The sequence below is a fragment of the Pelobates fuscus genome, chromosome 13 (genome assembly GCF_036172605.1).
Source record: "Pelobates fuscus isolate aPelFus1 chromosome 13, aPelFus1.pri, whole genome shotgun sequence".
NCBI classification, from domain to species: Eukaryota; Metazoa; Chordata; class Amphibia; order Anura; family Pelobatidae; genus Pelobates; species Pelobates fuscus.
The window spans coordinates 110,654,434-110,726,522 of record NC_086329.1 but is presented as its reverse complement, the minus strand read 5'-3'; the positions used below and the strand labels follow the sequence as shown (position 1 = coordinate 110,726,522).

Here is a 72,089-nt window from a genome sequence, read left to right as displayed (position 1 = left end):
TTTGTGCTTTTTTTCACCCTCACAGGGTTAAACCTGATCACTTATGCTAATTCTCTTACACCACGTCATCAGGTGATGTCACACTACCTCGTTTTCATTACCACACCCTCCAATCAAACTCTTTTCTTATGTATATAACAGCCAGAAGCTCGCATTGTAAATTGGATAAAAACAGGGGGGTAGGTGCAGCACTTCAGTAATCCTTGATAACGTATATGTGAAGAGAACCAGAGAAGAAATAATAGTGTAGTATTTAAAACTGTAGTGGTGATAAATAAAATAAAAGATGTGCACTCACACTTTCCTGGAGCTTCAATACAGCTCTAGTGTATGCGCCTGGGCGGAATAATCCCCGCCTATGGATCAAGTGCAGAGGTAATTCTTCAAGTTGTAGATGTGGTAGGGGGTATCCTCATAAAAAACAAACAAATAAAAATCGTATATGGTGAAGTATGTAGAGCTATGAAGCAAGGGTAGGTAAAAACTATAAAATGTGCACTCACGTGTAATGGAGCCGTAAAACCTGGCTCCTCTGACAGCGCTTGAAGTGGTATGATCCCCACTCAAGGATACAGGTGTTAAAGCTTCCGTGTATATGTGGAGATAAACAAACAGAATCACAATAGTGTACACCGTAAAAAAGGAGTGTAAGCAGAAATAAATAATTTAAGCCTACTCACATGCTAATGAGCAAGTTCCGGTTTGCTCAATCAAAAGCGCTTAGGTGGTATGATCCCCACCAGGGATATAGCTCCAAACAATCCAACAGCAGCAAAGTATGGTCCAATTAAAAAAGTACTTTAATGTTAAAAAAATATAATAAAAGAAATATAATATATAATAAAATAGTGCTAAAAAAGTTATAAACAATACACTTAACACGTTTCTCCTTCGATAGGCTTTATCAAAAGTGTTTTATTTTTGTGTGATTGTCACATTGTAAATTGTCTTGAAAAAAGTCTGCATAGACTGAAACGTCGACTATTGTGTTTATCACTGTGTTTGCTTAATAAAGCAGCAGTTTGAATTTACTTTATCAAGACTCCAGAGTGTTCTCTATGGGGTATATATATATATATATATATATATATATATATATATATATATATATATATATATAGATATATAAAATAACATAAATAATAACATAAATATACACGTAGACTATAATTATACACATATGCATATATATTTTAATTCTATGTGTATATGTATGTAATCTATTTACATAATTATTTGATTTTACTTATTACAATTTGAGGGGCCTGCCTGACAACCCAGGCAGAAAGTCCAGAGAATTTAATTAGCAATCCCTATTTAACCCTGTAATGTTCCAAAACACCATAACCAGTGCCCCCGCCGCTCCTCACCACCGGTCACGTGGTGTGCATTGCCTCAGTTCTCGGACTGCGCGGCCCGAATGCTCCACATGGCCGTGCAGCCTGAATATAATACTTATCTTCACTCCCACGAACGGCTCCCTCTGCTTGTTTTCAGGATGAACTGCAACCCCTAAAAATGAAAGAATAAGTCATGACGTCATTACCTTAAAGAGACCACGTCATCTAGGTGACCCAATGCTGTTTGGGAACCCATTTAAACATATTTAAGGCTTGTTTTAGCCTACATTCTTTGCCCTATCGTGGTTTCTATTTGGATCCTCATATAGTGCTCCTGGTGATTCCCTTGTGATTTCCTGTGTTTGACCTCGGCTTCATAATTGACTCAGGATTTCTGGTATTCTGACCCGGCTTCGTATTGACCTTGTGATTTCTGGTATCCTGACCCCAGCTTAGTATTTGACTCGTGATTTCTGGTATTCTGACCCCAGCTTAGTTTTTGACTCATGATTTCTGGTATCCTGACCCCAGCTTTGTATTTGACTTGTGTTTTCTGGTATCCTGACCCCAGCTTAGTAATTGACTCGTGATTTTTGGTATCCTGACCCCAGCTTAGTATTTGACTCATGATTTCTGGTATCCTGACCCCGGCTTTGTATTTGACTCGTGATTTCTGGTAATCACAAAGCAAAAAATAGATGCAAAAGAAACATTAATCCATCTTTACCAAGTGATGGCTGAGCGCAGAATAAACGCTTCAAGGACGGGAACGGCTTATAAAGACTCCCCACACCATGCTATTTGACTCAGAGTGCTTTGACTGGTAAATCCGATTTTAACCTCACTTAATTACTAATACTAAGTCATTTTTACTTAGTTTTAGTAATGTTTCCTAAAAGATCAATTTTGGTCTATCAGTTTTTTAGTTAATAGCTCCCTAATCCTTGCAGGAATTGGGGGCTATCTACTAAACAGCTGCAAGATGCAGACGCGGCAAGAATCGCATCAGAACTTAATTCTCTGAATGAATTACGAACCAAACAACATTTCCGAATTTCATGCGAACACGAATGGACAAACTATAAAAGTGAAAAAATCGAAAGTATTATTAACAAACATTGGCACATTCTAATGAAAGACAATGCCTTAAAATATTTTATTCCTCATAACCCCTAAATCCTTTTTAGTGGGCGCCCAATTACCAAAGCACAATGTGAAAGATATTACTTTTAAAAAGACCCAAACTTGCAAATATATTTAATTTTAGAAGTGAGAGGTGACTCTCTGTGTCCTTGTTTCACAGCCCAGGGATTGTTAACTCCTGAATTGGTTTTATCATTACCACTTCCACTGGAAGGTGTGTCCATGTATTGACTACTATAAATGCTTTGCTTCTTTCTTCCACCGCCCCGTGTTTTAATGACGATGTTTAATCCTGAGGTGAGCTAATTTATAAAACCAACATTTGCAACAAAACAGCTAGAATGTTTTAAGTCTGTTCTACAGTTCTGAGTAACAAGATACATTGTACAATAGATTTCTTTTCCATTTATTTTGCAGAAATATAGTTAAATTATTCGATAAATAAATATTATCGAGTAAGGGACAAGCCGATCTTATTTAGTAAAATTTTAATATAATTGTGATTTAATCATATAAGAAAGTCGTACAATGAAACAGTGTGAACATGTTGGAGTGGAATTAGGAGAAAGGGCTGCACATTTGTTGTACATTGATTTTATTACGATAAATTCTACTAAATATAAATGTTAATTGTTTTGTTTATTTTAGGATGTAAAAAGATTGGGGTAAGCACCATCTCTGCCGGGACTCGAACCCGGAACCTCTGGATTAGAAGTCCAGCGCGCTCGTCCATTGCGCCACAGAGACCTCACCGCATGCTCAGCATCAGCACCAGCTCTGAAAAAGAACATACCTACTGTATCCTCAGCCTCACTCCTGCATCATCTGAGCATCATCCCCCTCTCCATCACGGGAGGCTGCAAAAGCAGGAGTCAGGAATGCACCCTCAACACTGCACTGGCTGCAGCAAATAGCTACGAGGAGAGGAAAGAGTTAACTGCACACAGAGGAGCATCCTTAGACTGAGAATTTAGAGGGCTTGGAAGGATACAAGCCCAGGAAGACATAAACGCAGGAGCAGAGTATTGGAGCTGGGAGGATGCTGAAGCTGGAGAATGTGAGGATTATATGGAGTCTGACAGCTTAAGAGAGAGAGAGATGAGTGATGCACAGGAATCTGACAGGCATTCGGAGAGATGGCATTCAGTACGGCCCCGTAATATGCATACAGGAGGGGCTGAGAGCTGGGCGAAAGGACACAACAAGGCTTGGCAGAGAGATGAAAGGGAGATCACAGAATCAATGGAACAATGAGCCTGGAACGACAAAAGGCAACATCGACAACATCAAACAACAATGAGAAATATACAGAATATCGTTCAATACTGCTAATACAGGAACAGAGAGAGACAGCAAGAGACAGAGAGACAGAGAAATATTGCCAATGCAAGAACAGAAAGACAGAGAATACTGCTAATACAGGAACAGAGAGACAGAGAAATAGAGAAATACTGTCAATGCAAGAACAGAAAGTGCGACATAGAGACAGAGAAATACTGCTAATGCAGAAACAGAGAGCACGACAGAGAGACAGAGAGAGAAATTCAGCACTTTACACGACATGACACAAGGCAACAGAACAACAAACAACACAGAGAAAACAGAAGAACATCAGAGTTCAATACTGTTTATACAGAACAAAGAGAGGGAGACAGAGAAAGTGACAAAGAGAGAGAGACAGAGAGGAAGAGATGGATAAAGTCAGAGAAAAATGGAGCTGCACTTTAAATAGCCTGAGTCTGAGATCAACACAGAGGTAGAGACAGAGGGACAGGGAAAGACACAGAGACAATGGGCTGAACACAACATGACCCAAGGAACAGGACAACAAACACAGACAGATATAGAATAACATCACAGCTCGATACGGCTAATACAGGAACAGACACAGTGAGAGAGAGACAGTGAGAGAGAGAATGAGAGAGACATTGACAGAGACACAGAGAGATAGTGAGAGACATAGAGGCACAAAGAGACAGTGAGAGAGCGACACACACAGAGACAGTGCAAGAGAGAGAGACAGTGAGAGAGCGACACACAGAGAGACAGTGAGAGAGAGAATGAGAGAGACAGTGACAGAGACACAGAGAGATAGTGAGAGACATAGAGGCACAGAGAGACAGTGAGAGAGCGACACACACAGAGACAGTGCAAGAGAGAGACAGTGAGAGAGCGACACACAGAGACAGTGAGAGAGCGTCACACAGAGAGACAGTGAGAGACACACAGAGACAGTGAGAGAGAGAAACACAGAGAGACAGTGCAAGAGAGACAGTGAGAGAGACACACAGAGGCAGTGAGAGAGAGAAACACAGAGACAGTGAGAGAGACAGAGATACACAGAGAGACGATGAGAGAGAGACACACGCACAGAGACAGTAAGAGAGAGACAGTGATACAGTGAGAGAGATTCAGAGAGGCAGTGATTGAGAGACCCACAGAGGGACAGTGAGAGGAAATAACAGAGAGAGACAGAGAGACAGCGAGAGAGAGAAACACCGTAAGACAGGGAGAAAGAAACACAGAGAGACAAAGAGAGAGAGAGAGAGAGAGAGAGAGAGAGGGAGAGACACACATAGACAGTGAGAGAGACACACAGAGAGACAGTGAGAGAGAGAGAGGGAGAGAGAGTGAGTAGGAGAGACACATAGACAGTGAGAGAGAAACACAGAGAGACACGGAGAGACAGTGAGAGAAAGCAAGACAGTGAGACACAGACACACAGAGAGACAGTGAGAGGAACACAGAGAGACAATGAGACAGTGAGAGTGACAGAGATAGAGACAGAGAGATAATAAGTTTGTCAGACAGAGAATAACAATCACTTTATTAGTAATAAAACTTTAACCAAAATTACAAATATTTCTTGGGACAGATGAACAGATGGCATAGTGCACCAGACTCCATCATCACATGCCACAAACAGCTCTCTAACAGGACTCCTGTGACACGCCGGTAAAGGCAGCTGGGCTGGATTTAATGAGAGAGACAAAATAACTTCACAATAGAATGAGAGAGACAATGAAACCTTCTACTTGGACTCCACTTGTCTACCACCATTATGCAACCACACAATTGTAAATCTTGCTTTCACCCGTCACGACAATAAAGTTTATTCAAATACCAGAATGAACCTGTGGGTTTAGCTACATTTAATATTCTGTATATATATTGTGAGAGGAAAAGTGGCATAGTGCTTGATGGAAGATATATCAGGCCTGATTTGTTCTTTAGTTAAATGCCCCAGGGAGAGAGGTTAAAGTTTGCAATATACATTGCTGATGCTCTACAAAACCCGGTATGGGTCCCTGGGGCAGAGCATTTGGAGAGCAGGGTGGGCCAATGCTCCAACAGCACTAGTTTCTGTGTACTGACCAGAATCTTGATTTAGCTTCAGAATTAACTAATTGGCACTCACCTGTAGCTGGTCAATTAGCAGACAGGCCTTTAAAAGAAGGGATTAGCCTGCTGCAGGGTGAGGGAGAAAAAGCCAGTTGGGAGAGCTGAAGGAGAGAGGAGACACAACAATTGTGTTTATTGCAAATCCATTTTTTTATTTTTTTAAAGTTGGTAAGTGGGAAAGCCACCCAATTACAGATAGTGATTTCTGTCTAGTAAGAGCTCAATTAAGAGCAAGGGATTTTTGTTTGTTTATTATTATTTAAAGCGCCTGTTTTTCCTATAAAATAAAAAGGAAAACCGAGCTGAATGTGTCCTGGACTTTGATTACCGTAGAAGGCTGTGGTTACTGCAAGATCAGTGACAAAATCCTACCTGTAAAAGAGGTAGTTTGTTACAATATATATATATATATGTATTCCAGCAAAGCAAGAGAGGTCCAGGCACTCAGCAAAGTGAATTTAACAGGACAACGTTTCAGGTCACAAGCCACCGATAGTGACCAAAACGTTGCCCTATGTAATGCTTAATTAAAAAGTTGTTAAATTCACTTCGCTGAGTGCCTGGACCTCTCTTGTTTTTTCTGGAAACCTGTTACTAGGCCTAAAACACCACAACTGTACTTTTATTACTTGCCTTTAGGAGTTTTATCCCACTTGGAGTGCAGTCCCTTTTATTGACAATTATTGTAAACTGGATTGTAGGTTGTCATGAAAAATAAAATATCTCAAAGTGAGAAATGACATAATATCATGGATGATAGGTAGCAGCAGACTGTAGGTAGCAGTAGATTGTAGATAGCAGTAGACAGTAAGTAGTGGAAAGTACCCAAAGGACTATTGCCACGGTCACAGGAAGGGGTCGTATTGTGGTTCTTTGTGTGGGGAGGAAGTATAAGGGGGCCTGGGTGCTTATTTTAAAACCCAGTTTGAACTGGTTGTACTATGGGGATTACCAGGACCTAATCACCACACTGAGTTACTTTCCTATCTTACCTTATTAACTCTTACCAGCCCAGAAAGAGAGGTGTTCTATTATACTGCTACATTATGTCTTGGCTGATGTTTCAGGGAAAGGGAGATTTTCACTTTTTGTAAATACTGTGACTAGATTCAAAGGGTATCAAATCCATCCAACAGCAACTTGGCCCGGCAGAAATACTAATTCTGAGTACCGGAGCTCTCTTACATTGGCTACATAGTTACATAGACTAAAAACAGACATGCGTCCATCAAGTTCCGGCTCTCTCACATCTGTTTTTGCTGTTGATCCAAAAGCAGGCAAAAAAATTTTTTTAAACACTTTACAATTATGCAACAAACTAGGGAAAAAATACTCTTTGGTCAATAAGCTGTGATGGGATTCCAGCATGGTCAAAATGTAGTAGGCCGAAATCTCCATGTGGCATATACAAGTACAGGTGTTTGTTGTATCTGTTAGCTAGTTACATGTAGCTAAGATACTGTCATCAATGTACTGAGCATGTGCATCAACTGTAGTCACATTCCATTGTCCTTAAAAGGAGTCATACGGTCTGCCCATATTAGGTGATCTTGAATATCCTGTTCACTGATTGGTCTAAGGGTATGTGTGAGTGGAGCTATGAATGGGAGGAGTTATTGTTAATAAATAGCCTGTGCAAACTATGCTCAGGGCTCATACCTTTAGAACTCAAATTCAGTGTGAGACCCGATCGGTGTGTAAATAAAAGACCTGTTACTTCCTGAAGACTTGTGTCCATATCTCTATGTCTGGCTTCTGCGGTTTGTTCCTGTTATTCCTCCGGTAACAAAGCTATTACTCCACATTTTAAAATGATATCCTTCAATCTTATGTTTTCACAAGTAGGTTTACCAGTTGCTGTTTAAACATCTGCACAGACTCCAATAAAACCACCTTTACAGACAGATCTCTAATAATTAACATGTTGCCCAGATTTGCAGCTTTTCCAATTTGCTCAAACAGCTGTTGTTCCTCATCAATATGAACATTAGTTGTTTTTTAACATATCCCAACCAAATTGATTTCCCTTCTTTTGTCCCAAGCTTCCATAAAGCTTCCACATCTGTCTCGTCAAATTACTTTTGCTTAATATTCTATTTTAACTCATGGTTGACATACATGGTTGGTAATCTAATGTCTAGATAACCACTGGGACACTTCACAGAGCTACATGGCCAGAATCAAAATCGATTGGTCTGAAGTAGTGAAGCGAAGTGGGTTAGTGCATTACCTTCAAAAGCATAACCAGGACAGAGAGCTATGGAGTCCCTGCATCGTAGGACCTCATCCTGCCCAGTAAGATATTGAGTATCTGGATACCTGGATTAAGGATACATTATTCCTGGTGGAACATTATTGAGTGTTACATTCCAAAGCTTGATATGAATACTTTGACAAGACTAAGGTCTACCTCCCATTCCAGAGCTGTTTCTACTTTAGGATTCCATGCAATGCAATCAAAACTATAGTGGTCAAGAGGATGTCCGAGATAAGAAGCAGACAATCGATGGAGTAGGGGGTTGCAGATATTCTGGAGGTCTGGAGTGAACTGATGGAATTTATGAATGAGGAATGGAGTTTGGAGATGGAGAGTAAGAAGCTCAAGGGAGAGAATGTTGTTGGTATATTTACCCAGCAGCAGGAAGAGCTCCATGGAGAGAAGATTTTCTGCCTCTCCCCAGTTACAGAACAAGAGCCAGGGTGTGAAAGTTGTTAGCCTCTCTCCCAGGTAGCAGAACCAGAGCCAGGGAGAGAATGCAAGTGGCATCTCCCCCTGTGGCAGATGAAGTTCAAGGAAGAAGGGGTATCCTTTCTCTTTAGTGGCACAATCAGAGTCAAGGAGAAAATGCTGTCAGAATCTTTACACAATGGCATGGTGTGCTGAAGGGAGAGAAGCTATTCAGCCTCCCTCCCAGCAACAGAGGGGGATTCCTTGAGAGGGTGCAGGTGATCAGGGCCGGCGCTACCATAAGGCGGCACAAGCCCAGGGGGCGCAAACCTCGGGTGACCGGTAAGAGGAGAGCACCCTGCACAGTGCTCCCCTCCTGCCAGTCATTGCATGTAGAGTGGCCGAGTGGGCGTGCCGCGGTTTACCCGGTCTGATAGAAGATGAAACAAACTGCTTCCTGTCAGACCGGGACAGGAAACAGGATCCTCTACTGCATACCCCCCGCTCAACCATGCTACATTGAGAAATGAAAGGTAGGAGGGGAGTGAGGGACAATAAAAGTTACAGAGTGGGGACAAGAAGAGTTATGGAATGGGGGGAATAAGAGTTACAGGGGGGGACAAAAAGAGTTATGGGAGGGGGGAATAAGAGTTACAGGAGGGGGGACAAGAAGAGTTATGGGAGGGGGGAATAAGAGTTACAGGAGGGGGGACAAGAAGAGTTATGGGAGGGGGGAATAAGAGTTACGGGGGAACAAGAAGAGTTATGGGAGGGGGAATAAGAGTTACAGGAGGGGGGGCAAGAAGAGTTATGGTTATGAGAGGGGGGAATAAGAGTTACAAGGGGTGACAAGAAGAGTTATGGGAGGGGGAATAAGAGTTACAGGAGAGGGGGGACAAGAAGAGTTATGGGAGGGGGGAATAAGAGTTACAGGGGTGACAAGAAGAGTTATGGGAGGGCGAATACGAGTTACAGGAGGAGGGTGACAAGAAGAGTTATGGGAGGGGGAATAATAGTTACAGGAGGAGGGGGACAAGAAGAGTTATGGGAGGGGGAATAAGAGTTACAGGAGGGGGGTACAAGAAGAGTTATGGGGGGTAGGAGTTACAGGAGGGGGGCAATCAGAGTTAAAGGAGGGTAGGGGAGGGACCATAAGAGTTAAAGTAGGGGGGCAATCAGAGTTACAGGAGGGGAGGGGAAGGACAATACAAGTTACAGGAGGGGGGGACAATTAGAGTTACAGGAGAGGAGAGGAGGGGAGGGACAATAAGAGTTACAGTTGGGGGGACAATAATAGTTACAGGAGGGGACAATAGGAGTTACAGGAGAGGAGGGAGGGACAATAAGAGTTACAGGAGGGAGGGGGGACAATAAAAGGTAGAGGAGGAGAGGGGGATAATAAATGGTTCAGGGGAGGCAATAAAAGGTGGGGGACATTGAAAGGTACGGGAGGGGAGGTGGGACAATGAAAGGTATAGGGGAAGGGGGACATTGAAAGGCGTAGGAATGCTGTGGGGCCCAAAGAGAAACTCATAGAGGCTGAATGGGTATAAAGACACATGGGGAGGAGGAAAATAGACACACAGAGGGGTTGAGGGGGGGACAAATAGACAGACAGAAGGGTTGTGGGGGGGACAAATAGACAGACAGAAGGGTTGTGGGGAGAAAGAGACGTACAAAGTGTCACATCCTGTTCCTAGCTGCCGATCATTCTGCCAATGGCTTCTGGTATCCAGTACTCTTTTTACAATTCTTGTTTAGTTTTTCTTGTTTTTTCTGGTTTTATATTCTATGTCTGGTTTTCTTTATGCTGGGTTTTTCTGGGTTCATTCCTGTAATCCGTCCCTGGATTTCCCAGTCTCCTGGATTCCTTTAAATGTTTGTTTTATGTTGCCACAACCGTTCTGTTTCCATCATTCCTTTTGTTTCAGTGTTACTGCAGGCAGCTGCTCAAGGCTTCTGCCCTTTCTTGCAGGTAAGTGCTGTATATGTTTTATTATGGTTTATTTAGCAGTCATTAGACAGAGTAGGAGGAAGCAAAAAGTTAACCGTCAGTACTATAGTGCACACAGTACCCTAGGTTTATAAGTGTACCCTTATAAACACTCAAAAAAACAACAGTGACAAGAAAACGGAAAAAACCAAAGGTACAAAATAATGTGAATCACCAAAGTGATAATGTGTAAATGGATACAAACTGGGATTATGTAGAAATATTCAAAATTGTATCTGTAAAAAATACATAAACAATATATAGGGTAATATTGTTAAAGACCACTTAGAATTATGGGTGGTAGAGAACTCACAAAGGTAAGATGAAATCAGGCATATCTCCCTCTGTATTAGGGAACTGGAAAATATGAGTGACCTCCAGCGATGAATCCCAATATAAGATGGCAGCAAATCTTCTAATGCCCTCCAAATAGAAAGAGGAAAAAAGATAGTGCAGATTGCATAAAAAGTAACAATTTATTTGCATGTATTGCACTTACAGTGTGTCAAAGTAAAAACAGCTGGTCTCCACACTAGGTGGTATTCATAAGCAGCAGCTGAACCAATGAAGATACAGGATCAGGAACAGTGGTAGCAGCACCAAACAAGATAAATAAAAGTTCGGTAAAAAACACAAATAAAACAATTTTAACGCGTTTCGTCCTTCTCTGGACTTCCTCAGGGATGTGTAGCTGTGATGGGAATGGGAGTCTTCTTAAATATCCGTCTTTTAATCAATCAAATGATCGCCAGTATTGGCGTGCGTTCCACTGTGGAACGCATATTACTTCCGCATGACGTCACTTCCGGTTTCGCGAGTGAAGTAAAAGAACACAGTCTCTATTGATAGTAGCAGCTCAAATAACAATAGTAGCATAGAGACATAGACAAAAACAGTGGAATTCATATTTATCCACAAAAAACATCTCATGTGAATTTACAAATGTAAACATATAAATTACTGGACATTGGGCATATCTAAATATATATTATATATTATATATATCTATGTATTATATATAATATAATATCTGTAGATTAGTAAGAATAATTAGAAAAGCCAATTAGAATAAATCCAGTTATAATGAATATGAGAACATCCAGGGGAATTGGATGTACCTGTCCATCTAGGGACGAATGACTTGGCTTGCAATGAGGTTTCAGAGGTTATGGACGTTTTTAGTGTTTTTGCCAATGATATACGGCAGGTTGCTTCCACACTGTCATTCTCTGAAGTTCTGCCTGTGCATAACACTCAGAACGACAGGCAGATGTGTATTAGGGACTTTAACTTGTGGCTTGGTGAATGGTGTCGGGAGCAAGGATTTGGCTATATTGCTCATGGTAGCTCTGTTTGGAATGGAAATAAACTGTACAAAAAATATGGTTTGCATCTTTCTCAAAAGGGAACAAATGTTCTCAGTGAGCAGTTCAGAGGTTTTGCTAGGATGTTTTTAAACTAGGAGGGGGGCAAAAGGGTGATAAAACATCAATCCAATTGTCCCCCAAAACAAGGACAGAAGGTGCCTGTAGCAAGTGTGTTAAAAATGATAAGCTTAGAGTCATGTCTACAAATGTTCGCAGTTTAGGGAATAAGATCCATGAACTTGTGGCAATAATGGCAACTGATAGTGTAAATTTAGTCGCTGTTACTGAGACATGGTATAATGAAAAAAATGACTGGGACATAGCAGAAGACAGGGAAGGCAAGAAAGGGGGAGGGGTGGCCCTGTATGTGACGGTAGCATAAAATCTAGCCTAATAAAAGTTAGTGAGGTGAACATAGAGTCCGTTTGGGTTACGTTAGAATTTGGTAATCACACAGTAACTCGTGTAGGTGTGATTTATAGGCCCCTGGACAAAAAGAAGAGTTAGATAATCTAATAATTGAGGAAATAGCTAAAATGACAATGAAGGGGGAAGTTATCATCATGGGTGACTTTAATCATCCTGATGTGAATTGGAAAACAAAAATAGCTGCTTGTGCCAGGAGCACACATATTCTAAACTCCCTACTGGGATTGTCTTTAAAACAAGTCGTTGAGGAGCCAACTCGTAAAGAGGCCATACTAGATTTAGTGTTAACAAATGGAGATTTGGTATCCGATATTACTGTAGGTGAAAGTTTAGGATCCAGTGATCATCAATCAGTGTGGTTTAATATAAGAACAGTGACTGAGTCACACCACACAAAAACAAAAGTTTTAGACTTTAGAAAAACAGACTTTTCTAAAATTAGAATATGTGTAAAGGAGTCATTATCAGACTGGAGCAATTTATATGGCGTCCAAGAGAAATGGGATTATTTAAAAGTTGCACTACTGAAGGCAACAGAAAATTGCATTAGGCTTGTCAGTAAAAGCAAAAAATTCAAGAAACCACTGTGTTACTTTTTTGGCAGATGTGGCCAAAATAGTAAAAAACAAAAAGTTAGCATTTAGTAATTATAAAAAAAAACAAAGTGAGGAAGACAGAATGATCTATAAGATTAGGCAGAAAGAGGCTAAGCAAGTTATAAGAGCTTCCAAATCACACACAGAAGAGAAAATAGCACAGTCAGTAAAAAAGGGGGACAAAACTTTTTTTAGATACATAAATGAGAAAAGAAAAGTAAAACAAGGATTAGTTAGATTAAAAACAAAAGAAGGAAGGTATGTAGAAGAGGATAAAGGTCTAGCTGACTGCCTCAATGGATTTTTTTGTTCGGTATTTACAGATGACAATGAAGGAGAGGGACCTCAGTTAAGAAAAGGGATAAATTAGTAATTTATTACACGTGAGTTTACAGAGGAAGAGGTTCTATTTTCTATTTAGGGACGGCAGGGTATTATAGGAAGTTTGTGCCCAATTATAGCGCCCTGGCCAAACCCCTTACCGGCCTTACCCGTAAGAACCTTCTCAGTCACCTGGACCCCGGAGTGTGAGCAGGCATTTCAACAGTTGAAGAACGCACTTGTAAATGCTCCTGTCTTGGCAGCCCCTGATCCAACTAAACGCTTTCTTGTTCACACAGACGCTTCTATGTTTGATTGGGGGCAGTACTGAGCCAAGTCGGGGCCGATGGCGGAGAACATCCCGTGGCTTACATCAGTATAAAATTGTTACCGAAAGAAGTAAGCTACGCCACCATCGAAAAAGAATGCCTGGCCGTGGTGTGGGCTCTGAAAAAACTACAACCGTACTTGTATGGACAGCCATTTTTGTTGCTCACGGATCACAACCCGTTAGTATGGTTGAACCGGGTGGCGGAGGACAATGCCAGGCTGCTGCGCTGGAGTTTGGCGCTGCAGCCCTTTGACTTTAATATCCAATACCACCCGGGAAAACAGAATGGGAACGCCGACGGGTTGTCGAGACAAACTGAATTGGAAAAATGATCCGTGAGCATCCCCGGACATCCCCAAGTCGATCCGTGCTGGATCTGACCGTGTATGCCAGCTTGTAGACAAGGGGAGCAGTGTAGCAGAACCCCTTTTGGCTGTCCCATCTATTTCTTTTATTGTTGGCACTTCAGAGATTTTCCTGTGCCTGGAGTACACAGAATTACATGTAACTATATTTGTCCATACTTTGTTCGGTATAAGAATATACCAGCTTGCATGTGAACGACTAAATTCACCATACGAACAAAGTACCAAACAACTGGACCACCCTGATGTGAAGAATGGATGTAATTTACCTCCCTGATTGCTTTTAATATTCCCTTGCACATACGAACACGCTGCTATATTCCCTGGGTGGCCGCCATTTCGGCAGCCGAACACGTGGCGGCGGCCATCTTAAACCCGCGAACAGCGGTGTTTGGTTGTCGAGTGTCTGGAACTCAAAACAGACACTCAACTAGCCAAACACCGCTAAGACCTCCAGGGCTGCAGAAAACACTGATGAAAACGCACGAACGGCCCGTCGTTCGGTAGGATGAATCCCACGAACTAGGGGATTCATCCGGTTACCGACTTCACTATGGATGGTATAGCCTTTCGGGACTTTTGGGGCACGAATTGAGACCGACCGCAGGGCCAGATCTCATGGAACTATTTTCGGCTACCTTACCCATGCGGTCGGTCAAAACTTTACCTTCCCATAACTCCCGAACCCCTGGTCTGATCTGGGTGATTTTTGGATATGTTTCTCACCCAGATCAGGGCTGCCATATTTAAAGGTGTATCTCACATATTTGGGGTACATCTAAGAAGTGGGGAAAAATATGCAGTGTATAATTGTGTTAACTATTAATCTAAGGGGAGGAGATGTGTGGGAGGTAACGTCTATGGGATTGGTTACTGTACTAATTGTGGTGAATCCCTCCCTTGCATGGGAGAATCTCACAAAAGCAGGAATGTTGCCATTAAACTTCAGTTCTACTGTGTGTCGTCCAGTGATTGGGAAAGGTGATGGGATACTATTGGATTTTATTGCTGATTGCGCTGGATATTCTCTGGGATTTATTACTTGTTCCTGCATCCTCTTAATATATTGGTGGAGTGCAGCTGTGGGAAATCAGCTCTCTGCTACAGTAGGTTACAGTAGATAGTAGGCTTTAGTAGATAATAGGTAATAGCAGCTAGTCAGTTATAGTTATAGAAGATAGTAGGTAATAGTAGACAGTAGGGTATAGTAAATAGTCGGTTATAGATATAGTAGGTTATAGTAGATAGTAGGTTATTGTAGATAATATTTAATAGTAGCTGGTCGGTTATAGTTATAGTAGATAGGATATAGTAAATAATAGAGTATAGTAGATATAGGGGATAGTAGGGTATAGTAGATAATAGGGAATAATAGATAGTAGGCTAAAGTAGATAGTAGTAGGGGATAGTAGATATTAAGTTATAGTAGATAGCAGGATATAGTAGATAATAGGGAATAGTAGGTTAAAGTAGATAGTGGAGGATAGTATATATTAAGTTATAGTAGATAGTAGGGGTACAGGGTAATAGTAGATAATAGGGAATAGCGGATATTAGGTTATAGTAGATAGTAGGGTATAGTAGATAGTAGAGTATAGTAGGTTATGGTAGGTTATAGTAGATAGTAGGTTACAGTAGATAGTAGGGGAGAGTATATATTAAGTTATAGTAGATAGTAGGGTATAGTAGATAATAGGGAATAATATTAGGGTATAGTGGATAGTGGATTATAGTAGATATTATGTTATAGTAGGTTATAGTAGAGTAGTAGATAGTATGTTATGGTAGGTTATAGTAGGGTATAGTAGACAGTAGAGTATAGTAGATATTAAGTTATAGTAGATAGTAGTAGGGTATAGTAGGTTATAGTAGAGTAGTAGATAGTATGTTATGGTAGGTTATAGTAGGGTATAGTAGACAGTAGAGTATAGTAGGTATTACGTTATATTAGATAGTAGTAGAGTATAGTAGGTTATAGTAGGGTATAGTAGACAGTAGAGTATAGTAGGTATTAAGTTATATTAGATAGTAGTAGGGTATAGTAGGTTATAATAGATAGTAGTAGGGTATAGTAGGTTATAGTAGATAGTAGGGGATAGTAGAGTATAGTAGGTTATAGTAGAGTAGTAGATAGTATGTTATGGTAGGTTATAGTAGGGTATAGTAGACAGTAGAGTATAGTAGGTATTAAGTTATAGTAGATAGTAGTAGGGTATAGTAGGTTATAGTAGATAGTAGGGGGATAGAAGAGTATAGTAGGTTATAGTAGATAATAGGTTATAGTAGATATTAAGTTTAGTAGATAGTAGTAGGGTATAGTAGGTTATAGTAGATAGTAGAGTATAGTAGGTTATAGTAGAGAGCAGGATATAGTAGATAATATGTAATAGTAGACAGTAGAGTATAGTAGATAGTAGGTTATAGTAGATAGCAGGTAGATAGCAGGTAAATAGCAGGTAGCCATAAATAGTGGATAATAGACAGTGGATAACAGTAACTGGATCTATAATGTAAGCTATTGTGTCACTGCCATTGTTGTCCTTATGCAGTTAATGTGAATGATAATGCTTTGTTTTACTTTATGTATATTATATTATTATATTATATTATTATATTATATTATATTATTATATTATTATATTATATTATTATATTATATTATTATATTATTATATTATATCATTATATTATATTATTATATTATATTATTATATTATTATATTATTATATTATATCATTATATTATATTATTATATTATATTATTATATTATTATATTATTATATTATATCATTATATTATATTATTATATTATATCATTATATTATATTATTATATTATATTATTATATTATTATATTATTATATTATATCATTATATTATATTATTATATTATATTATTATATTATTATATTATATCATTATATTATATTATTATATTATATTATTATATTATTATATTATTATATTATATCATTATATTATATTATTATATTATATTATTATATTATTATATTATTATATTATATCATTATATTATATTATTATATTATATTATTATATTATTATATTATTATATTATATCATTATATTATATTATTATATTATATTATTATATTATATTATTATATTATTATATTATATTATTATATTATATTATTATATTATATTAGACAGGCTCTTCCTTTATACGTGACCGGTATATTTGTACTCACCTTTGTAAGTACATTTCCAACAGAAATCATATTTAAAAAGCTGGATAAAAATGTTTTCCAATTTATTCTAATGTAAAATTAATACAAACCCAACTCCTGTCCATTTGGTTTCTCTCAACAACCTCAATAATATTTTGCTCAAAACATCTAAGAAGAGAATGTTGTCAACTTGTAATTATAAGTAATGACTTAATTATAGAGTAAAATCAGCACCTGCGTACCTGTCTTCGGGAACGGTTATATTTACACACAGGTTAATGAGTGATTTAAGCTATGAAAATAGGTTGAAACAAAAAGTTTCCAAGTGTTTCATTAAGATTATTAAAGGAATGTTATGAGAAGATATATTTATTAAAGTCAATTCTAGTGAATCCTTTGTACAATTATTCAGGAGCCTTTTCGAACCTGGACCACACATATCTCTGTCCACACATTGTGTCCAGTTTACACTCCATCTGGTGCAGAATAACCAAGGCCGTGCTCGATAGATTAGTACAGTTCCTGATTCACTTGTTTGTGTATGGGAGTGTCTCACGGTATGACTCTGTTTTTATTGGTCTATTCACTTTGTGTCCCTGTGCCCAACAAGGTCCACCCTTGTTGGGAAACTTACATAAAAGACCAGCTGTGGCTTCCATTAAACAGAATGCTTTACCCCTTCGTGAAGTCTTGGCTCATGTTTTGGGGATTAGAGAACTACATACACTCAGGGGCTTGCTATATCACAATACTCCACTGATTATAATTACTAGCTCTTCTAAGAGCTGTTCCTGCTATGCTCTCTGGACTAGGAGAGGTCTACCCACTGGAAGATGGATCCTGGTCTTGGGTCCAGGGTGGTTGGAGGACGGCGAGACCCCAACCAAGCTGCGGTTGTTTGTGGGGTTTACGGTTGTTATGGTGTTCCAGTACAGTGCTTATGGTGCCCACCAGTACTAGGAAGCAGCGATTGATGGAGGCACCCAGTCGGGGTGCAAGGTGGTCCATCAGACACATAGATAATATAACAACCACATTATCATAACAACAAGATCAGCCAATCAGCATCGCTTCTATTGTGTAACAGGCAGAACCATGCAAACTACCTCTTTCTTTGCTGCTCCCTTACTGTTCCCAAACTAAGGGATCACTCCTATTTGTGTTGATATTGAGTAATTTTATGTCAATTATGTGGAGGATCACCTGGTACCCTAACTGGGTACCTCTGCCAATTGCTGCATCCTAGTGCTTACCGAGTACCACAAGCACCGCACCAGACACCATAACCAACGTCATTCCCACAGCCAGCATTACAGCTTGGTTCGGGTCTCACTGTCCTCCACCCACCCTGGACCCAAGACCAGAATCCAACTTCCAGTGGGTAGATCTCTCGTGCTCCAGAGAGTATAGCAGGATATCTCTTACAAGAGTTACTGATTATAATCCAAGGGAGTATAGTGGAGTTCCCTCCAAGCCTTAGACGAGGCTCTATGTTGAGGGTGAAGGAGAACTGGTTTAATAGCAGCCACAACTGGAATTATATGCAGGTCCCCATTCAAGGGGTTTATTATAACATATTCCAGGGGCATTCCCCACTGTACCCGAGAGGGGACTATGGCAAAGTACACACTTTAATTACATTGGCTCTCAGGTTCAGGACACTTGGCTGTTCGGCTTGAGTGAACACATCTTCAAACACCTCTATTGAGCTGGCGGTCATCTTTTTGGTCCCTTCGTGGCGGCTTTTATTCAGAGTTTGCATTCTTTTTATGGCCCTGCCCACAGACCTCCCTGCATCTGAATTAGTGCTAGTAGAGGTGTTCAGACAGTTCTTACTTTTACCCTTTCTTTTCTCCATCTTCCCAATTACTCCCTCATTTGGTCTGTGATGGCCTCTAAGATTTCTTCTGTTGATTGTCATTTGGAAAATATCTTGAGAGTTGACAATTGCTCTTTAGAGTCTATATTTCAAGATTTCTACTTCAGAAATTAGACCTTATCCAAGAAAACTGGGAGGGAGACGGGGTATAACAAATCTCCCTGTACACCAACTGAGTACCTCTGCCAAGGAACACTTCCTAGCTGGAACCAGGGATAACTGCTGCTCTTCTGCTCCAGTCACCGTGGCTTGACTGGGGTCCTCCTGGAGCCTCTCCGTCTTGGAACCGTGTAGGGGACTAGCTATATTTCCTACCAGGAAATGAATGACACACAGTCCTGGGAGCTAAAGTTTTTACAAGGACTTTCCCCACTCAATCCTCCTTGAGCTGGAGCAAGATGCCCTTTCCCTTCCCTGTAACTAGACGACACATAGTTCTGGGAGTACAACTGATTTTAATGAGCCAACAAAATACAAGCCCCTCCCAGAGATCTCGGGCCTGGGAGATAATTGAGTTAAAGACCAGTAAACTAATTATCACCCAGGAACCCAGGAGCCAAACACAAAAACATAAAAACATAAAACATAAATGCCTCCTTCATGGATTGCACCCTGTAAGCTTTTTCTGTTTAATTTTACATTCTACTGTCTTGCATCATTCGGTATATGAACTATCTGAACACTTAAGACCTACCCAGTTCGTATACCGAACAAACTGTCGAACCGAACGACCTCCCAGGACCGCCGTGTGCCGCTAGTTAACCCCCTTGACCTTTCTAACACCTTCTCTAACTGCAATCCCTGAACATTCTAAGTGGTCGGCTGGGTGGCTGCCATTCGTATGGACGAACACGAGGTTGCGGCCATCTTGTTTTGAGGAACGCTTCCAGTGCGGTTCCTCGAGAGCGTGGAACTATTATCAGACACTCGATGGCACGAACACCGCTGAGACTTCCATCCCCACTTATGTTCGTTCCCATTCACCAGATGAAAGCAGCATTCGGTGAAACCAAACTCCCGAACAAGGGATACACAACTAGCCTGCTCACGAACGGTTCCTTTCGGTATTTTGTTGTGTTTGAAGTTCCCAAAAGAGACCGACTGCACAGCCTGCAATCTCTGGAACTATTTTGGGCAGGAGTGTCGTGTGCGGTCGGTCAGAAACAAGACTTCCATAAAACTTTCAAACCCCTGAACCGATCTGGGTGATTTTTAAATATGTTGCTCCCCAAGATTGGCACTATCAGGGGATATAACTTGTGTGGGGGTTATGTGAGTTTTTGGGGTACTTTCGAGTTACCTGCAAATTGTGGTCTTTTTCAGCTAGAGATAATTGAGTTAGTACAGTATCTGGCTCAATTATCTCTCAGGCAGAAGGGAGGGATTGTATGATTGTATGATTGTAATGGGAGTGTCATGCATTTGAACATCATTGGTCTATGCCTTTATCTTGTAAATTGCCGAGAAGGTCCATTCCCCTTGCATGGGGAATTGCATAAAATGCCAGTGTGGCTACCAATAAATCATTCCTTGCTTACCCTCATCATAGTCTCATCTCATGATTGTAGGGAACAGCTGTAACGAACCGTTTCAGCAGACAAGGGGTTAAAATCCGTTTAGGCGATGTGCCCCTTTCTGAGAGACAGGCACAGCTACTGCAGAACACCAAACTCCAGAACTGGATACAAAATAGCCCTTCAAACTGGAACCTCACGAATAGCTGCTAGCAGACGAACAGGAAAAGCAGAAATCAGCTTACACTCCTAGCAATCGATCTCCAACAGCATACAGTGAATCCCCCCAAGAACGAGACAAGGCTCCGTGTTGAGGGTCAAGCAGTGGTCTCAGGTGCTGGCACACCCAGCCTGGTTTTTATTACAAGTGAACACATACAGGCCACACCCAGGGGGAGGCATAAAATAACCAATAGTATCACGGGTGCAACCCACACATCCCCTCCCCTTAGTGTGACACATAATCCCATTATACAAACAGTTAAAACATACTTTTTACCCAACTTTCATAACTCTAAAACCATACATCACACTCACATAAAAATCCATATCCACAATCATCCATTCAGGGGAACAACATATTAAAAATTGGCATGAATCAGACCAGGGGTTCAAAAGTTAGTAAAGTATCTTTTAAAACCCCTGGCAGCATGGCAAAAAAACATCCCCACAATGCATCCTGGTTTCATCCCTTCTGCCCTGGAGATAATTGGAGAAGTAATCCAATTATCCAGGACTAGAGGCAGACTCCATTAACCACATGGTTGCAAAACAACATAAAACACTTTAAAATACATAAAGTCACATTTTACACATAACACACAGACATTTCACATATCCCCAGATAGCTCAGGTCTGAGTGCACATTATTAGGTGAATGTCACTCAAATACAGTTTAATCGCCATAGAGCCAAAGTCTTTAATCACACGAATAGGCTCCATGGCATAGCTATCTGGGTTACCACAGCTCACACAGGGCAAGTACCAAATGACCCCACTGTATTTAAAGGGCCAGAATGAGTGACATACACTCTGGTATGGCCGAATACTGTTTTTAAAGGGCCCAATCTCCCAGGGCCATAGTCCAAAGGCAGCAGGCGGGCAGCCAGGCTTCTCCAGTGCAATGTGGTGAGATTGCTCTCGTCACAACAGCTATGCATGCAAGAATCACACAGCTCTTGTAGGAGCTATACTATCCTGGGAAATCAGAAAGCATCACTCTGGACAGGAGGAAAAGAACGGCTCAGGCGGCGAAACCCCTCATCCTCTCTGGGTAGCCACCACAATAAACAGACTTGATCTGAGCGCCCAAGTTATCCAAATAGCACTCAGATCTATGCAGTACAGGGGAATCACCACCAGGGCAAAGTTATGACCAGCCGCACACATGGTCCTATGCCCAAAATAGTTCCATGTGTGCTTTGGTGTTCATCTTTCGGAAGCTCCTGCGGCCGAAATACGGGGTGCTCCATCTTGTTCTCAGTTTGTTCCTCTTGGTTTCAGGCACCTACCCTCCAAAAAGCGCTCTCCTGGCAAGGCATCAAGTGGTTCAAAACGCCGGATAAAGTTGACTGGGAACCACAAGGTCACATAGCCGAAAACGGTTTCATAACAAACACGGCTAAGTACCGCTGAGGACCATTTGTAGGTTAGTTCACACAAGCAATCCAAGGTGACCGGGGCCACAAATTTCTTATGCCAAAAATAATTCCATAGTGGTCACGGCTAAGTACCGCTGAGGACGGTCATGGGTTTGTTCATGCAAACGACTGCCAGGGAGCTAGAGTTCGGTTCAATTTGTGGGAAGGGAGAGTCCTGAACCAGGGGCATTGAGGTAAAGCTGCTAAGGGCGGCTGGCAGGGTAACTCCCAAATGGAGTCTCAGACATGACCAATAGTTGGTGGAAAGGAGACCAGCTTCCACACTCCTCCAGGAGTTTGAGGCAAATGATCGTGGAAAGAAGCGTTAGTCACAGGGGACACTTGTAAGATCTAACATAAACCGTTCCAGGAGAACTTGCGGGCGACCAAGAAGCACCAGAAACAATGGAACTTGCAAGTGGCCCAGAAACGCCAGAAATGGTGGTACAATCAAGGTATTAGAGATAGGTCAAAAGTTTCTAGCCCTTAAACCCACTAAACAGGACAAACTACAGGTATAATGGCAGAGACTGTTCCAAGACATGCAAGACATGCCCCTACTCGCGGTATAGCGAGTAGGGGCTGAATTTACTAATCTAATACTAAGTAATCTTTACTTAGTACTAGTAAATTTGGCTAAAAGACCAATTTAGGTCTTTTAGCCTTTTGGTAGATAGCTGCCTAACACCGTGGAAATTAGGCAGTTATCTAGTAAGTGGCTGCTTATTTTATATATTTTATGTTATTTTAAGTGATTTCCCTATCCACATTTGTTTGCAGGGCACTTGTCCTACTCCTACCCCCATTTTACTTCCTTTTTGCAGCCCTGTAGCCCTTTCCAGGACTTTTTTGGAGCCATTTTTGTGCCCAAAAGTTCGGGTCCCCATTGACTTCAATGGGGCTCGGGGTCAAGTTCGATCCCGGACCCGGACTTTTTTTCGAAGTTCGGCCGAACCCGAACATCCAGGTGTCTGCTCAACTCTAATCACTAGCTCTTTTAAGAGCTGTTCCTGTTCTACTCTACAGCCTCCCTCTCACAACAGGGGAGAAAGGACATTTTTTGGTGGCGAGAACCCCTCACCCGCTACACATTATCCTATCGCTATTTTCACAGAATTTGCACTGGGATCAGTGCTTTTCATTGGATATACAATATGTTATTTCATGTGTGTTTGGGGTTATTTTGTACATTTATCATTATATAATAAACATTTAATTGAATATTTCTACATAATTCTTTCTCCACTTCTCTAGCTACTCTGGTAATTAAAGTGTTAAAGAAATATTACTTACTATGAGACGGGATTTACAGACCGACCCCAAAGGGTTGTGTCAACCCCTAGCCGATCCTATGAAATCCCACTGGTTACAATTTGAGTCACATTAAAATCGTAAACCAATTAAGTGCTATTTTAGTGTAAATATTTAGAACACATATCTCATTTAATTATAAAAAATACACATAAACACATTTCAACATATTCCTAATTAATGAGTTATTCAAGATACACAAAAGGTTTAAGTAAAAAAACAGGAAACAAAATGCATTGTACACCATTTATCCATTAGCTTCATCCAATGAGATTTAAAAAAAAAAAGTTTCAAACAGACTGTTGCTGATCACAGTGAATGAATCAATATGTTATCATCTTAACCTATTTTTCACCTGTCTCCCAGCACAACGAGGTGCACTGATATATGATGGAGTGATGACCTACCAGGAGGAGTCGAATTTTCTTCTAATTAAGGTTCCGTAACAGCATTATGTTATCACCACTTTAAGTATCTAACTCGGCCTGCAAAGGGTCAGAATATGCTGATATTTTCCTACAGTGAAGATACAAGTATAAGATCATATTTTACAGACTCTACAAACCTATTCAGTCTCATCCCCAGTGTAGTATGAACCCCAGACCATATATTAGTAAGTTTACATTGATATATCCATATATCACTATGGGAGACAGGCAGTAAAATAATTTCTGGTCAGTCACTGTGGCAGAGTACTGTCAAATTCGTATTATTTTTGTGTGTTTTATCTTAATCCGTTCCGGAGTTTTGTTATATATGAACACTCTACATTCGACTCCCGAACGAGGACCAACCCTGTATCCCATTAGGATGCTCACACCAGCAATTTAAGTGGAAACCGCAAGGGAAGTAATTAATGAATGCTACCCCTGGGTTGCCGCCATTTTGTATTACCAAATGCACTTGGTCGACAATAGTGGCGGCCATTTTGTCTCCCAAACATGGGCAGTGGCACTTGGCCATCGAATGCCTGGACCTCTTTTTCAGCTAGCTTTCGCATGAACCCCGGTAAAGGTTATACCGTTGTCTGTTACATGCATGGTGTTCGCACAGGAACCCCCGAACAGAAACCGGCTGGGGGAACCTATTCCTCTGGATCTGTTTTTGGCTATCTCCTCATGTCCGTCCAAAACTTTACCCCAGTGGCAATCCAATTCCACCGATCTGAGTGATATTTGGATGTTATACACTCAGATCAGGGCTATCCGTAGATATAACTTTTGTGTGGTTCCTAGTTATGGTGGGGGTACTTTTGGGGTACAGTATGTTAAGACCTGCAGTGGCTATGTTACTGCGGTCTTCTATTCATTTCCCAATAGCTGAGCATAAGTGATTATAGCTGCAGTAGGAAGTATAGAATAGTGTAGATGAATGCAGCTTCCAAGACGATTCTCCCCAGCAAATAGAATATCCCCCAAACATGAGCCTAGACTTCATGACTTCAAGGGTGTAACAGGAATGAAGTTTATTGAAAACACACTGGCTTTTATGAGAAATCCTCCTGCAAGAGGACCTCCCACAGCAAACAAAGACAATAACCAATCACCATACAGATTTACAGTAACCTCCGCCCTGCCTCTGCCTGGGAGATATTGAGATAAGTTAAGGAATAAATCAATTATTTCCAGGCAGAGGGTACACAATTTTCCCAAAAGTTGGAACACTCCTTTCCACACAAGGTATCCCCACAAATTACAAATCCCTGATAGCCCCGATCTGGGGGACAAACATATCTTAAAAAGTATGGAAGTCACATTTTACCGACCACACACGAGGCTCCTGCCCAAAACAATTCGACAAATTCAGCGTGTGCGGTTAGTCAATTCAGAAAAAGGTTAAAAAAAACGAATAAAGTACCGAATGGATACTCCTGGCTCATAGGAGCAATTGCTCCCCTTGTCCATACGAACAAAACTACCGAATGGCGCTCTCCTGGCTATTCGGCAACTAAAGGAAGCAGGCGTTCGGTAGTTTCAGCGGTGGTTCGTGAGGTCGAGTGTCCGATTTTAGTTCCAGACACTCGACGACCAAGTTCCACTGCCTCCCCTCGTGCGAACAAGATGGCCACCGTTTTCTGTTCCACGTGGCATTCGGCTATACGAACAGCGGCCGCCCAGAGAGCACTTAGTAGACGGTTCTTTTGAAGTTAATGAGCCAGGAGGGTGGTTGGCATTCGGTAGTTTTAAACTACCAAACCAATAGATTCAATATGCATACAATACTGTAGGAAAAAGCCAGAACATAGAAGAAAATACCGAACAAAATTCTATTTTCTTCACACAGTATATTTCTGTAAGTTTTTCTGTACCTGAGAGATAATTGGATTATCATTTTTCTCATGCAATTATCTCTCAGGCAAAGAGGACCTGGGAAGAAAAACCCTATATTATTGTATTGGAGACCCCATGTAGGGGTCTGTGCATAAAAGCCGTGTGTGGCCTGAAATAAATCAGTTGACTCCCAGAACTATGTTTTGCCTGGTTACTGGAGGAATGGATGTCTGCTTGTTTTAATGGTTCCAGTCTGGCTGAGAGAAGGAATTAGTGGAAGTAACCAGTCAGGTTACCAATGGCCAGTCACAATATCTAAAAACCCATTAAGTCCTTCTGGATTGCATTAACCTCACTCTAGAACACAACACTTTTAAATTTGAGAGCCAAGGCATCCCTTAAATGAATTTCAAATCGAAGCGTCTAATAGTGATCTTACAGCACAGTGGTAAACATTCTTACTTTCTGGGTGCTAATCTGCTAAATAGTACATTTTGTGGCCTGCACTTCATATCTGAGAGTCAAATAGAACCGTCAAATACTGTGCTTAGATAGCAGTTTTAAATATTCAAATTCTTTAGGTGCTTAAAAGTATTTTTTTTTTTTGTGCTAAATAGTGTATTTGGGGTGTTCACTTCATATCTGAGAGTCAAATCGAAGCGTAACTTTGATTCGAATTTACTACATCGGTCACTTGTAATATTGTTTCACACCTACAACACTTGTTACACAGATCTAAGTGATAGAAAACAGATTGATATTTTCTACACTAGAAACTACCAGATAACAAGCTGCTATATTTAAACCAGTTATCAATAGCTAAGATGTACAAACAATATTGTAATTCTGGGGCAATTCCCTCACAAGTCAAACTGAGAGGTCAGTTTTTAGGGAAAACTGTTGCCTGGATACAATTCTAAAACAATTTCCTTCACCTTGTCCGCCACAAACTTTGCATCTCATTTCACTGAGAAGATCTCTACAATCAGGAAAGAGATCTCTAATCTCTCTCCTTCCCCTATCATTACAACACCCAACCCCACTCCCCCTGCCATCCTATGCACATTTGCACCTGCTACAGCACAAGAGGTTTCTGCACTGCTCCTCTCCTCCCGCCCCACCACCTGCTCCCTCGATCCTATTCCCTCGCATCTCATCCACACTTTGTCTCCCTCTCTTGCTATACCTCTCGCTAACATCTTCAATCTCTTCCTTTCCTCGGGCACATTTCCCTCACCCTTCAAACATGCAACTGTAACCCCGATTCTGAAAAAGCCCAACCTTGATCTCAACTCCCCATCCAACTACCGCCCTATCTCGCTACTGCCATTTGCCTCCAAGATCCTCGAGAGAGTTGTGTACGCCAGATTGACAGACTTCCTAGATTCCAACTCTCTGCTTGACCCCTTCAGTCTGGATTCCGCGCTGGTCACTCTGTCGAAACTGCTGTGACCAAAGTATCCAACTACTTAATTGCTGCTAAATCTTGCGGCCAATACTCTATCCTAATCCTCCTTGATCTTTCTGCCGCCTTTGACACTGTTGATCAACAACAGCTTCTTCACATTCTCCGTAACTTCGGTCTACGGGATACTGCTCTCTCCTGGTGCTCCTCCTACCTCTCCCAGCGCTCTTTCAGTGTTTCTTTCTCTGGCACTGCCACTTCTCCCCAACCCCTCTCTGTCGCCATCCCCCAAGGTTCTGTCCTTGGCCCCCTACTGTTCTCTATCTATACTGCCTCCCTTGGTAAACTCATCAGCTCCTTTGGCTTCCAATATCATTTATATGCTGATGACACACAAATCTACCTGTCCTCGCCTGATCTCTCTCAACCCACTTTGACTCGTGTTTCTGAATGCCTCTCTGCTATCCAAATGGATGACTGCTCACTTCCTTAAACTCAACCTGTCCAAAACAGAACTTCTAGTTTTTCCTCCCTCAAGTGCTGCTACTCCTGTGTCTGTCTCCATCCAAGTCAACGGCACTACTATCACTTAGGAAGCTTGCTGCCTAGGGGTTCTTCTTGATTCTGACCTCTCTTTTACTCCCCATGTCCAATCGATAGCCAAATCCTGTCGCTTCCAACTCAAGAACATATCGCGCATCCGCCCATATCTAACGCCAGACGCGGCTACGGTACTGGTTCATGCTGTTGTTCTCTCTCGCCTCGACTATTGCAATCCCCTTCTCACCGGTCTTACATGTTCCCAGCTTGCACCGCTGCAATCTATAATGAATGCGGCTGCGAGGCTTATTTTCCTGTCCGGTCGCACCTCCCACGCCTCCACGCTCTGTCAGTCCCTGCATTGGCGTCCGGTTAGATACAGGGCCCAATTCAAAATTCTGGCGCTTGCTTACAAATCCCTACATAATGCTGCTCCAACATACCTATTCTCTCTCATACACAAGTATGTCCCATCGAGACCCCTGCGCTCAGCCCAAGACCTACGCCTATCCTCTGCCCGGATCCCCACCTCTGATGCTCGCCTTCAAGACTTCTCCAGTGCTGCACCTCTTCTGTGGAACTCCCTTCCCTCCTCAATCCGACTTTCACCCAGCCTCTACTCCTTCAAAAAATCTTTGAAAACTCACTTCTTCATTAAAGCATATCAATTACACAGTCAGCAGGTTTCTCATCCCCCACCCCTTGACTCCTTTCCTGCAACTGTCAAAAAGGACATACCAAGCACTTAATAAACAGGGCCAGACTGGCCCACCGGGATACCGGGAAATTTCCCGGTGGGCCGTCGGCACCTGGGGCCGGGCAGACACCTGGGTCTGCTGGCGGCCATTGGGAGAGGTCTGCTGGCGGACGTTGGGGGAGGTCTGCTGGCGGCCGTTGGGGGAGGTCTTCTGGCGGCCGCTGGGAGAGGTCTGCTGGCGGCTGTTGGGGGAGGTCTGCTGGCGGCCGTTGGGGGAGGTCTTCTGGCGGCCGCTGGGGGACTTGTACTGGCAGCCGTTGGGGGAGCTGCGCTGGCTCTGCTCCCCCAGCGTGCAGCTGAATGAGACCGGGGCCGGAATATGACGTCATATTCCGGCCCCGGTCTCATTCAGCAGCGCGCGAGGGCGGGAGTGCAGAGCCAGCGCAGCTCCCCCAGCGGCCGCCAGTACAAGTCCCCCAGCGGCCGCCAGTAGACCTCCCCGAGCAGACCTCCCCCAGCGGCCGCCAGTAGACCTCCCCCAGCGGCCGCCAGCAGACCTCTCCCAGCGGCCGCCAGCAGACCTCTCCCAGCGGCCGCCAGCACAGGTGCCCCTGCCCCAGCAGCCTCCTGCACTGCACGGCCCCCTGGCAGGTAGGAGTAATGTGTGTCAGTGTGAGTTTGTCTGTGTGTCATGGTGTATCTGTATGGTGTGTGTGTGCCTATGTCTGTGTCATGGTGTGTGTGTGTATGTCTGTGTCATGGTGTGTATCTGTATGGTGTGTGTGTGTCTGTCTGTGTCATAGTGTGTGTGTCTGTCTGTGTTATGGTGTCTGTCTGTATGGTGTGTGTGTGTGTGTCTGTCTGTCTGTGTCATGGTGTGTCTGTCTGTCATGGTGTGAGTGTCTGTGTCATGGTATATGTGTGTGTGTCTGTCTGTGTCATGGTGTCTGTCTGTATGGTGTGTGTGTGTGTGTGTGTGTCTGTCTGTCATGGTGAGTGTGTGTATGTCTGTGTCATGGTGTGTCTGTCCGTCATGGTGTGTGTGTCTGTGTCATGGGGTGTGTGTGTCATGGTATATGTGTGTCTGTCTGTGTCATGGTGTCTGTCTGTATGGTGTGTGTGTGTGTGTGTGTGTCTGTCTGTATGGTGTGTGTGTGTGTGTGTATGTCTGTGTCATGGTGTCTCTGTCATGGGGTGTGTGTCTGTCTGTGTCATGGTGTGTGTGTCATGGTATATGTGTGTGTGTCTGTTTGTGTCATGGTGTGTGTGTGTGTCATGGTCTGTCATGGTGTGTGTCTGCCATGGGGTATGTATCTGGCGTGGTATATGTGTGTTTCTGTGTCTGTCATGGTGTATATGTGTGTTTAAAAATAGTGTTTTTGCTCACCTTTTTTTTTTCCCACGCAGCGTGCTGGTCTCCCCTCGACTGGCCCTGCCTCTATGGCTGAGATCATCAAGCTTGATGATCTCAGCCAATCCAATGCTTTGCCATTGGATTGGCTGCAAAACGTTACACCAATCAGCCTCTCCTCATAGAGATGCATTGAATCAATGTATCTCTATGGGGAACGTTCAGCACCTACAGAGTGTGGAGGCCCTGAATGTACGTGCACTGACACAGGAAGCACCTCTAGTGACTGTCTGAGTGACTGTCACTAGCGGTGTCACTTTGAAGCAATGTAAACACTGCCTTTTCTCTGAAAAGTCAGTGTTTACGTTGAAAAGCCTGTAGGGACATGCATATATATATTACTCAATCATCTGTCATGGCAAGACATAGCCTTACATGTTACACGCGACAATATATGGCGCAGTGACTTATGGGGCTGGCATAAAGTTTTTATCCAGGGCTGCTTTGTATCCCCAGTCCGGCCCTGTCAATAAATCCTTCTCTAACAAACTATTTCATTCCCCTAATTTAACCCGTTTGTGTCACTATACCCCACTCCCTCTAGCATGTAAGCTCATTGAGCAGGGCCCTCAATCCCCTCGGTTCCTTTACGTCCAGTGGTCTGATCTCAATTATGTGTCTGTTAGTCCACCCATTGTACAGCGCTACGGAATTTGTTGGCGTTATATAAATAATAAAATAATAATAATAATAATAATTAGGAAAATAGCTATTATGTATAACTATACCAATAAATCAGGTAATAACGTTCTATTTTATATGTTAAGCTATAACTTTTCACATCTGTGTGTAGCCAGTTTTAGTATGGTAGATATATTTGCAGTGCATTCTCTATGAACCCATACCGATTAGAGCCAGTAATTACCATATAACATATAGGTTTAGAGTGATTGTGTTTCTGTAAAATAAGCTATCATTCTTCTTAATGAGAATTTCTACACTTTCCTAAAGAGGTTGCAATCCATTACACAATTAAGCTAAACTTTATAATAACCAATTGGGAATGTGTGGGTTTTTATTAAAATGTGTGTGGGTTTTCTGCTTATTTATTATGTAAAATGCCCTTTGCTGACATGTTGTATTTACATATTTGTATAAATATTTATTTTTTAAATCAGAGATAGTGTAAAATAATTGTACTTTCCCCATTCACTACTAAATAAATGCCAATCTATTGTAATGATAAAAACGTGTAACATTAAACTACAGACATCTGTAAGGAAAAATCATTTCTAACAGACGCAGTTATCAGAAGTACAAATATTCCCTAAAAGTTAGATTGAAGTTTAAGTCGAGAAATAATTACAGGTTGTCCAGAGAAAAAAAAAATAATTATCAGGTGACTCGTTTTAAAACAACAGCTCACCTAGGAATGAAAAGCATATCAGCAAAACAGTAACTTTATTTGTGGCCTCTCGGAATAATAGCTGGGCCGCGGTGGGGATTTGGTTGGCATGGTGGCTGTGCTCTGTGTTTGCTTTCTACTTAATTACATGTTTCAATAGAGACATCCCTCGTGTTCCCTATTCCGACTCCGGGGACACTGAGCCCAGGTGCGTGTAACGCTGCCTACTCTGGCCAATTATCACAATAATGGCTTCAGACTGAATTCTGTTTATCTGTACTCTTCAGAGAAGGCGTAAAGCAAAGCCCTCAGGGTCTCAGGCTGTCCCAAAGCTCCTAGACATTGCAACATTTGTCTTTGTGCAGTTCAGGGTCTCTAAGTTAAAAAACAAAAAAATAGATGATATTAATAAACTGAAGATTTAACTAATAAACAATAACTGTCTTCGGCTCAAACTTTATTTGTAACGTATTGTAAATTTGAATGCATGAAATACGTTAGTCATTAAAGTTAGGAATTTTCACGTGTAAAAACATTTTATATAAAAGCAATAATACATCGAAATAACAATTTTATCTAAAAAATACATTGAAAGTGTATATGTAAAAAATTCAATATGCCAACAGGAATGAAATAGATTAAAAAAAAAAGCCTTGAATTTCAGACAAAAAAATAATACAATAATAATATACAGTAATAATATACAGTAGTAGTAATAAAATACAATAATAATATACAGAAATAATATACAATAATAATGTACAGTAATATTTATTATATGCTTTATAATAATTTAATAAGATAATGGCTATGTTATAAGATGATAAATTTACATTATGCAATACAATTTATTTCTTATACAATATTGCGAGGAGGAGTGCATCTTACAGAGAGTGAGTAACAGACATGACGGGAGTTGTTTTAATAATAATAAAAATAAAGATAAATTGCATCACGGAATTCAATGTGTGTTTTTTGACCTCAGTTCATTAGCCATCACCATGTAACGTTGGAGTAATCCATGTGTTTGGTTGATTAATAATTTGAAATTGCTGCCATAGACACTTTATGGTCTCAGACCATTCCATAATCCCTGGACCTGGGTGGTTGATAGGGCCATGGATCCATCCCACAATTCCTGGACTGTGGTGGTTGATGGGGCACGGATCCATCCCAGAATCCTTGGATCGGGGTGGTTGATAGGGCCACATATCCATCTCACAAACCCTGGACTGAAGTGGTTACTAGGGCCATGGATCCATCCCGCAAATCCAGGACAGGGTGGTTGATGGGCCACATATCCATCTCATAAACCCTGAACTAGAGTGGTTAATAGGGCCATGGATCCATCCCACACATCCTGGACCGGGGTGGTTGATAGGGCCATGGATCCATCCCACAAACCTTGGGTTTATGAGAGCGTTTTCCACCCTCCTGATAACTTACTAATAAAAGATTGTTTTCTTTATTATAAACATCTGCCAGACGTTTGTGCTGCTGGCATGTAGAAGCTGGAAGCCCTTGTACTCCTTACTTGCTTCATCCTTTGAAACTCTTTAAGGTATCGTGAACTTCAGTATTTTATCATAACTCTACCTAATATATGTTAGATTCACAGTGATCAGAACTCATTTCAGTCTTCATGTGTCGTACAGCCTAACTACATACTACTAAACACAAGTCAACAAGTCACAAGTTGATTAACAAGATAATAGAATAGTAAACTTCCGGACCCTGTATTCAGGCTGTGCCGCAGTATATATTTGATATCTTACTGCCCTATTAGTTATATGATTCATGGAATGTCCTACAAATCACTGTCTGAGTATTCCATTTCTAGGCTTAGTTTTATACATGCCAGCTCAATCCATCACCCACTGCCAGTACGTTAATACTTCACCATTGGTTCAGTCCCTAATCTTCATGTCTTAATGTCTGTATACAGCGTCCAGGAATCTGGGCCATTGCTGTTAAAGTTCTAGAATTCCAGCTATCTCCCAGTGTGTGGACCTGGTTCTAGATTGGATCTCTCTCACTCTGCGCTTAGTTGTTCTACCTGGTTACAGGTCATTTGCAGCATTTTTGTTGTCTTTTTTTTTTGTCAAAGGGAGAAACATATTTTGATTGTTTCCAAATCCCCTATTTTGGCCCAAATATTGTTTACAATTTGCTGTTTTGTAAATAAACTCCGCAGGGTCAATCGGCAAAATGACAGAAATTCAAAGTCAGTTCCATGAAATTCATATTTGAGGCCAAAAAAGAGACAAATTGCAGACATTCTCCCAGCTAGCTATGCCTCAATTTTAGCCACCTTCCCTGATATTTCCAATTCATTTGAAATTACATTTAATTACCCATAATTCACTCTTTCAGAAACAATTTTCAGTGTCGCATACACACAATAGTAAAACGATATGGTTGTACTTTAAAGCGGCACTGTCATGCCGAACTTACCTTTCCCCAATCTCTTCCTCTTCTCCCCCTCTCTCAGGATCTGTTCTCAGTTTCTTCCTGTCTGCTATAGTTTTCTTTAAAATCATAAGACAAAGTAGGGACTCTTTGCCTTATGGAGGATTCCTCCGCTTGACCAGCTCTGACCAGCGGAGGAGCAAAGTGTGCTTCATTTCCGCTGGTAAGAGCAATTTTCCCACGATGCTTCCTGTCATTTTAGACGAAACTGCCGAATTGCGTTCTAACTGAATGAGAACAGTATGTTCGTTTGTTTTAGAACGCAATTCGGCACTTTGTTCGGATCGCAATTTCATTCCAATGAATGAAACTCCAATCCTATTCGTGCCGTGGCTGCATCTTGCAGCCGCTTAGTAGATAACTCCCTAACTCCCACGGTATCAGGGAGCTATCTACTAAAAGGCTGAAAGACCTAAATTGGTCTTTCAGCCACATTTACTAATACTAAGTAAAGAATACTTCGTATTAGTAAAATATGCAACATACAAAAAAGTGATGCAGCAGGTCTTCAGATGTAAAACATTCCTTAGACCGGCTGTATCGCCTGGAAGTATATAGCAATGTAGTATGGAGAGTAAACTGGCTACCACATATAAAAAAGGTAATGGAGACCAGAGAAAAATATAAAAAAGAAAAAAATAATATACAATAAATACATATACTCCTATGCCATCCGCAGGGATATATGTATTAGGGATATAGTCTGAGAAATATATTCCAATCCTATAGCTTTATGATAACTAGCTATGGTGTGGATAATTACTAGCTATGGTGTGGATGATAAATAGCTATGGTGCGATGATAACTAGCTATGCTGTGATAACTAGCTATGGTGCGATGATAACTAGCTATGGTGTGGATGATAACTAGCTATGGTGCGATGATAACTAGCTATGCTGTGATAACTAGCTATGGTGTGAATGATAACTAGCTATGGTGCGATGATAACTAGCTATGCTGTGATAACTAGCTATGGTGCGATGATAACTAGCTATGGTGTGGATGATAACTAGCTATGGTGCGATGATAACTAGCTATGCTGTGATAACTAGCTATGGTGTGAATGATAACTAGCTATGGTGCGATGATAACTAGCTATGCTGTGATAACTAGCTATGGTGCGATGATAACTAGCTATGGTGTGGATGATAACTAGCTATGGTGCGATGATAACTAGCTATGCTGTGATAACTAGCTATGGTGTGAATGATAACTAGCTATGGTGCGATGATAACTAGCTATGCTGTGATAACTAGCTATGGTGCGATGATAACTAGCTATGGTGTGGATGATAACTAGCTATGGTGCGATGATAACTAGCTATGCTGTGATAACTAGCTATGGTGTGGATGATAAATAGCTATGGTGTGAATGATAACTAGCTATGGTGTGGATAATAAATAGCTATGGTGTGAATGATAACTAGCTATGGTGCGATGGATAACTAGCTATGGTGCGATGATAACTAGCTATGCTGTGATAACTAGCTATGCTGTGGATGATAAATAGCTATGGTGTGAATGATAACTAGCTGTGGTGTGGATGATAACTAGCTATGGTGTGAATGATAACTAGCTATGGTGCGATGGATAACTAGCTATGGTGTGGATGATAACTAGCTATGGTGCGATGATAACTAGCTATGCTGTGATAACTAGCTATGGTGTGGATGATAAATAGCTATGGTGTGAATGATAACTAGCTATGGTGTGAATGATAACTAGCTATGGTGCGATGGATAACTAGCTATGGTGTGGATGATAACTAGCTATGGTGCGATGATAACTAGCTATGCTGTGATAACTAGCTATGGTGTGGATGATAAATAGCTATGGTGTGAATGATAACTAGCTATGCTGTGGATGATAACTAGCTATGGTGTGGATGATAAAGAGCTATGCTTTGATAACTAGCTTTGGTGTGAATGATAACTAGCTTTGGTGTGAATGATAACTAGCTATGGTGTGGATGATAACTAGCTATTGTGCGATGATAACTAGCTATGCTGTGATAACTAGCTTTGGTGTGAATGATAACTAGCTGTGGTGTGGATGATAACTAGCTATGGTGTGAATGATAACTAGCTATGGTGCGATGGATAACTAGCTATGGTGTGGATGATAACTAGCTATGGTGCGATGATAACTAGCTATGCTGTGATAACTAGCTATGGTGTGGATGATAAATAGCTATGGTGTGAATGATAACTAGCTATGGTGTGAATGATAACTAGCTATGGTGCGATGGATAACTAGCTATGGTGTGGATGATAACTAGCTATGGTGCGATGATAACTAGCTATGCTGTGATAACTAGCTATGGTGTGGATGATAAATAGCTATGGTGCGATGGATAACTAGCTATGGTGTGGATGATAACTAGCTATGGTGTGGATGATAAAGAGCTATGCTTTGATAACTAGCTTTGGTGTGAATGATAACTAGCTTTGGTGTGAATGATAACTAGCTATGGTGTGGATGATAACTAGCTATTGTGCGATGATAACTAGCTATGCTGTGATAACTAGCTTTGGTGTGAATGATAACTAGCTATGGTGTGAATGAGAAATGGCTACGGTGTGATGATGAATAGCTATGGTGTGGATGATAACTAGCTATGGTGTGATGATAACTAGCTATGGTGCGATGATAACTAGCTATGGTGTGGATGATAACTAGCTACGGTGTGGATAATTACTAGCTATGGTGTGGATGATAAATAGCTATGATGTGAATGATAACTAGCTATGGTGTGGATGATAACTAGCTATGGTGCGATGGATAACTAGCTATGGTGCGATGATAACTAGCTATGCTGTGATGATAACTAGCTATGGTGTGGATGATAAATAGCTATGGTGTGGATGATAAATAGCTATGGTGTGAATGATAACTAGCTATGGTGTGGATGATAACTAGCTATGGTGTGGATGATAACTAGCTATGGTGTGAATGATAACTAGCTATGGTGCGATGGATAACTAGCTATGGTGCGATGGATAACTAGCTATGGTGTGGATGATAACTAGCTATGGTGCGATGATAACTAGCTATGCTGTGATAACTAGCTATGGTGTGGATGATAAATAGCTATGGTGCGATGGATAACTAGCTATGGTGTGGATGATAACTAGCTATGGTGCGATGATAACTAGCTATGCTGTGATAACTAGCTATGGTGTGGATGATAAATAGCTATGGTGCGATGGATAACTAGCTATGGTGTGGATGATAACTAGCTATGGTGTGGATGATAAAGAGCTATGCTTTGATAACTAGCTTTGGTGTGAATGATAACTAGCTTTGGTGTAAATGATAACTAGCTATTGTGCGATGATAACTAGCTATGCTGTGATAACTAGCTTTGGTGTGAATGATAACTAGCTATGGTGTGAATGAGAAATGGCTACGGTGTGATGATGAATAGCTATGGTGTGGATGATAACTAGCTATGGTGTGATGATAACTAGCTATGGTGCGATGATAACTAGCTATGGTGTGGATGATAACTAGCTACGGTGTGGATAATTACTAGCTATGGTGTGGATGATAAATAGCTATGATGTGAATGATAACTAGCTATGGTGCGATGGATAACTAGCTATGGTGCGATGGATAACTAGCTATGGTGCGATGATAACTAGCTATGCTGTGATGATAACTAGCTATGGTGTGGATGATAAATAGCTATGGTGTGGATGATAAATAGCTATGGTGTGAATGATAACTAGCTATGGTGTGGATGATAACTAGCTATGGTGTGGATGATAACTAGCTATGGTGTGGATGATAACTAGCTATGGTGTGGATGATAACTAGCTATGGTGTGGATGATAACTAGCTTTGGTGTGAATGATAACTAGCTTTGGTGTGAATGATAACTAGCTATGGTGTGGATGATAACTAGCTATGGTGTGGATGATAACTAGCTTTGGTGTGAATGATAACTAGCTTTGGTGTGAATGATAACTAGCTATGGTGTGGATGATAACTAGCTATGGTGTGAATGATAACTAGCTATGCTGTGGATGATAACTAGCTATGGTGTGGATGAGAAATGGCTACGGTGTGATGATAACTAGCTATGGTGTGGATGATAACTAGCTATGGTGTGGATGATAACTAGCTTTGGTGTGGAGGATAACTAGCTATGGTGTGGATGATAACTAGCTTTGGTGTGAATGATAACTAGCTATGGTGTGGATGATAACTAGCTTTGGTGTGAATGATAACTAGCTATGCTGTGGATGATAACTAGCTATGGTATGGATGAGAAATGGCTACGGTGTGATGATAAATAGCTATGGTGTGGATGATAACTAGCTATGGTGTGGATGATAACTAGCTATGGTGTGGATGATAACTAGCTATGGTGTGGACGATAAATAGCTACGGTGCGATGATAAATAGCTATGGTGTGGATGATAACTAGCTATGGTGTGGATGATAACTAGCTATGGTGTGGATGATAACTAGCTATGGTGTGGACGATAAATAGCTACGGTGCGATGATAACTAGCTATGGTGTGGATGATTAATAGCTATGGTGTGGATGATAACTAGCTATGGTGTGGATGATTAATAGCTATGGTGTGGATGATAACTAGCTATGGTGTGGATGATAACTAGCTATGGTGCGAATGCATTGCTGTATGAGATATTAAGTGCACACAGTAAGTCTTGAATTTAATTGATTGTAATTTACTTCTCTACAAGAAATACCTATACATGTGCAATATCCACGCTCTCATACGCCGCCTCTACTGGTCAATCTGGTATGTGGTTTGGCAGCCATGTTGAAATGTTTACAAACGTTTAAAATGTATTATTTTAATAGCAACAAAATCAAAACTATTTGACAAAAAAAAGTGTTTAAATTGACGTCATGATAAATGTACATTTTGGATGTTGTTATCTACGGACTCCACACAACCTGAAGTATGAGCAACCATCTTCAAACAAGCATATACAATATATAGTAATTGACAAACAAGTATAATCTTTACAGACACAAGAGATGAAAAGGCCCTCTTTAACCCCTTAAGGACCAAACGTCTGGAATAAAAGGGAATCATGACATGTCACACGTCATGTGTCCTTAAGGGGTTAAACAAGTTTACAATCTAATCTATTATGCTACAGATAAAAAATCTATAATGCAGAATCTCATCATATGGAGTTATGTAAAAACTTAGTATGTTAAACGGTTTTAAATACTATTTGATATGCCTCAGTTAAGTACTAAATTAAAATACTCATTGTTTGATATAATAAACATTCTATTTAGACATAAAATGCATTTAAACACAATCATTTGTTCTTATGGATCAGATCCAAAAGTGTCAGTTCAGATTTATTACAAGAACCTTTCTAATGTGTATTAAATGCGTAATCCTGTGGAATGAATCAATATATAAGATTAAAAAAAATTTAAATTTAATGAGTGAAACAAAATAAGGCTTTGCTGCCATCATGTGGCTGTTTTTTTATTATTACAACAGTAAAATGCAATGCACAACAGCATTACCATCTCAATCGTAGATAATGTCAAAATATCAGAATTGGAGATTTTTGTAAAATTAACTATTTTTACTTAAAGTTTGCAATTCAATTTTCATTTCACCAGAATTAGCGGTTTACTGAACACGTGTGTGTTTCTTTTCATGTACCAAAATATCTGCTATTGCTTAGTCAATATTGAAAATATTCCGTGAGATTGTGTTGATGGTGGCGGGACGTTCATGCGCTCGCGTTATTTTTATCATTTACCTGTGTTCGTCTAAACCAGCAGCCAGCATGATATGAAAGGTGTGGGGCTGAGCACCGCGGTCTGTTCCTGGGAAAGCTTTGCATTAACTCTCACTGTGTTATTCAGCAAGGTGAGATTTCAAAGTGAAGATCAAAATAGACCAACTGGAGAAATCCTCTAAGGCATCTATGCTTTCAGTTTGGCTGCTCTGGCCTTAAATGTGGAATTCTCACTTTAGTTCATAACCTTGTTTGTTGTAAAGACAATATGTAAATATATCTTGTTTGCTTGCTTTGACATTGCACATTTGTGATAGATCCCCCAATCATGAAAATCTCAGCTTAGTTCAGTCTTTTATTAGTTAAAGGGACACTCCCCTGTCCAAATACAAAAATAAATACATTTTAGAAATCACTTTAATAGATATATACTCCAGTGAAAAACATACTGGCATTTATTTATAAATTTTTTCCCATTGTTGTTATAACTAAAAGCAGCTTGTCTGCAGCCTTTGCAAGCCCTCCCCTTCTAACCCCGCCCAGACTTTCTGTGGCTGTCCAATCACAGACTTCCCAATGCAGCTCAATGAGAAGTATTTGCAAGGCAAGTGCTTTATGCAAAAAAACAAAACTGTGCAATTGCTGCCTCTTGATTTTATCTTCACGGAGCTAAACAACCAAGTAACAGAAACAGACATCTGATTGCCAGCTAGAGGGTGTAACCATTTTAATTTATTAATGTAACCATTTCTATTGAAATCTGCACATTGTAAAATTAAAAAAAAGACACACCCATCACATATAAAGCATTCAGCAAGCTATAGGAATTTAGGGGTCTGGAGTGTCTCTTTAATATTGTGGACTCAGCTGCTCTATATAGGGATCTTTTATGTCTTATTAACCTCATTAGAGGGCTGGTCTTGCCTAATCCAACAAGGGTTACAGGGTGGGCAAACATTCACAGTAGGATTTCACAGGTAAACAACAACATATTTGTTAGTAGTTCAATGAATTTCTTGCAGGTACACACAATAATGGAGTCTAGGGAGATTCATCACAGGTAATATCATGAAGGAACAACAAGTAAAAAAAATATATATATATATTTTCAAACCAGCGACAACTGCTTGCAGGAAATAACAGGAAATTCCCGGATTAACCAGGACCTTTCAGCTCTCAATGACTTCCTGTGGGTAATATTGGAAGGATAGGTGTACGTGAAAGAAAAAAAAACATTCACACAGCAGCTCAAGGAAAATATCTGAGAGCTAGAGCCTCTAACATTAAAGGGAGACGATATGCACCATAACAACTTTAGGTAAATGAAACAGTTTGGATGTACTCACTGCTCAACTCAATGCCATTTAGGAATTAAAGCACTATTGTGTCTGTTCATGCCGCCCTAGCCACACCTGACTGGCACTGGCTGCATGAAAATAAAACGGTTTCCCTTTCAATCAGATAGTAATTGACTTAAAAAAAAAAAAAAAACAAACAAACAATTGTATCGCCTGCTCTGTAAATCGAACTAGAATTGCATACAGGAAGCTCCTACAGAGTCTAGCAAGCTATTAACAGGCAGGGCCAGATTAAGAGCCCAGTGGGCCTGGTGCTAACCATTATTATGGGCCTATTTACAGAATCTTATCGACCAAAAACACAAATAATCATACCTCCCAAGCATCATGTATCTTATGGAGATGGTGTTGGAGGGAAAATCAAAGGATGCAGCTATACGAAAACACATACTCTATGCTAATCTCTCTCTAATTTATGTTTTCATCTTTCAAGTAAATCCATATCCCCTAACAGCAGTGTCCAGTGAAGCAGGAAGTCAATGTGCAGGTTAAAAGAGTTTGCCAATGGCGCGAATTACGCGACCAGACCTGCCAAAAGGGGTGAACATGCCCAAAAAGGGGGCATGTTTGTCCAAAGAATTGGAAGGCCAGCCTGGCATGAATGCATGTCAGGCTGCCTGCCAATCATGCAGGCTGTCCATCTAAGGGCATACTATGCAGGCAGCATTCTGAGCTTGACATAAATGCATCAAATGATGTGCCTATGCCATGCTTTCTAAGGTCTGTCCCCTAGCACTCACATGTCCACTTGTCTCCTTACCTTCTTACTAGCAGGCAGAAGTTCCTGGTATATAATCTGGGACAGAGAAAATGTGTATGTAGTGAGTGTAGAAGAAAGGGGACATGCCACAGTGTTAGAGAGACCAAAGTCTGCATTATCTAAACTAATTTTATTGTCAGTCAGTCCACACAGGTTTTATTCCCATGCATCCCTCTTAAGCTTCCAAATTTAAAGGGACACTATAGTCATCAGAACAACTACAGCTTATTGTATTTGTTCTGGTAAGTAGAGCCATTCCCTCCAGGTTTTTTGCAGTAAACACTGTCTTTTCATAGAAAATAACTCTGATATCCACTCCTTAGATGGCTGCTAGAGGTGCCTCCTGGGGCAGTACTGCCTAGTGTGCAGCACTGCCATTCAGTGTCTCCACCCTCTGCATGCAGAACTTTCCTCATAGAGATGCATTGAATCAATTTATCTTCATGATGAGATGCTGATTGGCCAGGGCTATGTTTGACTTGTGCTTGCTCTGCCCCTGATCTCCCTAGTTAACAGTCTCAGCCAATCCTATGGGGAAGCATTGTAATTTGCTCAGACAACCACTTCTGATGATGTCAGCAGACAGAGTCAGTTCAGAAGCAGATAGGGACAGAGCCAGCAGCTGCAGACTTGAATACAAGTAAGAGTTTACTATATTTAGGGAGGCAAGAGAGGGCCAGGGGGACTAAATAGGGGTTTTAACATAATAAGGTTAGAAATACATGATTGTGTTCCTGACCCTATAGTGTTCCTTTAAGCAAGAGTATGTGAAGAGTAGTTAGGGTTGCCACCTTTCTTGGAAAAAAAAAAAGCCTTATACATTTGCATAAATTATTAGTTATGCGTGACATCACATGATGTAAATCACAAGGAGTGACATAAGAGAAAATTCTGTAAAATCACCAACAAACTACTCACAGTTTCATTCTGCTGTATAGATGGACTGCTCCCAGTGGGGTCTCCCTGTCTACCAGTGTCTCAGTCTCACAAGTCTCTCAGTGTCCCTATGTATCACAGTGTCAGTGTCCCCATGTCGCCCGGTTTTCTAGTCTCCCAGTGTCTCAGTGTTCCCATTTCTCCCAGTGTCCCCATGTCTCACTGTGTCCCCATGTCACTGAGACACTTGGAGACATGGAGACACTGGGAGACATGGGGCACTGAGACACTTGGGGACACAGGGAGACATGGAGACACTGTCACTAGGGACACTCGGAGACATGGGGAAACTGGGAGCCATGGGGGCACTGATACACTAGGGACACTGAGACATGGGGACACAGACAAAGTGGGGACACTGAGAGACTAGAGGGACACTGTGTCCCTAGTGTCTCCATGTCCCAATGTCTTAGTGTCTCCCAATGTCCCTATGTCTCAGTGTCCCCATTTCTCCCAGTGTCCCCTAGTGACTCAGTGTCCCCCGTGTTTTCCAGTGTCCCCAAGTCTCCCAGTATCCCCTAGTGTCTGTGTCCCCATGTGTCCCCTAGTTTCTCAGTGTCCCTTAGTGTCTCAGTGTCCTCATGTCTCCATGCTGCCTTTCCCCCATCCCTCACTTACTTGAGCTGTAGAGCTGCTGTGTGGACTCTCTGTGCTGTATAGCTGCTCCCCCATGGATCAGTGAGTAGTAGAGAAAGGCAGGGAGGGATATGCTGTTACTTCCTAACCCTGCCTCTCTCCGCACACAGTGACCCCTACTGGCCGGAGTTGGTATTGCAGAGTAATTTCCTCTTCTGCTGAGAAAAATACCTGCATTTGTATTGCCGGTATTACTGCAATACTGGTACTGGACAGGCAGCCTCAAATACCAGCTGTGCCAGTAAAATACTAGTCAGGTGGAAAACTTAAGAGTAGTGTGTGAAAAAAATGTAAAAAAAAAAATTTTTTTTTTTTTTTTTTTCAAATGGGCCTATTCCATGGGCCTGGGCCTGGAGCTTCAGCTCCATCAGCCCCTATGTTAATCCGGCCCTGTTAACAGGAGATAAGAAATTCTAAATTAAAAATAATTTGCAATAAAAGAAGTTTAAACATTAGATGACTCTTTACAGGAAGTGTTTAGGAAGGCTGTGCAAGTCACATGCAGGAAGGTGTGACTAGGGCTGCTTAATAAACAAAGTGATTTAACTCCTAAATGGCAGAGAGTTGAGCAGTGAGACTGCAGGTGCATAATCTATACACCAAAACTGCTTCATTAAGCTAAAGTTGTTTTAGTGACTATAGTCATAACTAATGTTAGGAACAATGCAATCAAAAGTGCCCAACTTTGCAAGGCAGGAAATGGAGTTCATTCAAAACATCTTCCGTACCTAGTGAAACAAATGTCCATACGTTACGCATTCGTTGTATGAAATCTCATTGAAACTGGTTCATTAAATAAAACGTTAGACTCCTCAAACCCTACTCTGCATATGTCCCACCCTGTAATTGGTTTTCATTTTCCCAAACATTACCCCAATATTTATTAACTAAGAAGAAAACTTCATGAGAGTAAGCAGCTGATTTGAAGATATTCTCCAGCCTTGCTATGTTCATGCTTTGGCTATTTCAGCTTCAATTCTGACTTTTCATATTTAATTTGCTAAAATGTGAAGTTACATAAATAATCCGATCAAGTTACCCCTAAACAGCTTCAAATTAAAGTTCTTTTAATTAAATTTACAATGTCGACCAGTTTGATCAATTGTTTTTACAAATTAAATGGAAACCATTTACTTTGTATCAGGGTTATTCACTCAAATCGTCAGGAAATCCAAGCAGACGAGACAGAGGTGGTAATATAAGCTTACCCAGAGACAGACAATCTATACAGGATGTTGTTAAACCAAAGCTTTATTTTATTTCAGATTCACAATGTCTGGTTATTTTGCACTATTTTGCCCTCTTTCTTTGACAGAACGTCCAGTGACCTTTCCTTCATTTTGAATCTGTACCAGTTTTGGGTTAGAGATATTTACAATTAGCTTTATCTACTACACAGAGAATTGCACATTTTACACAACATTAGGAAAGCTGGAAAATAGCAGAGTTACAAATATACATTTAAGATATTTCAACCTAAAATTTCCAACTGCTTTGTCACAATCCCACATTTCTAACCCGTAGGCTTATTAACAACTGATTTGTCAGGAACTTAATACGGATTCAAAGTGAGATTCACGTTTCAGTGTAAAACGCTAAACAGAAAATACAGAGTCTGAGTCCGCTATTGTGATCGAAAAAGTGAAATGCACTATCAATGCCCAACGATTCCCACTGAATGACTAACCCTGTGAAGTACCTGCCTTAGCTTCCCCTGGTAAGTATGGCTCCAAGTGTGGCAGCAAGAGCAAGATTAACAACAAACGTATGGGGTGTATGTCTGTGGTGCAGTTTACAGATACTGGGCATGTCGGGCTTCCGTTAACCTCATGTTTATCCGACTTGCTGTCATTTCTTTGTGTGCAGCGGGAACATAGTGCTCATAGAAAATCTCAAAGTGTAGGTGAAATGAAAGAAATATTTACACATTCAATGAAAATGGCCTTTGGAGACAAATAACTAAAAGACCTCATTTGACCCTAAACAATTCACATATTTCCAAAACGTAACAAATACAAGGAAATGGTTGGTTAACAGTTTGATATAAACGTTTACATTTTATGTCGATAAATTTCTCAAAAGACGTGTTAAAATAGGAAAGCTATTTACATCGTAACGGTGAAAGCTCATTAACCCCTTAAGGACCAAGCTTCTGGAATAAAAGGGAATCATGACATGTCACACACGTCATGTGTCCTTAAGGGGTTAAAGAAAAGACAAACATGAATCCTTCATTCTGGTGCAATTTGAAACATTCTTTAAAACAAACATTCACCTATCGGAGTTGAAGGCAGTAGTGGCTGACACAGGTAAACGGCACTCTAAGCAATACAACCTATTCCCTGGCAGATAATGACAACTGCGGGACAGGTTGAAGAAGACTTCAGGTCGGCACTGATACCTTGAGACGTAGAGGGAAGGTGGTTTCTGCTCTACGATGTCAGGGAATCCATAACTGAAGAACTGTATAATTTCAGCAGTTGTAAGAAAACATCTGAACTTCTCCTGCCTTTGTTCATTATGTTCAGCAGCGTTGCCCTCACTAGGTTTTGACTAGTTCCACTGGCTTCGATCGTGCTCAACTCCTCCTGGCTTATGATCTTCTGAGAGAATAAGTCATCGAGTATAGAGGTGATATCAGGGTTGGCATTGACAATTGTAGCAAAGTGTTTTCTGAGAAATTCTGCAAAGATACCATATAAAGGGTGAGGTTAGACCGCATCTCACGAAAAATAAAATAAATGTAATTCCAGGAATATGTTTAAATCAAATCAGGTGAAATTAAAATAAATGAAAATAAAGTATGTTGCTTTTATCACTGTTATTCACGAAAACATGAACTGTTAAAGGGACACTATAGTCACCTGAACAACTTTATCTTAATGAAGCAGTTTTGGTGTATAGAACATGCCCCTGCAGCCTCACTGCTCAATCCTCTGCCATTTAGGAGTTAAATCCCTTTGTTTATGAACCCTAGTCACACCTCCCTGCATGTGACTTGCACAGCCTTCCTAAACACTTCCTGTAAAGAGAGCCCTATATAGGCTTTCTTTATTGCAAGTTCTGTTTAATTAAGATTTTCTTATCCCCTGCTATGTTAATAGCTTGCTAGACCCTGCAAGAGCCTCCTGTATGTGATTAAAGTTCAATTTAGAGATTGAGATACAATTATTTAAGGTGAATTACATCTGTTTCAAAGTGAAACCAGTTTTTTTTTCATGCAGACTCTGTCAATCATAGCCAGGGGAGGTGTGGCTAGGGCTGCATAAACAGAAACAAAGTGATTTAACTCCTAAATGACAGAGAATTGAGCAGTGAAATTGCAGGGGAATGATATATATACTAAAACTGCTTTATTTAGCTAAAGTAATTCCTTTAATAATTCCAGCAGTCAAACTAATAATTCAGTGATAATCTGTCTTCATTTCCACATAAAGCCAGATCGTGAATCTTAAACCAATGAGTAGTTCTGACCACTGTGGTTAAATAATAGTAAACCGAGGGGCGTGGCTCGACCACAGATGGAGTAAGTCGCACGCTGCACTCGCTCCTAGGCCCCGACCCGTTCAAGCCCAGACCCTAAGCTCCTTTCTCGGTCCACATGGGGAAACCCAAACGGGTGGCGACCCCGAGACACCCACCTACACCCCACACGAGCCAACAACCCGGTCCCATGGACAAATTCCTGTCCACCCCGCAGCACCTCAGAGGTACACGAGGCGCCTTCCTCCCCGAGCACCAGCAGTGTAGCAGGCTCCGCTAGCGACGCTCCCTGCGCCACACACAATTGACTGACTTTGAACGACTTTGCACGGACAGAAAACACTTAGAACACGCGGTATCCTACCTCTACACAAGCCTACAGTCACTGGGCAATGAAAGCTCACGGAAAAATGGGAACGAGAGACGGGTACGCACTTGACTATCCAGGAGTGGGATAAAATCTCTCTTTTAACTCACAAATGCTCCATTAGCTCCAAATTCCAAGAGATGAGCTATACACTACTCACACAGTGGTATAGGACCCCAGACGCACTTAGACACATGCATGACACAGCCTCTGGAAATGTAACTCTGCCCTGGGCACCAACCTCCACATCTGGTGGTCATGCCCCCGCATAGTTCCGTACTGGCGCTTGATACACACTAAGATCAAGGAAATAACGGACTCAGACCTCCCATTGCAACCACTGCCGATGCTCCCTCATCACACATCCATACCTACACAACAATACAAAAAATCCCTCACAATACACCTGCTCTCCATGGCAAAAAGTCTCATCCCACTGAACTGGAAAAGCCAGACAGTACCCACCTACCAACAGTGGGTAGATAAGGTAGAGGAAATCCATAACATGGAAATGTTAACTGCGTCCCTGCAGGAGCGCTCGGACAAATGTGCCCTTCTATGGTACCCCTGGACATCTTATACCGCACGGGACAGGCTTGACCCCCCATACCTATCTTTCCAAGAGACCCCTGGTAGACACATCCGCTACCCCCAACCCCTCACCATGGTTTGAACCCCCGACCCTGACATTCCCCCCCTTTCCTCTTAACCGCGACATAACATGACTGAACTCCGCCAGATCTCTGACAGCCCTCCAGGTCAAGAATCCGAAAGCCTACCACCCACGGTGCTCTCACCCCCTCCCTCTATGCTAGACGATAACCTAACAAGTATCAACGTACAACCACAACCACCTACATATCACAGGCACACCTATATTACATATAGCACACATGGGCCACACCCCAAGCCTCTGAATAAGATCCGCTCAGGTAGACGCATAGAGAGGTGACGGCGCATTAGTTACGAGTAAAACACTGAGCTTAACTCCGGCCTGCTGCCAGGTCTAACGCTCTGTTATTGCATATGTCACACATTGTAACTTGATGCCTGATACGCCAACCCCCCCTCCCCTCCACCTCTCTCTTTTCTGTATCCCAACCTGACTTGAAAAACCCAATAAATAAAGAATGTCAAAAAATATATAAATAATAGTAAACCATCTGTTCTTTATAGGGTTTAAAATTTGCAAAGCGATTATGCACCGTATCACTGCAAACTTTGTTTATATAAAACCATGCACACACCACACAATATAGCACTGACTAACCTCCAGAATCAATGGGTTCTTCAAAAGGTTCAACCTAAGTGAGAGAGAGAGAGAGAGAGAGAGAGAGAGAGAGAGAGAGAGAGAGAGAGAGAGAGAGCATTTCAATCTCAGAACCAAAACCAACCAGACATCTTCCACGTACTCTAGTGAAATCACTGCTCTAGATGACCATATGAAGAATAAGCTCACAATCAAAATACAGAATTTCAGAATTCTCATTAAAGGGACACTGCTCCCTGCCTGCCATATATCTGGAGAGCTTGAATATGCCAGAATCTGCTCCCTGCCTCCATACTACTGGAGAGCTGGGCTCTGCCAGACGCTGCTTCCTGCCTGCCATACTGCTGGAGAGTTGGGGTCTGCCGGACGCTGCTCCCTGCCTGCCATACTCCTGGAGAGCTGTAATCTGCCGGACGCTACTCCCTGCCTGCCATATTTCTGGAGAGCTGGAACCTGCCGCTGCTGCTCCCTGCCTGCCATACTCTTGGAGAGCTGGAATCTGCCGGACGCTGCTCCCTGCCTGTCATACTACTGGAGGGCTGGGGTCTGCCGGACACTGCTCCCTGCCTGGGCGAGCTAGAACCTGTCGGACGCTGCTCCCTGCCTGCCATACCACTGGAGAGCTAAGGTCTGCCGGACGCTGCTCCCTGCCTGTCATACCACTGGACAGCTGGGATCTGCCGGACGCTACTCCCTGCCTGCCATATTTCTGGAGAGCTGGAACCTGCCGCTGCTGCTCCCTGCCTGCCATACTCTTGGAGAGCTGGAATCTGCCGGACGCTGCTCCCTGCCTGGGAGAGCTAGAACCTGCCGGACGCTGCTCCCTGCCTTTCATACCACTGGCGAGCTGGGGTCTGCTGGACGCTGCTCCCTGCCTGCCATACTCCAGGAGAGTTGGAATCTGCCGGACGCTGCTCCCTGCCTGCCATACTACTGGAGAGCTCCTGGAGAGCTGGAACCTGTCGGACGCTGCTCCCTGCCTGCCAAACTACTGGAGAGCTGGAATCTGCCGGACGCTGCTCCCTGCCTGCCATGCTACTGGAAAGTTGGGGTCTGCAGGACGCTGCTCCCTGCCTCCATACTACTGGAGAGCTGCTCCCTGCCTGCCATTATGCTGGAGGGCTGGGGACTGCCAGACGCTGCTCCCTGCCTGTCATACTACTGGAGAGCTGGAACCTGCCTGACGCTACTCCCTGCATGACATACTACTGGAGAGCTGGAACCTGCCGGATGCTGCTCCCTGCTTGTCATATATCTGGAGAGCTGGAACCTCCCGGACGCTGCTCCCTGCCTGCCATACTACTAGAGAGCCGGAACCTGCCAGACGCTGCTCCCTGACTGTCATACTACTGGAGGGCTGGGGTCTGCCGGACGCTGCTCCCTGCCTGCCATACTGCTGGGGAGCTGGAGTCTGCCGGATGCTGCTCCCTGCCTGCCATATATCTGGAGAGCTGGAACCTGCCGGACACTGCTCCCTGCCTCCATACTACTGGACAACTGGGGACTGCCGGACGCTGCTCTGTGCCTCCATACTACTGGAGTCTACCAGACGTTGCTCCCTCTCTGTCATACTACTGGAGAGCTGGAACCTGCCAGACACTGCTCCCTGACTGCCATACTGCCGGACGCTGTTCCCTGCTTGCCATACTACTGGAGAGCTGGAGTCAGCCGGACACTGCTCCCTTCCTCCATACTACTGGAGAGCTGGGGTCTGCCGGAAGCTGCTCCCTTCCTCCATACTACTGGAGAGCTGGGGTCTGCCGGAAGCTGCTCCCTGCCTGCCATACTTCTGGAGAGCTGGGGTCTGACTGACGCTGCTCCCTGCCTGTCATACTACTGGAGAGCTGGAACCAGCCGGACGCTCCTCCCTGCCTCCATAGTACTGAAGAGCTGGGGTCTCACTGACGCTGCTCCCTACCTGCCATACTGCTGGAGAGCTGGGATCTACTCAGGAGGAACTATTGTTAGCCCTCCTCAGGTCACCTGATCACCTACAGTCAATAAGCTAAGCCATGCAACCCTCTGGCTCAGCTCATACAGAAAGCTTCTGGTTCTTCGAGGTAGTGGATGCAAGGAGTGGTGTACAGGTTGACTACTTATAATGGGGGGCATAAATGCCCTCCTTGCACCATAACCACTACAGTGGTTATGATGGTTGGAGTGTTCCGCTATCATTTACCATGTTAATATATACGGAAGAGATAGTCAATATAGCAGATGTTATAACAGGTAAAATGCCTCCATCCCCAATTTAATTAATGTTCATGGTTATCAAACCTTACCTGTGGTTTTGATTCAACTCCATTAAGAATCTCCTGGTATACCTGAATGGCGAAGGAACCGGTGATGTCTATATATATATATAAAATAAAAAGTGCATTAAAACATAATGTAATAATAAGACAAAGAATGGGTTAAAAATAAATTAATAATGGCTCTCAGTCCCAGTTACACAAATAGATAGATTGATTCACATTGTAGGATCCCATTCACTAACCTGATAAATCGGTCATAGACGACACATTAACACCATCAGGGACATCGTCTACCTTGGAAGCCTGCGGACAACAAGATAATAAGGAGAAATCAAGTTTTTGCGATGCTGCTTATTCCCACGAGCCGACACGATCCCTCTGAAGGCGCTCGGGGTATGGACAGATTGTGACTCACCCTGCGGGATGTGGACATACTTCTGAAAAAATCCAGAACCTGCTGGATAGCTTGGTATATATCTTTAGCATAAGCCCGGCTCATGGACAAAGTCTTTGGTTTACAATCTGTAATGGAGGCAAAAACCATGTCAGATGGAAAGCACACTGCAATGATGTGACATGATAAAGAAACAAAATCAGAAAGAAAGCAATCATGCTTGGGTAATAATGAAGTACAAATAGACCGTCAGCTGGCAAAAAAAGGGAAATCTGATCATATTAGCCGTTTCTAAACCGAGTAAGTGCATTACACAAAAACACAACACCAATATCAGGAGAAGAAAAGAGACACCACGGTCAGAAAGAAATAAAGGGAAAATGTGAGACCAGATACATGTCCTCACCCCACCAGCAGACCATAATCAGAGGATCTCCTTCTAAACATACAGCTGTGCCAACAACATGGAATAAGCCTAACTAACTAACTCACCTGTGCTGGAGCAGTGACAGCATCACATTCAGGGAGGTTAGTGGGCCCTTTCGACAGGTTTAAAGGGACACTATAGTCACCTGAACAACTTTAGCTTAATGAAGCAGTTTTGGTGTTTAGAACATGCCCCTGCAGCCTCACTGCTCAATCCTCTGCCATTTAGGAGTTAAATCCCTTTGTTTATGAACCCTAGTCACACCTCCCTGCATGTGACTTGCACAGCCTTCCATAAATACTTCCTGTAAAGAGAGCCCTATTTAGGCTTTCTTTATTGCAAGTTCTGTTTAATTAAGATTGTCTTATCCCCTGCTATGTTAATAGCTTGCTAGACCCTGCAAGAGCCTCCTGTATGTGAGTAAAGTTTAATTTAGAGATTGAGATACAATTATTTAAGGTAAATTACATCTGTTTGAAAGTGAAACCAGTTTTTTGTTCATGCAGGCTCTGTCAATCATAGCCAGGGGAGGTGTGGCTAGGGCTGCATAAACAGAAACAAAGTGATTTAACTCCTAAATGACAGTGAATTGAGCAGTGAAATTGCAGGGGAATGATCTATACACTAAAATGGCTTTATTTAGCTAAAGTAATTTAGGTGACTATAGTGTTCCTTTAAAGAACATTTACCTAGACAGCAGTGTGAAAGATCCTCTAAATAGGACACATACGCAGACCTCATGGTTACATATCCCAGCAGACCATTACAGCCATTCAACTGCTGGTGGAAGTGTTAGAATTCCCCTTTATACATGGCACCCAAGGATGCAGTACCAGAGACAGGCTCCACCAATTACCGCAGTAGCAGTATGCTAAAGGAGATCTGTCACTTCTCCATGATATATGTCCATCATGTACCTCCATGAATGGAAACCATTGCCATTTAGTAGATAGAGCAATGCCTCTAGTGGCTATTTTTCTGTCACACCCCGCTCTTACAGTAAACCTGGGTGCGCTTTTCATCTACAATTCTCCTCTGACGACCATTGGATTGGATGAAAAAGAAAAGTCAGTGTGCTGTTGCGGCAGCAGTTGGAGCGGCTGCAGGAACTGTAGCTTGGAGCTAGAAAAATAGTGACTAAAACCTTTATTCCTCCTGTTTTTTTATTTACATTTTTTGGGAGAGCCCTTAAACTAAAGACAGGGGAGAACACTGCAGTCTTAAGTATACAGGTTTGTATTGCCAACACTATAGTGTTTCCTTAATAAATGTGAATTTGTGAGGAGAGAAAAATAAGAAATTCACAGTAACTGGGCGCTGCCATCTTTGCTATTTCTCCTCATTTGCAATGTGTGCCCTGGCTGTGCCTTGGTTGACATTTGCTGAACCTTTAATAAAGAAAATTAAAAGAAAACCGAGCATCTCATGAAAGAAATGGTTACACAAGACAGTTTTATTGAATGGTGTAGATTGCAGAGCTGTGACAGTTCCCGTTTAAATGCTCTACCACTAGATATTAAAGTTTATTAGTATTCGATACATCTTTTTATTAAACGGACACCGTGGGTGGAAGACATTGTCACGGCCCGTTAATGAGGACAGTTTCTGATTAGCATTTTAAACCAACAAACACAATCCTACCAGAGAAACTGGGTCTTGTTTCTGGATCTTCACTCCAACATTCCATCATCAGCTCAATAGCTTCTGGAACCATCTTCTCAGAAGTCCACTTTTTAACCAGGTCCATGTCTGGCCTGCTGCCATTCGGTATAAGCAGTTTAATCATCATGTTGTCTGCAACTAAAGCACAATAAAACTCAATCCAATGAATAATGTGACGCAAATTATATAAAGGAATATAACAAGTTATACTTGGTGTTTGCATTCTACTGATCAATGTATGAAGCAACCATATGCAGTCCTGGTAAAACCGATTTGGAGATTTAAAATACTTGCGCACAAAAATTCATAAAAAGTGACAATTCACAAAAAGTGCATCAAAGTGTCTCGAACATGCAAATAATTTATAAAGTTCAGTCTTACATCTAAACAATAATTATTATAGAATTAAATATAGGTTTTATTCTCCGAGCAGACCTCTGCGCCTGCTTCTAATCCCAGCCAGGCATCAACCCATACAGCATAGGAAGTTGCAGCAACCAGTGTAATGTGGGAGGACTTATCATGCTTAAGAAAGCCGCAGGAGTCAGTGCGAAACTCGTCGTGAGCCGTAAGTGCACGCTCGAACCTGGACGGTGCTGTACGCCGAGGCTGACAGGGGAGAGAATCATTAGAGATAAGGAGGTATTTTGAGTGTAGGATCCTACATTCGGTAGTACTTTGTATATCACTTGTGGAATGGAATAAGTTTCAAGCTAAGGATTTTCGGCTGGTGGCGAGTCTACGCATCTGGCACTAGTGGATCCCACGTACTCAAGTAGTTGTTCCTCCCTGGGCACTATAGTCTAGAGTAGGAATCCAGCCACTCTGCACTTGTTAATTCAACTATTTAGATATCCAGTCTTTTTAATTTTTTTCACAGTATTACACTAGGATTTTGTTTATGTTTTTTTCATTTTATACAATCTTTGATCGAACATTAGGATTTGATGCACGTATACCTGTTTTTGGTCTTTTATTGCCACAAATCATTTCTACTCAAGTGTGGTGATTATAACACCGTACTTGAAGTTTGGCGTTTGTGATTTACTAGTGTATTCACATCGTTATTGTGAATTGCTGCTGTCACTTGAATATTTATTTTGCATGAGAACATGTTCGAGACACTTTGATGCACTTTTTATGGATTGTCACTGTAACGAAGCTCCCTGTGCCCCTGGCTGGCAACCTCTGCCAAGGACCACTTCCTAGCTGGAACAGGGGACAAACCGCAGCACTTCTGCCCACAGTCGCCGTGGCTCGACAGGGGTCCTGGAACTGCTTCCTACTGGAGCCGAATGGGGAGTTCGCTCTAGACACCCCAAGGCACTGGACGACACTCAGTCCTGGGAGCTCTAGTCCTTGCAAGGACTTTCCCCATTGAATCCTCCACACTGGAACAGTGATTAGTGATTAGCCCTTTCCCCTCCCAGTAACCAGACAACACATCGTTCTGGGAGTACAAGCTGGATGTCTTTAATCTGGCCAGATGGCCTGCTTTTATACAATTTGGAGTAACAGTAAACACTCCCACAGAAAACAGGATACTTCCTTGTGATGTACTGCCTGGCACCCCGACCAGGTGCCTCCGCCAATATCATAAAATATGATCTTATATTATACTTTTAATGCAAGTTACATATTTATTTATCCTAAACATTTTAACCGTTAAAGCTATATATTACAGCAACAAACAACAAAAATAAATTATTAAATTACTTTTGTCGTTTAACACTTTGCTCCTTCAAGCGCCTCACTTTAATAAATTGTGACTGAAATGATATCCAATTAATGATCTATTAATTTACATTTCTTGCTCAGACCTATACCAAATTAAACTGTTTCCTATTGTCCTAATAAGATTATATGTATAATTGTATAAGAATTATATGTGTTCAGCGACGCTTCTCCGGTTTCTGCAAGAATATTAAGAGCAGGTAGCAATTACCATCATTCTTGAGCTAAGCCTAAATACGCCTAAGTATTAGTTATAAAGGCCCTATGTGCCCGGTTTAATAAAGTAATATTAATGCTTATACGATCTGATGGTACCAGTAAAAATAAAAGGAAGATCATTTTCTTGGTTACTTTAGGGATATTAGTTGGAGGTGATTGGAGAAGTATTGTTTTTGGGTCATGGGATAATTGCTGATTCGTAATTTGTTTTATTATTCTTTCAATATTCTTCCATAGTGCATTCACCGCTTCACATGTCCACCAGACATGTAGCATAGTGCCTTTATCTGTATGACAACGCCAACACATGTCCGATGTTGCCGGAAACATAATGTGCAGACGCACAGGAACCATGTACCACCTGTACATTCTTTTCCTTACTGCTTCTAAATGCGCAGTACTAGTAGTTAATCCATTGTGAGCGTTAAAAATATGTTCCCACTCACTCAAAGGAGTATTCTCTTGAAGATCTTCTTGCCAATCTTGCATGATTTTCCAATTTGTATTTACCACTGGATTAGCTAGGGTTTGATAGCATATAGATAATGCCCTTTCCGGAGAACTTAATGACAAGCATTTCTCTTCAAACTTCGTTATGGAAGATTGTAACGTATCTGTTCTGGTACAGACCTTTTCAATGTCTAAAATTGCTTTAATTTGAAGATATGCAAATGTATAGCTTTTGTAAATTCGAAAAAGGTTTTAAACCCTTTATAGTACATAAGTGAAATATAGGTGTAATTCCTGCTTTTTCCCAATTCTGATATGGGAACGTCGCATTACAAAAATATTAAATTTTAATTGGAGTCGCTAAAGCCCATGGGTAAGCCGTACATAATTTATCTCTGTAGATATCCCAGATTTTAAGTAAATGTTTAGTGGATGGCAACATATTTGAGCTTAATTGTCTTCATTCCTGAGGTTTCCATAATATTGTTGCGAGATCTTGTGGTCCACAATACATATTTTCTATTGCCACCCATTGAGGAGTATAGCTGGTTGAATGGGCACTAATAACGTTCATAAGTATAGCAGAATGATAATATGCCTTTATATTTGGTATCCCCAAATACCTCCATTTTTCACACTTCTCATCAATAATGCTTTGGGGACTCGCGGGTGTTTACTACCCCAACTAAAGCCAACCATAGCTGCTTGAATACGTTATATATATCATTTTTAGATTTAACTATTTTTATAGAAGAAGGGGAAATTAAGACTGAGAACTTTTTTAAAACCGTGGATGCCAACAGCTTTGAAAAAGAAAGCCGTCACTTTACCCCTTGGATGGAGAATTCCCCTAGAGGCCAGTTTTTACGGATTAGGCGTAACTGTACAGATATAGAGAATTATGACAATCAATCGATAAAAATAAAGAGACTTTTTAGAGAAGGGATACGAGGAAACCAGATTAGAGGAAGCAAGGATAAAGGTAAAGGAAACGGAATGTAAAAATCTCCTAGTATATAAGGATAGAGTGAAACCAAATATGGAAGGGGTGCCCTTCATCCGTAATTATAGTACGGAAAATAACAGAATTAGGCCTATTCTCTGCCAAGATCCAACCGGAACAACCTCGATTTATACATAGAGGCGTTCGAAATCTACAAAGTATTTTAACTTCCAGCTTTATGAGAGATAAAAAGAAGAGCAATATGTTTTTTTAACAAGGAAAAAGGCTTCTTCGCATGTGGCAAATGCTTGGCATGTAGAAAAATGGGAAATAAGAAAAGAAGAATAATGGACTTTAAGAGTAAGGAAGGGAAAGAACAGAAAATAAGAAAAGCTATCACATGCCATACGGATAATGTGATTTATGTGATACAATGACCTTGCGGTCTAAACTACGTAGGGAAAACCACCAGAGCACTCCACATTAGGATCGAGAAACACAGTAGGAATATCCTAAAAGGAGCAGATAACCAGAGTGTACCCCTCCATTATAAACAATTCCATAATCAATCACCGATAAGCACCATATTTTTAGGGTTAAAAAGAGTAGAGTAGGACTGGAGAGGAGGCAATTTTGATCTGAAATTAAAGGAACACTATAGTCACCTAAATGACTTTAGCTAAATAAAGCAGTTTTAGTGTATAGATCATTCCCCTGCAGTCTCACTGCTCAATTCACTGTCATTTAGGAGTTAAATAACTTTGTTTCTGTTTATGCAGTCCAGTCATATAGTATAAATATATACAACTACACAGAATGTAACCATTTTTTAGAATATATAGGATGTATAAGAGCAGATACCAACTATTTGAAACACATTAGATATTTGTAAAAGCGATTTTCAGATTAAGAGGTGTGTTGATTCATTGTGTTCAGATACAACTTGCATCATAGATATGTATCTTCACGTGATTATTTATTTATGAAGATTAACGGGATGTGAAAGTTTGAACTCTTTTTTTGCTACATTTGCTAAATACAACTTGTAACACTGACATATATCTTTATTCAATTATGTATTTGTGAAAATCGATGTGATGAGAAAGCGTATACCGGTTTTATTTCATACATAGTTGCATTTGCCACTCTTTTTCCCTGTCTCTCTAACTATATTTGGAACTAATATACCATCACATAATATGAGAGATTGTAGATTTTTTTTATGTGGACAGTTGTAGAGCATGAGGAATACGATCGGCAAAGAAGATTATGATGTTATATGCGGAAGTAATGAGCAGCGAGAGGGAGGCTTGGAACACACACACATCGCTCGACGAAAACTTTAGAAAATTGGCGCGAGAATGAACAGCTGCACAACATGCCGAGATGTATGGACAGGTACTTAAGCAGGACTCCGGATAGACGGAGGATTGTACTGAAGAAATATACCCAGCTGAGGAAGCTGAAGGGAACTCGGCGAAACGCGTCCTGGGGACTTTACATATCACTTTTATGCCCTTATTCAGAGTATTTTATATTTTGCATATTTTATATTGATTTCTGATTTTGATGTTGTTGTTTTTTTAATTGATTTTCTAATTGGCCACTAGAATTTAAATTTGAGATCATCTAATAAAAGTATTTTACTTATACACTTGGGCTACTGGTTCCTGCTAATAGGCGTGAAGTCCTGAACTACACAACGTGCTGGGACCGAGCCTATTTATGGCTCCATCCTTGTGAGTATAATATATACCTATTTTATATTGGACTGCTGGCTTCAGACCATATTGCACCATATATATGTTCTGTTTAAGCCCTAGCTGACATCCTGCAAGATTACCTTACTTAAAGAAGGGGAAGGTCGCCTTCACGGACCTGTGAGCGCTTTATCCATGAGCTTGGTAAAAAGATCAGAAGAATGTGAGTGATTTTCTTTAATATATGTAGAATTCTAAATATAAAACAGTTTCACACTATTGGAGTTAAATTCTGTTTTTAGGCAATTACTGCCAGAATATACCAACACTACTTTGACAACACTGGAGAAATACGCATTCTGATTTTGGACGGACTCTGATTTGTGTGTAGTGCTACACCTTTTTTGTATTTTGGTTTATGTGGTTGGTGTATGTGGAAAGACTACACTTGGTGTTACAGCAGCTATTGTGAATAGTATTTGTGTATAACACTGTAATTATCTATTTGTATTTAGCGCCAGTATATATTCCTTTCTCTCACAGTAGAAACAAATACACAATTACATTGTGTCTCAGATCGAGGAAACTCCCATACAAAATCAGATAATCCCTCCTCTGTGCCTGGGAGATAATTGGATTAGGAACTGTACTAACGTAATCTCCAGGCACAAAAACACATTTCAGCAGTACCCCGAAAGTACCCTTAAAACCCCACAAAAGTTACATCGCCTGATAGCCCCGATCTGGGTGACTAACATATCCAAAAATCACCCAGATCGGTTCAGGATTTCCATGGACCGACCGCACACAAGGCTCCTGCTCTAAATAGTCAACAGTCAAAATACCAAACGTAGCAGTTCGAGGTAGGTTCAGTCTATGTCCCTCGTTCGGCAGCCTGCTCCCACACAAATCTAGCCGAACATACGTAGAGATGGAAGTCTCAACGGTGTTCACGACGTTGAGTGTCCGATCTCCAAGCACAAAAAACACATTTCACAAACACCCCAATAGTACCTTAAAAATACCTAAAAATCTCACAAATCATCCAAGAGCCCCGATCTGGGTGACCTACATATCCAATAATCACCCAGATCAGTTCAGGAATTTCCTGGAAGTCATAATTTGACCAACCGCACGCATGGTCCCATGCCCAAAACAGTTCCAGAGAATCAGGGGCTTGCGTTCAGTCTAGGTCGGTAGTTTAAAACAAAACAAGCTACTGAACATAATTAATATTCTTAACCTGGAGCTTGTTTCCCTTGTTCGTGGGAATGTTTCCACCGAACAGTGTCTTTCTACGAGTTGTAGAACCGAACATAGGCAATCATGGAAGTCCAGCGGTGTTCGGGAGTTTCAGGATCCAAAAATAGTTTCATGAACTTGATGACCAAACACAGCTGCCTGTGTTCATGCTAACAAGTTGGCCGCCCCCTCATACACCACCACGAACACTTAGAACACTGCGGTGGAAATTGCTACAAACTGGCAAATAGGCTTAACAAACACCAGGGTGGTCTCCGGTTCTTTCGGCTTTTTGGTTCCCGAACCATACAGTCCAAATACACAAACGTAGACTTTTACATTAAATTTTACATAGTCTGTGGGCAGGAGGCTGGCAAGTAGGCTCCCCAGGAGCTCGTGGCAAACTCACTTGGAAAGGGGAGTTTGTAACAGTCACTTTTTATGAATTTGTTTTGTGCAGCTATTTATAAGTATTTATTAAAGCACAATAAAACACTATTCATGCTTCAACCTGGATCAAAACTACTCCTGGCCAGACATCCACCACTGCGCCCGCTCCTTCTCCTGGCCTGGCATTGACCCCTTCACACGATTCTACTCCCAACCGAGCATCGACCTTGGCAATCCCTGTGTCCATTCCTATTTCCAGCCAGGTATCAACATCTGCACCCACTCATACTCCCGGCCAGACATTGTCCCCTCCTAGGGCACAATATTCTAGATTTACAGACACCTTGGGTGAACTAACAAGTACACCACTGGCAATTCTACTACCACAGGTCACTGCACTTCAGCATTATTGGAGTTCTGAGTTTCACCACTAGAGGTCTCTGCACCATGGGGAAACAGACAGGCTTATAAACTTGGGTAGAGCTGTTACACATATAGTATGTTTTAACGTTAACCATCAAAGCTTGACTTTCCTGACAGATACAGAAGGTGGTGCCAGTGAAGAAGAATCCTGCAACGCTACAGACACAGTATCAGCACAATCAGAGTTCTCCCATACAAACGTTTAAGCGAAGCATAAATGGTGTGCGTGAGATACCGCCACACAAATACATTTTCAGGTGTCGTATCATTTTAAAGGAACACACCAATATTTTTTTTACAATTTAGTAGACATACCTCCATATAAATATGCATGCATTTTTTACAGCATTTGGTGGTATCTAAAGAAAAACAGCTTGAAATAGCTGCAGACCTGCTCTGCCTCCCCTCCGCAATACAAACTTTCAGTCTGAATATTACAATCAGATTTCTTATATGGCGAGCGTGGCTTTCCTATTGGCGAATGACAGGTGAGCATGTTAACCAAGTGCCCCTGCCGCTTGCATTAGCTGAATGGATGCAACAGAAGCAGAAAAACATCTTCCTGGCTTTCTGACGGACAACCAGGGAGGCGTTTCAGCCCCAATTATAAATGGGTCGATTTCTATTGATATCAGCTGGTTTCTGAATCAGTAACCTAAAGTGCTTTATGTGTCTGAAGTGTTCCCTTAAGGCAGTTTTATTAGGGCTGCATAAGACAGAAAAACAGCAGACGTACAAGGACAGAGGAGATTATGTGATGGAACATACCCTCATACGGCTCCTGACCTGACAGAACCGACCACGTTAAGATGGCGAAGCTGTAATACAATGAAAGGTACAATCAGTAGGTCGGGGAGGTGCAGTCGGAGTGTGAGTGAGAGGGGATATTCATACATGCATGCCTCGTGGCTGCTAGAATAATAAACATGTTCAAAAGTCATTTTAATGGGAAGGCAAAAAACAAACAAAAACATTAAAAATATTATCTGGGGTCCATAAATCTATATCTCAATGTCATGCTTATAAAAGAAAATTCAAGGGATATTTATCTCGAAGGGTCTTTCTATGTACCAAAAACACTTCAGCTTAATAAAATAGTCTGGTGTGTAGACTATGTCCCTGCTGTCCTAAAGATCAACTCTCGTTTAAGCTTTAAATCACTATTTCTACATCCCTAGCCACACCTCCCCAGGCTGTCAATCACACAGTGTTTACTTTAGGACTAGAGGTGGAAGATGTCCCTCTCAACCCCCAAAGCCCCCGGCATATAGTTTGTCAGTAACCTCTTGCGTGACTGATGAATATAATTCTTTGTAGCACATTAGTGTGAATATTTTTCACCCACCTAATTTGTATTCAGTTATGTAATATAGTGTTAGCGTTCCCTACTAATATCTATGTCCATGCATATTTGATTTTTTGGGGCATATTCACTTGCTTATAGAGTGTGATGTTATATTATGCTCAGGGTTCACAATGCTTCTCTGTTTTGGGAAATAGAGGGAGGATTAAGTAGCTACCAAACCCTCTGGGATACTTCCTTCAGAGTATTTACCAGGGGTCCATAAACCACACTTTTGTAATAGAGCAAACACAGTAAGTGCACATCTGTACTTTGCTTTAATATCGTTTTAAAACAGTACTATCCTATGATGTGTTTGTTTTATTGTACATTTTTTTAAATGTGGTATTTGCAAGACCTTAAAATGTAATACGAATTCATTAATATTTTTTAAAATATATTTACTTTTTTTTTTTTTTTTTAAATACATTTTTACGTATTATCTGTATAATAAATTAGAATGGCCAACGCCAACCTGGCATAACCCTCTCAAGGAAATTTCTCACATTGCAAATAAAAATGTATTTAATGTTGGAGTGTTTTGAAGCCTATTTAGGTATAGCCCCCCTCGCTATTCCCCTAAATAAAGGGTTACTTACCTCGTATCCCACAGTGAAAGGGTCTTTTTCCACAGTTACAATCAGGATCTCCCAGCCAACAGAATGCTTCTCACTGAGAGAGAACATATGTGCAGCAATCCAGTTGGTTACCACAAGAAGCACCAATCCAGTGTGCCACCACGAGAAGCACCAATCCAGTGTGCCACCACGAGAAGCACCAATCCAGTGTGCCACCACGAGAAGCACCAATCCAGTGTGCCACCACGAGAAGCACCAATCCAGTGTGCCACCACGAGAAGCACCAACCCAGTGTGCCACCACGAGAAGCACCAATCCAGTGTGCCAAGAGAAGCACCAATCCAGTGTGCCACCACGAGAAGCACCAACCCAGTGTGCCAAGAGAAGCACCAATCCAGTGTGCCATCATGAGAAGCATCAATCCAGTGTGCCACCAAGAGAAGCACCAACCCAGTGTGCCACCACGAGAAGCACCAACCCAGTGTGCCACCATGAGAAGCACCAACCCAGTGTGCCAAGAGAAGCACCAATCCAGTGTGCCATCATGAGAAGCATCAATCCAGTGTGCCACCAAGAGAAGCATCAATCCAGTGTGCCACCAAGAGAAGCACCAATCCAGTGTGCCACCAAGAGAAGCACCAACCCAGTGTGCCATCACGAGAAGCATCAATCCAGTGTGCCACCACGAGAAGCACCAACCCAGTGTGCCACCACGAGAAGCACCAATCCAGTGTGCCACCACGAGAAGCACCAACCCAGTGTGCCATCACGAGAAGCATCAATCCAGTGTGCCACCACGAGAAGCACCAACCCAGTGTGCCACCACGAGAAGCACCAATCCAGTGTGCCACCACGAGAAGCACCAATCCAGTGTGCCACCACGAGAAGCACCAATCCAGTGTGCCACCAAGAGAAGCACCAATCCAGTGTGCCACCACGAGAAGCACCAACCCAGTGTGCCACCACGAGAAGCACCAATCCAGTGTGCCACCAAGAGAAGCACCAACCCAGTGTGCCATCACGAGAAGCATCAATCCAGTGTGCCACCAAGAGAAGCACCAACCCAGTGTGCCATCACGAGAAGCATCACTTTACACTTCGTGCCCCAACATAATCTGAAAAAGCACCCTCCCGCCTTTCTGACAGTTTTGTGACCGGACACTGTTAACCACTAAATCTCTTCAGCAAGTTTAACGGACATTATAGAAACCCAGACTACTTCAGCTCATTGAAGTGGTCTGGGTGATAGTCCCAGGTCCCTTAACGCTGGAAAGTAATTATTGAAGTTTGGATAAACTGCAATAATTACCTTTGAGGGTTAGCTCCACCTCTACCAGACAGCCACTAGAGGGACTTCCGGGTCGTTAGGTGACTTTTGGTCGTCCACAAACTACGCATGAGGACATTCAGTCATGTAAAAACCCCACAGGAAACATTATACAATGCTTTCCTATGTTGGAATACTAATGCAAGCACGGTCATTGCCACCGGCTGTCGTTCGCGGGTTGACGGAGCCTGAACCAGCAGGGACATCGGTGCTGGACTCCGGTAAGTGACAGAAGGGGCTCTTAACCCCTTCTGCACTACTGGGGAGGGGGGGCACTATAGGAATCTATAGTGCCAGGAAAACAAATTTTCCCTTAAAGCAGTTTAAGCATTTTGCATGTTTTTTTAACCAGTACCTAAAAGTGAGAGAGCCCAGTTAGTCAAGAAAACCAAAGAATAGTCACATTCTAAGAAACAGCAGCTTCCATTTGCAATGCCCACACTCATTCCCAATCCAGTCTCACCTGTAAACATCAAACTTTTTTGTTGGCTTGTAGTTTAAAACTCTTAAAGACTCGGGTGGCATGTACGATATCGTGCCCGGCCCTGACTGGTTTAATGAGGTGGTAGCGGAGCCTGCATTTTTAGCCAGTCCAAAATCCGTAATCTGAGAGGAAAAGGTAAAAAAAAAATGATGTGTTGTGATTTCCTTTTTCAGCATGTTACAAAGTAGTGTGCAAAATACAAAAATAAAGCTTCTGTGTAACATTCACCAATATGGGTAAGAAAACAAGAGACCAAAAAAAATCTCTGCTACATATCACAGCACCAGCAATCGCGATTCTGCACGTACAGTCATGAGAAATAGAAAGTACGCCATTCTTTGAATTCCATGGTTTTCCCAATTCAGAAACATAACAATCATATGTTCCTTAGCAGGTCTTAACATTAGGTAAATACAACCTCGGATGAAAATCAACATGACATACTACAGTGTCATGATTTCTTTAACAAAAATAAAGCTAAAACGGAGACGCCATGTGTGAAAAACGAATTACACCTTATTATTCAATAGCTTGTAGAACCACGTTTAGCAGCAATAATGTGAAGTAATTGTTTTCTGTATGACTTCATCGGTCTCTCACATTGTCGAAAATGTTTGGCTCGCTCAATGTTCCTCAAGTTCATTGAGCTTTGCCGACATTTGTTTACGCACAGCTCTCTTAAGGTCCCACCACCGGATTTCTATCAGGTTGAGGTCTGGACTTTGACTGAGCCATCGCAACACCTTGATTCTTTTCAGCCATTCTGTTGTAGATTTACTGGAGTGCTTGTGATCATTGTCCGATTGCATGAAGCAATTTCGGTCAAGTTTTAAGCTGTCAGACAGACCTCACATTTGACTGTAGTAAACTTTGGTATATAGAGAAGTTCATGGTCAACTCAATGACTGCAAAGTCCCCAGGTCCTGTGGATGCAAAACAAGCCCAAATCACCAACCCTCCACCAACGTACTTGACATGAGGTGTTTGTGCTGACATGTTGTGTTTGGTTTCTGCCAAACATCTCCATTTTGGTCTGGTCTGCCCAGAGGACATTGCTCCAGAAAATCTTGTGATTAGTTCAGATGCAACTTTGCAAACACAAGCCGTGCTGTCATTTTCTTTTTATAGAGAAGAGGTTTTCTCCTGGCAACTCTTCCAAGCAAACCATACTTGTTCAGTCTTTTTATAATTCTACTGTTAATGAACTTTATAATTTAACATGCTGATATCTGTAGTCTGAGATGTAACTCTTGTTTTTTTTTTTTTTTTAATTTCTCTGAGGATTGCACGGTCTGAGCTTGGGGTGAATTTGCTGGGACGTCCACTTATGGGAAAATAGGCAACTGTCTTGAATGTTTTCCACTTTTGAATAATTTTTCCATTGAAAAACGTTGGACTTTAAATTGTTTGGAAATGGCCTTATAACTCTTCCCAGTTTGATTGGAAGCAACAATTGCTTCTCTAAGACCTTTGCTTATGTTTTTCTTCCTTGGCTTTGTGTTAACACACACCTGAATTCTCCAGACCAGCAAACTACTAAAACTTTAGCTTTTACAGAGGTTGTCACACTTACTGATAATCAATCAAGGGCATTTGATTAGCAGCACAAGCTGGCCACTTGGCATCTAAATTCCTATAAAGAAGTAAAGTTTTACTTGGTTTTTCACACATTGCTTCTCCATTTTGGATGTATTTTTGTAAAAGGGATACTATAAGTGCCAGGAAAACAAAACTATTCCTGGAACCGTCGCATCCCCCTCACTGAAGCGGTCTGGGTGCCTATAGTGTCCCTTTAAATAAATTATGACGCAGTGTAAAACTGCACTCATTTACATTGCAGGACTAAGGGGGTCAGGGACACTGCACCCGGAACGAGTCAATGAAATGAAGTAGTCTGGGTTCCAATAGTGTTCCTTAGGGACAGATGATTGTTTTGTCCTGATATGTAAAACCATAACATTCAAAGATAGTGTACTTTCTGTTTCCCATGACTGCATACATAACTTGTACACAGCAGGGAAAGAAAACTGCTGTGTACAAGGACTGCTGTGTACCAGGACTGCTGTGTACCAGGACTGCTGTGTACCAGGCAGAGGGTGATCAGAAATCGCTAACATTGTTTAGAAGTTTTTCCATCTTTAAATAATCTCCATGTGAACCGGAGTCAGTGCTACTTACCTGTACATCCAAGTACTTGTTAAGAAGGACATTCCGGGGCTTGAGATCTCGGTGAATTATAGATGGATTGAGAACGTGGTGGAGATAATTCATACCAAGGACTACCTGATGGAGTATCTGAAACCTTAGAGCCCATGGGACATCTGGGACCTTATCAAACAGGGTCCGAAGAGAGCCATTGTGCATGTATTCCATCACTAGGCCATACTCTATCTGCTCTCCATCTCGCTTCTCATACATGCCAAGAAGTCGGAGGACATACGTGTAGTTTGCTTTATGCATCATGTCTCTCTCCTTGATGAAATCTCTTGGATCATCCCTAGAAATACAAAAAACTATCACAAACATAATCAATATACTGAGCTACAGTGCCCTTTAAACCACCGAATCATAGCATCGAAGGCATTTCATCCAGGAAAAATGCACAACCACATTCAGCTCTGCCCTCTATCTTTCCCTCTGACATGACATCAATAAGGGACTTTAGAAGGACATGAGGATATTCATACAATGTAATACTGTTTTGTATGAGAAGTGCTGTGCAATGTGCAGTGTCAGATTAAAATAAAGGTCAGAGGTCACACAGTATAAAGGTTATTATAAACAGGTTCTCTCTCACCCCCTAGGCCATTTTGAGTTGTTATTTTATAAATGCTATTATTATATACATCTCTCCCTCTGTGAGGTTATTATAATATTATCTCACCCTGGATAATTTTGAGTTATCATATAAAGGTTATATTATAATAATATTATTGTCTCACACTCTCTCCCCCCCGGGATCATATGGAGTTATTATCATCATCATATAAAAGGTTATTATATTATTATAATATCATAATTGTCTCCCCCCCCCCCCCCCCGGATCATTTTGAGTTATCGTATAAAGGATAGTCTAATATAATAATATTATTATTGTCTCACACTCTCTCCCCTGGGATCATTTGGAGTTATTATCATCATCATCATATAAAGGTTATTATATTACTATTATTATATCATAATTGTCTCACCTTCTCTACCACTGGATCATTTGGAGTTATTATTATTATACATAGGTTATTATATTATTATTTTAATATACAGGGTATTAAAAATATATAATATTGTCTCCCCCTCTCTCCCCCTGGATCATTTTGTGGCAGTATTATTATATGATATACTGGTGATTATATTATAATATTATTATCTCACCCTCTCTCCCCCTGGATCATTTTGTGGTAGTATTATTATATACAGGTGATTATATTATAATATTATTATCTCCCCCTCTCTCCCCCTGGATCATTTTGTGGTAGTATTATTATATACAGGTGATTATATTATAATATTATTATCTCCCCCTCTCTCCCCCTGGATCATTTTGTGGTAGTATTATTATATACAGGTGATTATATTATAATATTATTATCTCCCCCTCTCTCCCTCTGGATCATTCTGTGGTAGTATTATTATATACAGGTGATTATATTATAATATTATTATCTCCCCCTCTCTCCCCCTGGATCATTTTGTGGTAGTATTATTATATACAGGTGATTATATTATAATATTATTATCTCCCCCTCTCTCCCCCTGGATCATTTTGTGGTAGTATTATTATATACAGGTGATTATATTATAATATTATTATGGTCTCACCCTCTCTCCCCCTGGATCATTTTGTGGTAGTATTATTATATACTGGTGATTATATTATAATATTATTATGGTCTCACCCTCTCTCCCCCTGGATCATTTTGTGGTAGTATTATTATATACAGGTGATTATTATTATTATATACAGGTGATTATATTATTATTATTATTATAATATTATTATGGTCTCCCCCTCTCTCCCCCTGGATCATGTTGTGGTAGTATTATTATATACAGGTGATTATATTATAATATTATTATGGTCTCCCCCTCTCTCCCCCTGGATCATTTTGTGGTAGTATTATTATATACAGGTGATTATATTATAATATTATTATGGTCTCACCCTCTCTCCCCCTGGATCATTTTGTGGTAGTATTATTATATACAGGTGATTATATTATAATATTATTATGGTCTCACCCTCTCTCCCCCTGGATCATTTTGTGGTAGTATTATTATATGATATACAGGTTATTATTATTATTATATTATTATGGTCCCCCCCTCTCTCCCCCTGGATCATGTTGTGGTAGTATTATTATATACAGGTTATTATTATTATTATTATTATTATTATTATTATCTCACCCTCTCTCCCCCTGGATCATTTTGTGGTAGTATTATTATATACAGGTGATTATATTATTATATACAGGTGATTATATTATAATATTATTATCTCCCCCTCTCTCATGTTGTGGTAGTATTATTATATACAGGTGATTATATTATTATAATATTATTATGGTCTCACCCTCTCTCCCCCTGGATCATTTTGTGGTAGTATTATTATATACAGGTGATTATATTATTATATACAGGTGATTATATTATAATATTATTATCTCCCCCTCTCTCCCCCTGGATCATGTTGTGGTAGTATTATTATATGATATACAGGTTATTATTATTATTATTATTATTATATTATTATGGTCCCCCCCTCTCTCCCCCTGGATCATGTTGTGGTAGTATTATTATATACAGGTTATTATTATTATTATTATCTCCCCCTCTCTCCCCCTGGATCATGTTGTGGTAGTATTATTATATGATATACAGGTTATTATGTTATTATTATTATAATATTATTATGGTCTCACCCTCTCTCCCCCTGGATCATTTTGTGGTAGTATTATTATATACAGGTGATTATATTATAATATTATTATCTCCCCCTCTCTCCCCCTGGATCATGTTGTGGTAGTATTATTATATGATATACAGGTTATTATGTTATTATTATTATAATATTATTATGGTCTCACCCTCTCTCCCCCTGGATCATTTTGTGGTAGTATTATTATATACAGGTGATTATATTATTATATACAGGTGATTATATTATAATATTATTATCTCCCCCTCTCTCCCCCTGGATCATGTTGTGGTAGTATTATTATATGATATACAGGTTATTATGTTATTATTATTATTATCTCACCCTCTCTCCCCCTGGATCATTTTGTGGTAGTATTATTATATACAGGTGATTATATTATTATATACAGGTGATTATATTATAATATTATTATCTCCCCCTCTCTCCCCCTGGATCATGTTGTGGTAGTATTATTATATGATATACAGGTTATTATGTTATTATTATTATTATCTCACCCTCTCTCCCCCTGGATCATTTTGTGGTAGTATTATTATATACAGGTGATTATATTATTATATACAGGTGATTATATTATAATATTATTATCTCCCCCTCTCTCCCCCTGGATCATGTTGTGGTAGTATTATTATATGATATACAGGTTATTATGTTATTATTATTATTATCTCACCCTCTCTCCCCCTGGATCATTTTGTGGTAGTATTATTATATACAGGTGATTATATTATAATATTATTATCTCCCCCTCTCTCCCCCTGGATCATGTTGTGGTAGTATTATTATATGATATACAGGTTATTATGTTATTATTATTATTATCTCACCCTCTCTCCCCCTGGATCATTTTGTGGTAGTATTATTATATACAGGTGATTATATTATTATATACAGGTGATTATATTATAATATTATTATCTCCCCCTCTCTCCCCCTGGATCATGTTGTGGTAGTATTATTATATGATATACAGGTTATTATGTTATTATTATTATTATCTCACCCTCTCTCCCCCTGGATCATTTTGTGGTAGTATTATTATATACAGGTGATTATATTATTATATACAGGTGATTATATTATAATATTATTATCTCCCCCTCTCTCCCCCTGGATCATGTTGTGGTAGTATTATTATATGATATACAGGTTATTATGTTATTATTATTATTATCTCACCCTCTCTCCCCCTGGATCATTTTCAGAGCTATCTCTGTGCCCAGAGTGCGGCTCCATCCCCGGTACACCAGGCCGAACCCCCCGCACCCCACCAGCTCCAGACACTCCAGGTCCCCGGGGGGCAGTGACTGCATGGCTCAGGATCCCCGAAACCTCTGAATGAGGAACCAAGAACCCGGAACTAGCCATTCCAAGCGGCCACATCCTGCCCTCAACAAACATGGCCGAACTGGCACTTCCGGTTACTGACCTGGAAATACCATCCCCCTCAACAAACATGGCCGATCTGGTACTTCCGGTTACTGACCTGGTAATACTACACCCTCAAGAAACATGGCCGAACTGGCACTTCCGGTTACTGACCTGGTAATACTATCCCTTCAACAAACATGGCCGAACTGGTACTTCCGGTGGCAGTTTAAAGATGTAATTGTATCCATTAAACAGTAATAAAATGTCAGGAACTGAGCCCTAATTAAACACTCAGCTTCACAATGGATGGAGAATGTTATAAACCTGATCCTTGTAACTCAACACTTTAGTGAATAAATCCTAAATTAATGTTATACAGGCTGGGATAACCCTCAGTGAGTGTGTTACACTGTAATACCCTGTTACCATGGAAACTGCACAGTGCTGTAACACTGTCACCATGGAAACTGCACAGTGCTGTAACACTCTGTCACCATGGAAACTGCACAGTGCTGTAACACTCTGTTACCACGGAAACTGCACAGTGCTATATTACTCTGTCACCATGGAAACTGCACAGTGCTGTGACACTCTGTTACCATGGAAACTGCACAGTGCTGTAACACTCTGTTACCATGGAAACTGTACAGTGCTGTAACACTCTGTTACCATGGAAACTGCACAGTGCTGTAACAAAACTGCACCCTGCTATAATACTGTGTTACCATGGAAACTGCACACTGCTGTAATACCCTGTTACCATGGAAACTGCACAGTGCTATATCACTCTGTCACCATGGAAACTGCACAGTGCTGTAACACTCTGTTACCATGGAAACTGTACAGTGCTGTAACACTCTGTTACCATGGAAACTGCACAGTGCTGTAACACACTGTTACCATGGAAACAGCACCCAGCTATACTAATGTGTTACCATGGAAACTGCACACTGCTGTAATACCCTGTTACCATGGAAACTGCACAGTGCTATATTACTCTATCACCATGGAAACTGCACAGTGCTGTAATATTGTGTTATCATGGAAACTGCACAGTGCTGTAATACCCTGTTACCATGGAAACTGCACAGTGCTATAATACTGTGTTATGGAAACTGCACAGTGCAGTAATACCCTGCTACCATGGAAACTGCACAGAGCTATGATACTGTGTTATGGAAACTGCACAGTGCTGTAATATGATCAATAAACAGACAATGTACATTCCCCTGGTGTAGATAGCAGACACACTTAGTGGGTATTAGGTGAAACAAAAACACATAAATTACCCTTAGTAAACTGTATTGTAGATAAAGGATTCCTCTTATATCCTCAAGACAATATCAACAAAACACCAAAAAGATGGCAATCTACAATACAGAAATAATAGAGACGGACATAGCGCAATACTGTTGCAAAATAATTATAATCGTAGTTATAAATGATTGCACTCACAAAACCAATTTGATTGAAGGCATATCAAAATGTGATGATGTGGATAATTCAGGACTTGTGGAGCATCAGAATCATGTATAGGAGGAAAAAGACAAATAATAGTGCAGAGTATCCAAGTAAAAAATTACACACTTTATTCACAGGTACACTTACAAGATTGCAGTGTCAAATAGGCACATCAAGGTTCAGATGGAGTCATACATCCCAATGGAGAAATCCAGTGGAGCAGAGGAACCAGATGTATAAAAATAAATAAATAAATAAAACCAATAATGAAAATAAAAATGCTAATACTCTAGCACTAAAAACAAAGCCCTACGCGTTTCGTTCAGAAATGAACTTCCTCAGGGGCATCGAGCATACAATCATCCATATGCAAGCATGAAAATCAAGTCCAGAAACCTCCCTTTTAAATCCGTCCGGTTTGGCGCGAAAACGCCGGCTCAGCCGTTCACTTCCGGGTTCGGGCTGCTTCCGGTTACGTCATGCGTTCCGGAGTTGCTGTCCAAGCCTCAATTTGATTTCGTTTATCAGTGCAGAGGTAGCACAGAGGGAGAGTTCCGTT

General features: G+C 41.2%; 1 protein-coding gene and 1 non-coding gene across 2 annotated transcripts; both read right to left on the bottom strand.

Annotated features, from left to right (window-relative positions):
• Positions 1 to 3,156: 3,156 nt before the first annotated feature.
• On the bottom strand, positions 3,157 to 3,230 carry TRNAR-UCU (transfer RNA arginine (anticodon UCU)). The gene has a single exon. It is a non-coding gene; the product is annotated as a tRNA-Arg (tRNA).
• Positions 3,231 to 45,060: 41,830 nt separating this feature from the next.
• Positions 45,061 to 70,080, bottom strand: LOC134583476 (receptor-interacting serine/threonine-protein kinase 3-like). The gene is made up of 10 exons (XM_063440405.1): positions 69,878 to 70,080; positions 65,935 to 66,253; positions 63,736 to 63,878; positions 60,794 to 60,843; positions 52,904 to 53,062; positions 50,857 to 50,963; positions 50,684 to 50,744; positions 50,469 to 50,536; positions 48,187 to 48,220; positions 45,061 to 45,749 (listed from the first exon to the last, which is right to left on the bottom strand). Exons 1-10 carry the CDS (start codon positions 70,009 to 70,011, stop codon positions 45,499 to 45,501), a joined length of 1,326 nt encoding a protein of 441 aa, XP_063296475.1. The 5' UTR covers positions 70,012 to 70,080; the 3' UTR covers positions 45,061 to 45,498.
• Positions 70,081 to 72,089: the final 2,009 nt, after the last annotated feature.

What these genes read in the sequence shown, in the direction of transcription:
- LOC134583476 (XM_063440405.1), bottom strand. Translation starts at nt 70,011, where the DNA reads ATGCAGTCACTGCCCCCCGGGGACCTGGAGTGTCTGGAGCTGGTGGGG. An exon ending in ACAAGTACTTGGATGTACAG is followed by an intron (nt 63,879 to 65,934) that starts GTAAGTAGCACT and finishes TTTTCCTCTCAG; the next exon opens with ATTACGGATTTTGGACTGGC. An exon ending in GTATGTCCACATCCCGCAGG is followed by an intron (nt 50,745 to 50,856) that starts GTGAGTCACAAT and finishes TGTTGTCCGCAG; the next exon opens with GCTTCCAAGGTAGACGATGT.